The following is a 62,014-nucleotide window of genomic DNA, read 5'->3' as shown; positions in this document are numbered from 1 at the left end:
CCTGGAAAATCCCTCCAGAGCAGCTTTGGAGTAACAAAGAGACATGTGTACCATTCTGCCAGATCTGTATCCTGTTTCCTTCCAGCTTTTGGTGCTCTGGGTCAGCAGCTTCAGGGCCTGCATCTCAAGAGGGGGAGGAAAAAGCAGCAGCAACAGCAGTCGGGTTTCCACTTCCTAAACAGGAATATATACCTGGAATAAACTCCCTGTCTCTCCTTGCCAGGCTCTCTCTTACTCTACTCCTCTATCATGGATGTGCCCTTCCCTTGATAATGATAAGCACAAGCAGTTGCAGTCTGAGTGCCCTTGTTTAGGGCTCCAGCCAGCTTGCCATAATCTTTTCCCCAAGATGCTCCATTCTATTCCCCCTCCAATAGCCTGCCAGCCTCCCGTGGCCACCAAGTGTGTTCAGTTTACACTGGGCTGTTTGGGAGATTCCCCTGCCTTGGGATGAGTATGGTTAGGGTTCTCCAAACCTTGGAACTCTTTCCTAGTCTGCCAGTAACTCCTACTTGGGTGTTTTGGCTGCCTAAGAAGCAGCTCGCTCTTAGGATTTACGATTCCAGGCAAATATCAAGTCACTCAAAACAGCACACAGATGGGGCTAGATGAGCGATACCAAAGCTGTGCAACAGGGCATACTTTTGTATGGTTAGAAATTAATTTATTCTTTAACTGAACCTTGGCTTCTGTGAGGAGGAGGGTGCTGGCTGCCTCCCTGCATGATTCACCAATGCTCTCTGGCCATACCTTCTTGCAATGAGCCTCCGGTGGGGGGGTGGAGAATAATTCTCTTCTGTCTCTGCATCAGATGTGACTAGATCAAGGGTCAGCAACCTTTTTCAGCTGTGGGCTGGTCCACCGTCTCTCAGACCATGCGGTGGGCCGGACTATATTTTTTTGGGGGGGGGGGTGAACAAATTCCTATGCCCCACAAATAACCCAGAGGCGTATTTTAAATAAAAGGACACATTCTACTCGTGTAAAAACACGCTGATTCCTGGACTGTCCACAGGGCGGATTGAGGTGATTGGGCTGCATCCGGACCCCGGGCCTTAGGTTGCCTACCCCTGGACTATATCATTCAATTGCTCTGGACAGAGAGAGACACAGCAGACTGCCTGCGCTCTGAAGTGTGCCCCAGAACAACAATTTATGCAGAAACTCAGCTCCAGGCACACTAATTTTGAACATAAGAATGAGACATGCCTCCAGTTTTAATTTGGGGGATGGGGAAATTTGTGAGCACCCTGTGAGATGCACATCATAGAATCTACAAGTGGGTATTGCTGGGCGTCATAGCTGCCAAGTTTTCCCTTTTCTCACGAGGAAGCCTATTCAGCATAAGGGAATTTCCCTTAAAAAAAGGGATAACTTGGCAGCTATGCTGGGCGTTAATTAAATTCAGCTGAAGTTAATATGTTGTTGTTGTTTAGTCGTTTAGTCGTGTCCGACTCTTCGTGACCCCATGGACCATAGCACGCCAGGCACTCCTGTCTTGCACTGCCTCCCGCAGTTTGGTCAAACTCATGTTCGTAGCTTCGAGAACACTGTCCAACCATCTCGTCCTCTGTCGTCCCCTTCTCCTAGTGCCCTCCATCTTTCCCAACATCAGGGTCTTTTCCAAGGATTCTTCTCTTCTCATGAGGTGGCCAAAGTATTGGAGCCTCAGCTTCACGATCTGTCCTTCCAGGGAGCACTCAGGGCTGATTTCCTTAAGAATGGATAGGTTTGATCTTCTAGCAGTCCATGGGACTCTCAAGAGTCTCCTCCAGCACCATAATTCAAAAGCATCAATTCTTCGACGATCAGCCTTCTTTATGGTCCAGCTCTCACTTCCATACATCACTACTGGGAAAACCATAGCTTTAACTATACGGACCTTTGTCGGCAAAGTGATGTCTCTGCTTTTTAAGATGCTGTCTAGGTTTGTCATTGCTTTTCTCCCAAGAAGCAGGCGTCTTTTAATTTCGTGACTGCTGTCACCATCTGCAGTGATCAAGGAGCCCAAGAAAGTAAAATCTCTCACTGCCTCCATTTCTTCCCCTTCTATTTGCCAGGAGGTGATGGGACCAGTGGCCATGATCTTGGTTTTTTTGATGTTGAGCTTCAGACCATCTTTTGCGCTCTCCTCTTTCACCCTCATTCAAAGGTTCTTTAATTCCTCCTCACTTTCTGCCATCAAGGTTGTGTCATCTGCATACCTGAGGTTATTGATATTTCTTCCGGCAATCTTAATTCCGGCTTGGGATTCATCTAGTCCAGCCTTTCGCATGATGAATTCTGCATATAAGTTAAATAAGCAGGGAGACAATATACAACCTTGTCGTACTCCTTTCCCAATTTTGAACCAATCAGTTGTTCCATATCCAGTTCTAATATATATTGCATTTAAAAGTATGTCATCCAAATATTAACCAGAAGTTAATATATATTGCATTTAATATATTAACCAGAAGTTAATATATATTGCATTTAAAAGTATGTCATCCAAAGACATCCTTCCTGTACTCCCACCATTTCCCTAGCAATAAGGGGGAAGGCAAGTATTAATTACCATTACAAACAAAGGCATCCCCAAGCTCGCAAGTGACAAATTCTTACTGACTAGATGGAGGAGGGAGCAGCAGCATCCCACAGGGGACAGTGCAGCTGTTAAAGGGCTGGGAGTTCTGACAATGGAGCTGACATGCTCAGCTATATAGCTACATGCAAAGAGCTCTGCCAAAAGCTGCAGGTGGTTCAGGATGTGTTCAGATAGCCCAGGTTTAGGGGATCAGATGTTCAATAGAGAGGGAAATGTAGGAACATAGGAAGCTGCCTTATACCACGTCATACTATTAGTTAATCTAGACCAGTATTGTCTACTCTGAGGGCTTATCCACACTGACCTTTTGCCCCACACTTTCCAGGTGCAGGTTCATGCTTTAAAAGCTCTGTGTACAAGCGCCCTTTCTTTTCTGAAATTTCCTTGCAAAAACCTGCTCCTTAAAGCTGAAGGGCAACAAATGGCAATTTGGGTTTTCCATGGATTGCAGAATTGTAGCGTTGGAAGGGACCCAATCAGTCATCTAGTCCAACCCCCTGCAGTACAGGAATATTTTGCCCAACATAGGGCTTGAACCCACAACCCAGAGATTTAGAGTCTTATGCTCTACCAACTGAGCTATCTCCCATTTGATGGTAAAGAGCGGGTTTTCACAGGGAAAGCTGTGGAACAAAGAAAATAGTGCTCAGAAATCGAGCTTTAAAGCGTAGACTGTGCCTGGAAAGTGCAGAGGAAAAATAAGTGTGGATGAGCCTTGATTGGCAGGGGGTCTCTAGGCAGGGATCCCTCCCAGCCTTACCTGGGATTGAGCCTGGGACCTTGTGCATGCAAAGCAGGTGCTCCACCACTTAGCTATGGCCCTTCCCACAAACCTGCTCCTTCCCAGGAAGATTCCCACCCAGGCAAGTAATTAGGGGCAGGTGGTGCTGTGGTTAAACCACTGAACCTAGGGCTTGCTGATCAGAAGGTCAGTGGTTCGAATCCCTGTGATGGGGTGAGCTCCCGTTGCTTGGTCCCAGCTCCTGCCAACCTAGCAGTTTGAAAGCACGTCAAAATGCAAGTAGATAAATAGGAACCGCTACAGCGGGAAGGTAAACAGCGTTTCCATGTGCTGCTCTGGTTTGCCAGAAGTGGCTTTGTCATGCTGGCCAGTGTGGCCACATGACCTGGAAGCTATACGCCGGTTCCCTCGGCCAATAATGCGAGATGAGCGCGCAACCCCAGAGTCGGTCACGACTGGACCTAATGGTCAGGGGTCCCTTTACCTTTAACCAGCTGGAATGGCAGGCAACAATGCAGTCAGGAGGGGAAGGAGGAACATCAGGCTTGGAGGGGAGGTGCTTGCTAGTCTGAGGCTACCTACTCAACAACGGAAACCAATACAGTACAAACTGTTCATCTTCACTTGCAAAGCTAGCAGCGTTGACCCGATTATGGGCTTTGGTGGCATTAGGGGAGATTGTGCGTGTGCGCACTCATGCTCATGAAAATGTACACCATTGGTGTCTCTTCAACAAACAGTGTGCACATGTGTGATTTTGATCGGATCCATGCACTTAGTTGTATCACCAGACATGACACGGGATGGACCATACATTCAAATGGAGCGTCCAAACAATGCGACAGGCTCCAAATTAAATTTAAATGCAAGGTACTAAAAGTTTAACAAATGGAGGAGGAGGAGATACCTTAGACCTGGGCCAGATCTGTATTTAAAGGAGCCCAGAGCAGCAGTGCAGATCGACAGCAACGGCAGCTGAAAGCTGGCGTATAAATTGTAAACTTATTTATTGTGTGAATTTATAACCTGCCCTTGATCACAAGGTCCCGGGGCAGGGTACATGCAATTACTCACACTTCCTCAGAGCGACATGACAGCAGAGGCATTGTGGGAAATGGAATGACACCTAGACCCACCTGCCAGGTGCTGCTTAGAACACTAGGCAGGATGAAGAACAGATAAAGAGGCGTGCGGCACTTCCAGACAGTGACTGTTTTGGGAGGTGAGATTCAATCACATGCCTAGTAAATTCAGGTTGTGAAACTGAAGTGGATTGAGTGCACTTCTGCACCAAAGAAACCTGCTTCCCCCACCCCACAATTCATTATAAGGAAAGTGGCAGGAAAGTGCAATGGAAAGTGTGGGATAACAATAGCTTTGACCCAACATCATATAACCTCCCTGCAACCAGACCAAAAATGAGTGCTTACTAACTAGCCAGCAGTCTCTCACCTCCCTGCAAACAAATCAGGGGTGAGTGCTCAATAAATAAGTCCTCTGGAAGCAACCACAGCACAGACCTCGGCAGCAGGCCCTGCCAGGGTGATGGGTGGTGGCCAGCAGCTGCCCAAGCATGGCAGCTGCAAACTTCTGCCCTGTTGAAGATGCGACTTGCCTGGGACCTTCCCTGCTTCCCACTTTCTGGCTTGTAACAGAGCACAAAGCCACCCACAACAGAAGAAGAATCCTTCTGGATGCATGCTTCATATAGAAAAAAAGTAAGTATTTTAATATGAAAGTTGCCAAGTCCAGGCCCACAGAAGGCTCTTGTATCTCTTAAGCTTTGCACAGCAGGGGAAATTCTGCCAGACACAGCTTTGCCCATCTGATAACAAAACACAGCCACACTTGACAGCTTTGCAGTTATCAAAGATACAGAAGGTCAGGATGTGTAACAAACCTACCCTGGGAATGACCAGCTCACACTGGGTGAAGAGGTGTGGCAAGGAAAAAGGACCCCAGGTTACAGCACCAAAAGGGTTAAGGGCCGAGTCAGGTGCCAAAGAAAGATGAGCAGAGCACTTCAGGGATTAGTCACCCACACAACCCATAACATAGAAAGGGTGGAGCTGTAAGGCAGCTTTGCAAAAGGAGGGCAGGATCCTTCTAAGAGTGGCTCAAAGCAATGGCGGCAAAGACCAGAGACAAACAGCCAGTGCTTACATCTAGCATGCCAGCATTTCCCAGCCTGCTCTGAGATTGTTATTCATTCATTCATTCATTCATTCATTCAATTTATGAATGTTTAATGTTAAAATAAACCCATAAGCAGTCTACCACACTATAATGTGTGGCAGGGGACTTATGGCAGTGTCAGTTCAACAATAGTTCAATTACAGGACATTACTTGGAGCTAACTAGATATCTTTCTCAGTAGCTTTTGTTTAATGTGCGCTCCCCCTCCCCCTCTCTCACACACACTGTGAGAGCTATTCACCCCCCTGGGTTTGATTCATTTTCCCCAAGCCCCAGAATCTAACAACTCTTGAGGACTGGTACCACACTGCTCTCATAGCTATAAAATTGCTTGTTTCCTGAATCCTCATCCTCCCTTGCTTCATTGCTTCTATCCTGTTCTGTATCAGACTCCCGATCTTCCTCCTGACCTGCTGTCCTCTATTTTCTCCTCCTTTACAGGTTTTTTTTTTAACTCCTAAGCATAAAAATGGCATGATATAGTCCAGACCAGAGCAAATATGGTCTCCCAGGTGTAGCAAGAAATGACACCCCAAGTGATTTGCTGGGTGGAAGGTATGATTGCCCTTCAAGTTTGGAGGTGAGTGGGGGTTTACCAGTAAAAACAGGATGCTCAAAATGCATCACAAAGGCACACACAGAAGGCCCGTGTAACCTGGATTTAATTTGCACCAGAGAGGGTCTCAGATTTTGTGAACTGGGCTCCACCTTCTAAACTTAAGCTACCTTCTAGCAGCTGTACATGGACCTGAAATCCCCCAATTTTGAGTTGCAGGTGCTGGGAGAACTTGCACCAGTGCCCATTTGACAATTGGCTGTGCACGTGAGGGGTTGTGATCAGGCCCACACATGTGAGTACACTGTTGGGGGAATCGTGCATGCAAATTCATGCATCAGACTTTTAAAGTGAGTGGCAAAAAGCAATTGAAGAAAAACAAGGTGCTCAACAGTTGGAACAAAGGAGTTGGGGAGTAGCAGGCAGGGAAGCCCCCAACAAAGACTCCATACATGAGGTGCTGTTATAAGAGTTAAAAGGGGTCCTTCTCCAGGAGGGAGCCCGGACAGATGCCATTTGGTCTAAGGCAGGGGTGTCAAACTCAAATTCATCGGGGGCCGCATCAGCAGTTTGGTCACCCTCAAAGGGCCGGTTGTATCTGTAGGACTATGTGTCCACTCTTTATTATCATAAATTATTGTCACTGCATTCAATTATTACTGTTTTTTGTAATAATGTAAGTAATAACTAGCTCTGAAAGCAGAAACATAGTCAGAATAATGGCAAGTAGATATTCAAATGTACAATTATTGTACAATTTATTGAAAAATGATTTTTGGTAACTGCACTGGGTGGTGGAGGCTCGCTAGGGTTTCATGCAGGACCTTTGCAGAGCTACTAGTACCTGGAGATGCTGGGGTCCTTCTGCATGCAGGACAGATGTTCTGCCAGTGAGCCACCACCCTTCACCAAAGGGACTGGCTGAGGTTGACTCACTGAAGCTGCTCTCCTGGCTCCAGGGTTTAAGGGCCAGAAGTATAAAGCAGCATCCTATGTTTCTGAGGAGAGGGAGAGGGAGAGGGAGAGGGAGGAAGGGAGGAAGGGAGGAAGGGAGGAAGGGAGGAAGGGAGGAAGGGAGGAAGGGAGGAAGGGAGGAAGGAAGGAAGGAAGAAAATAGGGAGTGGGAGGGAGAGAGTAAGGAAGGAAAGAAAGAGGGGAGAGAAAGAAGAGTAGGAAATAAGGAAGAGAATAAAGAAGGAAAGAAAAAGAAAGAGGGAGAGAAGACGGAAAGGGAGAAAGAAGGAAGGAAGTAGAGGGAAAGAAAGAATAAGAATGAGGGAGAGGAAGAAAGTTGGGAAGGAAGGAAGGAAGGAAGGAAGGAAGGAAGGAAGGAAGAAAGAAAGAAAGAAAAGAGGGAGCAGGAGGGAGAGAGGAAGGAAAGAGGTGAGAGAAAGAAGAGTAGGAAAGAAGGAATAAAGAAGGAAAGAAAAAGAAAGAGGGAGAGAAGACAGAGATAAAGAAGGAAGGAAGGAGAGGGAAAGAAAGAATAAGAACGAGAGAGAGGAAGAAAGAAAGGGAAGGGGGGGGTCGCCGCCTTGATTCAGCGCCAGAAAATAGCGCGAAGGGACCCAGGGGCAAAAAGCATTTCCCCGGCCCCAGCTGTTTGTCGGCGCTTTGTTGGCGCGGCGCTTCAGCAGCAAGGTCCCACTGCTGGGTCCCGCTGGCTGGGGCGCTCGGCGGGCCACATGACGAGGTCTGGCGGGCCGGATTTGGCCCCCGGGCCTTGTGTTTGACACCCGTGGTCTAAGGTGTATAAGAGATACAGTTGCACTCATAGAATTGTATCACAAACACTTAGGCTGAGCCTGAATGAATGAAAATAAGAATGAAAGGAGGTGAGTCAGCCACGCATTGGCCCTAGCCACCCTCAAGAGGGGCTTCTGAGACCACCCCTTTCTTGATGGGCTGCTTGTCACTGAGGGCCAAAGCTGCTAGCAGAGCAAGACTTGTCCTCCCCTAGGGATCAGCGAGGGTGGGGGTGGGGATTCAATTCAGGTTATATTTTGAAATAAACTACCTACTTTGAAGGTCATATCTGAGAATAAACTTATGTTACTTCACTCAGCAGTGTCCACGTCTTGTGGGACATTGCCGACATGAAACGGATATTGACAACAAGCAGAATAGCTTCCCAATCAGATTATTAAAATTTGCTGTCTGCCAGGCGGATAGCGGCTGGCCTGGCCATTAAGGATAGAAACTTATTACCAAGTTCCAGGCGTCCGTCTGTTTATTCTCATTGCACAAGGGGCGGGGCGGGGGGAGCATTTGCCTTTACAACCTCAAAGAAGCCTAACCTCAAAGAAGAGAAAACATGGCAACAAATAAGATTCAGAACCGCTGAACCAATCCCAAAGTCACTGCTGGTGCCATGGTGAGACAGGAAGGGAGGAGATGGGTCTCATCATGGAGCCGGGTCTCAAGTTCAAGATCGTCCAGAGTTCACCCTTAAAAATAGGCTGTTTCTGGCAAACTGTTTACAGAGGATTTTGCAGAACATTCTGGTTGCATAGTTCTCAGCACATATTTCTAAATCTGCCCATGGCTCTTTGCCCTGTTGTCTTCATTAGCGCAGTCACATCTGGAGTCATGTGATTTTGTTTGGTTGTTTCGTCCAGCTGGAATAGCAAACTGCTCCACAACAGGAGAAGGGCAGCCAAGCTCACACCGAATCAACTTTGCTCAACTCAACGGTTGTTTGTTTATCGGTGGCTTTTGGAAAACCACGCTTGATCCCTCCTGACGCTGCAGGAAATTTCAGGAAATATTCTGAACTGATTTGCAACATCCATGCCAGGGATGGGGAGACTGTGGCCTTGCAGATGTCATTGGGCTGAGACTCCTCTCTTCCTTGGCCATCGACTGGCCAGGACTGATGGGAATTGTTGTACAATAGCACCAGCAGGACCACAACAGGTTCCCCACCTTTACTTTAGGCCAATTGTTTTCAAGTCTTCCGTTCAACTTGCCTGCTTCAGAGGAACAGCTTTCTGGATGGCTCTGTGCATTGCAAAGGATTCCGCTGCATCTTGGTTCATGCATGGTCTTGGCTGTTGAGACTATGAGGTACCCTTAGGTCGTGACCCTGCATAGCCTAAGGGTTTCTCATAGAAGAATCCCAGCATCCAGAATTCCCTGGCAGGGAGACTACGATCAGGTGGTGTCAGAGCCAATGGCAGGCAGAGCTAGCTAATTCTGGTTTTGTCCTCCTCCTTGCTGAATTCAACAAAAGCAACACAAGCAGTGCACACACCATATATTTAAACTGCATAACACTTCCCATAGAATCCTGAAAACTGTAGTTTACCCCTCATGGGGCAACAATTCCCAGCACCCTTACCTAGCCTCAGCTCCCATTATTCTCTCTCTCTCTCTCTCTCTCTCTCTCTCTCTCTCTCTCTCTCTCTCTCTCTCTCTCTCTCTCTGTGTGTGTGTGTGTGTGTGTGTGTGTGTGTGTGTGTGTGTTTTATGTTATGTATTGAGATAGGCTGCAGGTCTCACTCAGGGCCACCAGTATGCAAACGAAGGATTGAGAACTGTCACTCACTGATTGGTTAGTTACAGTATGCAGATGAAGGATTGAGAATTGTCGCTCACTGATTTGTTAGTTAGTTGAAGGTTGTTACTGTTACAAGTGCCTGATCATCTCATCTGTCTCCTGAGAAATCTCTGTGTGGGACAAGAAGCTACAGTTAGAACTAGATATGGAATAACTGATTGGTTCAAAATTGGGAAAGGAGTACGACAAGGTTGTATATTGTCTCCCTGCTTAGTTAACTTACATGCAGAATTCATCATGCGAAAGGCTGGCCTAGATGAATCCCAAACCGGAATTAAGATTGCCGGAAGAAATATCAACAACCTCAGATATGCAGATGACACAACCTTGATGGCAGAAAGCGAAGAGGAATTAAAGAACCTTTTAATGAGGGTGAAAGAGGAGAGCGCAAAATATGGTCTGAAGCTCAACATCAAAAAAACCAAGATCATGGCCACTGGTCCCATCACCTCCTGGCAAATAGAAGGGGAAGAAATGGAGGAAGTGAGAGATTTTACTTTCTTGGGCTCCTTGATCACTGCAGATGGTGACAGCAGTCACGAAATTAAAAGACGCCTGCTTCTTGGGAGAAAAGCAATGACAAACCTAGACAGTATCTTAAAAAGCAGAGACATCACCTTGCCAACAAAGGTCCGTATAGTTAAAGCTATGGTTTTCCCAGTAGTGATGTATGGAAGTGAGAGCTGGACCATAAAGAAGGCTGATCGCCGAAGAATCAATGCTTTTGAATTATGGTGCTGGAGGAGACTCTTGAGAGTCCCATGGACTGCAAGAAGATCAAACCTATCCATTCTGAAGGAAATCAGCCCTGAGTGCTCCCTGGAAGGACAGATCGTGAAGCTGAGGCTTCAATACTTTGGCAAGGCCAACAGCCCAACAATTTCAAGGAAGCCAACCTCGGTCCACCATGGAGAGATCAGAGAATCTGAGGGCTGCTCAGACGTTTGCCGCATCAAACAGGAACATGGAAAGGTCAAACGGTGAACGGCGGACCAATCAGACTGTGTGGGTTGCGGTGGCAACTACCCTCGGTCCAAATGTCGTTTCAAGGACGTCATCTGTCGGCGTTGTTCACGTAAGGGTCATATTGCGAGGGTTTGGCGCTCGTCTACGTCAGCAGATACGCTACCGGCACCAGGAAACAAGAAGGCGTTGGGAAGGAAAACTGGGGCCACAGATTTGTCTCCTTGCTGGGATTCATGCCGACAAGGAGCCACAGAGCCAGCCTTGTGGCCTTCTCTGCCGCACGGGAGGGAGCCAGCCTGTTTGCTGTTCATGGGGAGCCTCTGCGGAGGCCCTGCAATGGCAGTCAGACCTCCGTCTCAGTCCCAGTTCTCCCTTGCTTTGCAGAATGCAGCTTTACACGAGGGGTAGCAGGAGAAGGGCAAACGGGAAGCCCTAGCAGGCAGGAAGGCCCAGCTGGCAGAAGTTTTCCTTTCAGGCTGCATGAAAGGCTTCAAATGCAAGAGACTTTCTTTGTTTGGGTTTGTGTTTTTAGCCAGCTAGATACTCCACCTTTGGCGACAAGCCATTTAACAAACCCAAAAAACCCCTTTGTGTGTGTGTTTTGACTAGTACAGGAAGGAAGACTGTGGCACAATAAAGAGTAGGGTTGCCAACTGACGCAAAGGCAGACTGTTCTTGTGCCCTTCATTGCAGCAAGAACTGCACCAATCAGCTGGTGGGGCTTTCTCAGGGTGAAGATGAACGCTAAGAGGTGTCTCACCTTTGGCCCTTCATATGTTGCTGGACTACAGCTCCCATCATCCCTGAGGCTGGTCCAACACCATATGCAGAGGGACAGGTAGCCCCCGCTGCTGTAAAGTCAAGTTTGAGTTATCTTCACCCTTATATGTTAATAGATGCCAGATGCTGAGATTGGGGGGGGGGTTGTCTTAAGGCAGAGGTGGCTCACCTCTCTGGCCCTTCAGATGCTCTGGGACTGCAACTGTCACCAGTCCCAGCCTGCATGATCACTGCTCAGCGATGATGACAGCTGTAGTCTAGCAACATCTGGGATGGCCTCACCCCTCACCCCCTGCTTTGCAGTCACCGCCCTGCCAGGGTAGATTTAAAGGGCTGTTCTCTCCCTTCCCGTTAAGTATTTTGACCAAAGTGTGAATTTGCAATGTCAATGGAAAATTCATTTGACTTGATTAATTTCCAGGACAACGCATTGTAATAGTCTAACAACATACCCCGTGCTACTGTGCCAACTTCCCTGTGCCAAAGGTTTTGGCAGGTAGCTGTAGAGGAGTAAGAGCACAGGAATCCAGGCCCTGAGCCCATAAATGTTGGCAGAAGAGGGGGGTGGGAGGGATCATCTGAAGGGAAACCTAGGTTGGGAGTGCCTGGCTGTCAAGCCCAGGCAGAAACTTCAGGAAGTAGAGAAAGATCAGCCAGAGTGACGGTTGAGTAATGCACGAAAAAAAGGCAGGTTAAGGGGGCACAGCAGTTAATGACCTGAAGGGCTGTCACATAGATGGATGGAGCAAATTTGTTTTCTCTTGCTCCAGAGGGTAAGACCCAAACCAAAGGCTTCAAATTACAAGGCTAGTCTAGACTAAACATTAGGGAGAGCTTCCTGACAGTATAGGCACTTCCGGGCCGTCACTGCTTTTGAGTGGGATTGAATTGCATACCAACAAGCTCAGGTTGTGCAATGGCAGTGGACTTTTTGCAGTGAAGAAAATGATGGGAGAGTGCCCTAGAAAGTGTAGGATGACACTTGCCTAACTTCCCTGAGAACAAATCAGGTTGGATGCTCAAGAAGCAGGTTGTCTGGCTGCAAGTGGAACAGACGGCTTTGGGCAATCCTGGAGCCTCATTTCTTAGAGGTCCTAAAGCAGAAGCTGGATGGACACCTGTCAGGGATGCTGTACTACTAATCAGCAGAATTCACAAGGCCGTGGTTGAGATCCCTTTCCTGTTCTATGATTCTATGGGCACCTCCCCAACTGTCAGTATTGTTACCAGCCACCCCAATCCCTGCCAACCTGCCAAGCCTTGCATGGGATTCCAGGGGTCTTGGCGCCTTCAACCTGGGTCTGTGCGCCTTTGGAGAATTGAATGCACGGCGGGTGCTGCTGTGGCATAAAGAAATATGATTCATTCACATATTTACGCCTGAGTTTAGATGGGGGGAGTCCAGATCTTAAAGCATGATCATCTCAAGAGGGGTTTGTTCTCAATATCAGCGCAGTGCTGGAGTCCAAGGCATCTCTCCCAGCCTATATGAGCAATATTTATATGGGTACCTACTGAGAAGATCCCTAAAAACAACCGAAGCAAAGGGAATCATTGTGAAAATATTTGGGGTGTGTGTGTGTGTGTGTCAACTTTTGTCCTCACTCACCTGAGTCAGCAGTGTGATGCAGCAGCTAAAAAAGCCAATGCAATTCTGGGCTGCATCAATAGGAGTATAGCATCTAGATCAAGGGAAGTAATAGTACCACTGTATTCTGCTCTGGTCAGACCTCACCTGGAGTACTGTGTCCAGTTCTGGGCACCACAGTTCAAGAAGGATACTGACAAGCTGGAACGTGTCCCGAAGAGGACAACCAAAATGGTCAAAGGCCTGGAAACGATGCCTTATGAGGAACGTCTTAGGGAGCTGGGTATGTTTAGCCTGGAGAAGAGAAGGTTAAGGGGTGATATGATAGCCATGTTCAAATATATAAAAGGATGTCATATAGAGGAGGGAGAAAGGTTGTTTTCTGCTGCTCCAGAGAAGCGGACACGGAGCAATGGATTCAAACTACAAGAAAGAAGATTCCACCTAAACATTAGGAAGAACTTCCTGACAGTAAGAGCTGCTTGGCAGTGGAATTTGCTACCAAGGAGGGTGGTGGAGTCTCCTTCTTTGGAGGTCTTTAAGCAGAGGCTTGACGGGCATATGTCAAGAATGCTTTGATGGTGTTTCCTGCTCGGCAGGGGGTTGGACTGGATGGCCCTTGTGGTCTCTTCCAACTCTATGATTCTAGGATGCCGTATTACCAAAATCCACCCCTGGTTGCACACACACAGTGATCTCCGGTATGGAGAAGTCCAAGGGCATATCTACTTGTTTCTCAGTAGCAGTTCTCATTTGGTGGCGTACCTTCCAAAGAGGGATCCAGTAACAATGCTTGGCTCCCTTTAGAAGGACAATTAATTGTTTTAATTTTCAGACCTCCCACAGCCTCCTTCCTCTCTCTGCTCCATCCACAATCTCTGCTACTGCCAGGCAAATGAAATCTGAATCTCCCCATGTCTGTCTTGTGTGTGTGTGTGTGTTAGTTGTTCTCCAGGTACCTGGAAGAACCCAAGTGCCCATTTAAATTAGATTGCCTCCCATCACTGGGCAAAGTTCTGCCAAGCCGATGGAGAGATGTTCCTCTAACTGCGTAAGACAACAACATGACTCATAGCAACACAGTAAAAGCTTTACCGCTGCTGGCTCAACTCTACCTTCCATGAGCCAGAATAAATAAGACAGGGCTTGCAAAAGAAGATGTCAAAAGTTTTTTTGCAATGGTGGGTTAGCGCCAAGGCCACCTCTGTGTGACCTCACTGCCCAAGGTAGGTTAGATAACTGTAATTGGAAGGCCGTTCTCAGTTATCCCAGGGTTGCCACCTTAAGCAAGAATGTAGGAAAGTGCTTTTCAAGCTGTGTAAGCACCTTACATTTAAAGCACATGCCTTCCCACAAAGAAGATGGAGAATTGTAGTTCTGGGAATTATAGTTTCATGCAGGGAAAACCACAGTTCCCAGTATCGTTTTGCTTTAAATGTTTTGTGTGTACCCAGCAGGTCAGTCCATTTATTCACCTAGCTCAGTTATTGTCTACATTCTCTCTTCAGATCACCACATTATCACACTCTTCCTCTCTTTTTCTCTCTCACACCCCCCCCCCCCGGCCAATCTAAGGAGGCTGAATGGGGCACTGCCCCACTAGCACCAGTGTGCCCTCAACTAGCGCCCCCCCACCTGCATTCTTTCTTAGGACCAGTCCAGGGAGTGCTTCTGCCAGCCTGTCATTAGCTCTGAAGCCACCTCCCTGCCTTCCACCCTAGCAGTGCCAACGGGCACCAAGGAGCTGTGCCCATCTTCCTGGCATCCATTGTATACACACAAACACACTAATTCCAAAAAAAGGTTTAAAAGAAGAAGAGAGAAAGGAACCCTGCTAGCATTTCACTCATCTGTAAAGCCTCTGGTAGCCACTGTGGGAAACATATCTTTGATCTGATCCAGCAGCTCTCCTATTGGGACCCTCTCCCTTCCTTGCCTCATTTTCACCCCGGTGGGCTTTGCAGACAGCCAGAGGCACCATAACCTTTACAGCTATGTTTATGAAAGGTTTTGAAACCCCCAGCTGCAGTAAATAAAAGCTGCTGGAGACTCTTCCTCCTCTTTGGAAGTGGTTTTACTGGTGGAGGTGGGAGGGTGCCCAGCCTTTGAAAGGGTCTCAGCAGAAAAAATCTGGTACTGATTACTGCCCAAGAAAGGATGATGGAAGTACGTGTGACTCAGGTCTGCAGGGTGGTTGTGGGTGGGGGAACTACCTCCAGCCGACTGGCTGCTCTGGTCCCAGGGGAAAGGAGTTGGTAGTGTGTGTGTATAAAGCCAAACCCTTCTCCCTGGGGGGCTGTGCACCTCCCTGCCCCTGGAAGCCCCAGGATCAGAGGGGGGAAGATGCCTCTGAAAACCAACCATAACAGCAAGAGAGAAACTGCTTTCCTGACTTCCTGATGAGGCTTCTCGGGAACATCTGCTTGGCCACCGTGAGACCAGAAGGGCCTTTGGTCTAATCAGGCAGGGCCAGAGGAGCCAACTCCTAGGGGGTCATGGTCCCTTTGGACTGCACAATAAAATATTTGAGGGGGCCAGGACTGCATTGCCATTCAAATGGTGTGGGTGCACCCTGTCATGTCATCCATTTGCAGGGCGGGGCTTGCCTCCCACCCCCATATTTTTTTATTCAAGTTGGCACCTCTGAGCAGGCTTTCTTCCCTGAGAATGTAGACCACTGGTCTTGTAATGGGTTTACTGAGCATTCATCCTTTTCCCCTCTGGCTCATTTTTGTTTCTGCTCAGTGGCGCATGTGCAGATTAAGCATGGAGGAGAGGCGAAGCATGTGGTTCGATTTCCTCCCTCCAGCTCCAAAATAATCTTGGGTCACCCTCCAGATTACTAGCAGAGAGGAGGCACCCATACTGCACAAAGCCTTGCTGCTCTGATCACAAGAGCGGTGGAAGCAGCCAACAGCCAGGGACTCCCTGATCTGCAAGGCGGAATCCAATTGCTTGTGGTTCCAGCGAGTTGAAGTAAGGTAAGTTCCATGCCTGGAAGCCAGCCTGGACTTCACAAGGCACTTGGGACATTTATCAAGTGCAGGAGGTGGTGGTGGTATACCAGATGCTGTCTCAATGACTATCTGTCTTCGGATGCCTTATGTGGGGAGGATGCACAATGAAAAGGGCACTGTGTTCTCCTGCTGTTTATAAAACCAAGCCTTGATCCCGCCCCCTGCTTCTTTGGCAGGAGGGAGGGAACTGGAATTGGCTAAAGCATTGCACTACCAATCCAAGCGCAGGGGAGCAGGCACAGAGACGCAATTGTGCAAGCAAAGAAAGATAATTTTGATTTCTTCAGAAATAGATGGAAAAGAACCAAGGCTCAGTTCCTCCCCCCCTCCCCAGCCCTCCTGTCAAATAAGTGAACAAGTCAATTGCTTTTGGTCCAAACCAAAGGACTTGGGAAGCCAGAGAACTTGAATCTTGACAGATCCAGTTTTCTGTAGTTAACCATCAAGCCAGAAATGTGGGCAGCAATTAGATCTCAACAGGGGGCACACTTTTAAGGGTGCAGGGACCACGGGCCTTGGCTTCACTCACCCTTCCCCAAATTATTTGTATTGGATTCATGAAAGGACATAGCCTACCCTCTTACAAGGAGAATCAGTGACATAACTTATGAAATCTACAATTACATCTCTTTGCATCAGCAAGTCTCTGTGTGTAAGATCCTGTCTGTGTGCAGACAGAATGCACTACCAGCCTTCAATGGGGCTTTGCTCCCCTGGAGCCCCCTGTGCGCTCCAGAAGATTGAGGGGTCCTTCAGAGCAGATTCTGGGGGGCACGTTGGTGTCCACCATTTTGAATCAAGATGGCACTCCCTACTAGTTCTATATATTTGAGAGCAACACCCATGTCCTGATGGAGAAGAGACACCACTCGCAAAGGAAATTAGTGCTGAAGCATTATTTTAAAGATTAGTTTTATTTGGAGAAAAACAAAACACCAAGAAGGGGGGAGGAGGGAAAATTTTACATAATAAAAGACATCTCCCAGTAAGTCCACACAGATTACAAATCATTTTCATAGAAGATATTTTGTACAAATTTTACATGTCTTCAGAATGTGTAAAATGCACCTCAATCCATTCGTGAACCTGTCCTGATAGCGCAGAGAGAGAGAGAGAATAGGAGAGAGAGAGAAGGGACGGTAGAAAATGCTTCTGGGGTATGCAAATTAGCACTTTACCTCAAATATAGCCCCTCCCCCCAGCATCTCACACAGTCAAAGCAATATTGCATTTCAAATCAATTATCTGCACTCAGCAGGGTCTCCCCTCCCATTCCTTTATATTCTGCCCATAGGATGTGCCACTACTCTGTATATTTCAAAGGACTGGTTTAAATTGTAGCTAAAATTTACTGAAACAAGACACCAACCACGGCAGGCTTTACAACACGCCAAATCCTGTGCTCAGAATTGCTTCAAGAGGAAAATCACACTGTTCTCCTCTCCAACTAGGTAAAAACTGGCAGCTCTCTGGTGAGCACGTGCACCCCCCCCAAAAAGCTAGCCACTCCTCGTAGCCAGATCCTCCTCTACAGCCACCATGTAAATCAGGCTGCTGAGAGCTGGCTAGTAAAACCTTGTGCTGCTTCAGTTCCACTGTGCAGATTTAATTTCCACTTGCTCTACCCATTAATTAGTTCAAGGAAGAAGAATGAAAGGACCAAGACTACTGGAAGAAATGGAAGAGATTGCTTGTCTCTGTGTCTGATGGTGCTGGGTGTTGGGCGAAGGAAGCTTTAAAAAGAAATGTAGGGGACTAAAAATAAACCCTTTTTGTAAGGGCTGAAGGAAGTTTGCCAGCCATGTTGTGTACCTACTTGCCCAAAAGTGAGGAAGGAACTTGGAACAGTCACATGATGCTCAGTCAAACTTTCAATGACTCTTGCTACCTTTAAACAGTGCCCAAGTTTAAAACGGGTGCTATTTAAATTTGTGAGAGTGGTTGTGGTGGTACCTCCGTGATTAAAAGGGGGCAGAAGAGGAAGGGATAGGAAGGGTGGGGGAATTCAAGAAAACTTTATAGTCTCCAGAAATTGCTCTTTCAACTAATGATTCCCATAAATCCAATGGCTCCTTCATATATATTGCAACCTCCTTCAGGGAGGTTACCAAAAACTGATTCCATATGGTGGAGCCCCTTGACATACAAAAAGTTACTTTCCGCATGGTTCATATGCAAGGCACACTTTCCACATCAGCACTGTATGGTCCTGGTGACCACTAGCGTAGAGAGTCTTTGCACTATGTGGCCAAACTATGTGGAAAGTGGCTTTCAACATAGAAGCCAACTGTCAGCAGCCTTTATTGTTGGGGAGAGGCAAGGGTAACACCCCAGGATCAGCTCTAAGGCTTTTGAGAAGATTCCTTTGGTAGCAAAGGTTTGCTACTCAGCCTTAGTGTTGCCTGGGGCTTCCCCAAACCTGATGGATTTCAGAGGGGGACACCACCACCACCACCAGGGCGAGGTTTCTAACTTAAACCTCAGGGATTACTTGTTGTGTAGAGATGCCAACTCTCTACCTTGAAAAGCCATCTCATCTCTTCCCCCAGCCATCAAGGCAAGACTGCTCTCCTCCTTTTCCCAATGCACTAAAATGCTTTCAAGTTCATTTGAAGCTTACACTGCAGACGTCAACCAATCTGGCAAAAGAAGGAGACAGATCTTAGCTGCTCTTGTCCCCAATGTGCTCAACTCATACGCACCTGGCCTGCTAAAGTGCTAGCCTCTGCTTTTAATGGGAAGGACCTGGGGCTCTGGACGTGATTGGAAGCTGCATGAAGTCACACTCAAGACACACACTGGGCCTATTCCTTTTTTTAAAAAGACACCTGCCATTTTCTCTCTTGCTATACTTTTTTTTGCAGGGATTTCTCCAGTTAGTTCAATACTTTAAAGGCTGCAGCAGCATGCAAGAGAAACTGTATCACTTTTTCATATATTTTTTAAAGAAAGGTTTAAGAAAGGTCTCTCCAAGGAGATGTTGACTTGTAGGCTTTTATTTTTCTGTCTTGTCTGAATAAAGGTTTGGTTTTGCTTGCCGAATGTTCCTGGGTGGCAACCGGTAAGGAGACGGCATGGAGGGGCTGGAGAATTTAATCAGCGTACTCATCCCCCTCTGCTTCATCGTCACCATCCACTGACAAAGCAGCATACTTGCTAGCAGAGATAAATTTCTGCAAGAGAGTTAGGGAAGCAGGTGTTAAAACAGCACTCAAAACTGGACAATGAAAGCCATCCTATGACAAGTTTTATATATAGGGCTATGGGTATCAGGTGTTCTTGGGATGGTGTAACACAGACATTAGAGAAGGGTGGGATGGCAGCATTCTGGGCAGATAAAAGGCAGAATGCAGGGTGGGAAATCTTTTTGGCCCAGATCTTTATTTCCCCCACCTTGAGAGCCAGCTTTTGCAGGTGGATGAGATCGCCCACCTGTCAAAGCTGGGCTAAGGGTGGGAGAACACAGTGACCAATCAGGAATGAAATCAGCCAATGCAGGGATCAGGCTGCAGAAACAGCTGGACCAGCCACATCTCTACCTGTCCCACGTGTCAGATGTGGGGCAGGTGGGTGTGGTTTGAGGAAAACAGCCTGATGGGCTAAATTCAGCCCACAACCTAGAGGTGCCCCACCCTGGCATGATGGATAAAAATGGCAGACTGGGGGACCTGAATTTGAAACCACACTGGCCAACCTTTGGGCTGATCACTGATTCTCAAGGTTGCAATGAACGAAAAAGAAAAAAAACAAGCTCCATGCTCCCCTTGCGAAGTGGGCTTTGTGGCCAAGATTCTTTGCATGCACTTCCAGGGCAACTTCCTTGATCTGGTCTTTATTCTGCCTGTGGCAAACTTTATTTTTTATTATTAGTCCATCCTCCAATTAACAAACAAAAAACCAAGAATCCAATAACCGATGAGCACAGTTTGAGAATATAAACAAAACACAATTATCTGCTTTACAAGAGTACAAACTTAGGATTTTGTCACTTCTACTTCCAGCTGAAGATTTAGAAAACAGGTGCTTGGCTTTCTGTGACACTTGTGTGCATCCTGTTCTATCAGCAGAATATCCTCTATCACCTGGTGAAGTCTATATTCCCTTCTCCCCACTTTTCAGAGCCAGTAATAGGAAGTAAGTGTGGGTACCAGTGCTGTAAAAGCTTCTCAGCAAAAAGTCTGAATGTAGCACAAGGATATTTTAGTTACAGAATTATAATCAGTTAGTTGAATCCACAATTAACTGAGTAAAGTCCTAAGGGAATCCCGATACTGTACATTCTGGCACATTGAATGACAGAGAGCTGCTGCCTAATTACATCAGCATTTGACAATCATTGCTTAAAAAGCAATAGATTCAGCACTTACGGGGGTAGGGTTCTCTTCGAATTTCTTTGGCTCAGATGCAGGTCTTGAGTCATGCTCACTACTCTCTTTCCTGAAAAAGAAAACTGCTACCACATTAATAAGGTGACCAAAGTACACATAGAATAATGGCAGCCACGAGTCATTTGCTCCATACTCAACCCATGAGGAGCAATCCACACTCCAGCCCTATGCAGATGAGTCTGGACAACTCAGAGCACTGTGTGCCACAGACAGCAAACTGCAGTCGGGTGTTCCAGCCTCCAGCTGTTTTGTATCAACTTACAGTGGATCTCCAGCATACCCTTCGCTGCTCACCGCCTGCCCCCTGCCACAAGGTGTCCAACTATGGGCCACTGGTACCCCAGGCAATTCCAGAGTCAGAACAGGATGTGACAACTATACCTATCTGAGTCTTGCCAATGGTCTCTGCTGCCTCCATCACCAGGACCACACCCAGAATTTCCACTTCGGCCCTTTGGAACACTCTCCTTCCCTTCATCAGGTCGGTTTTCATCACCTAAAGTAAGTTGAGACAAATCTCCTGTTATTCCATCTTGAATAATTTCAGCAATGAGATCTCAAGTTAGCCCACCCAGGTTACTAGTACCCTAACACTAGCGCTGTGTGATATATCAATAAATAATTTGAAACTGTTTTGAAGAGCTTATTGCGGTAAGATTTTTAAGCCTGCACTATTGCCAGAGGAAGCCTGATAAGGTGTTCACCTGCCTGCTTGTGCCTTGCTTCCTTCGCAGACGGGCTGCCTCCCTCCTCCTGGTTGCTCTTCCTGCACACATCGTCCCTCCACAGCCAAGCCACTGTGAGGGGCAATGGCTGGGAAGGACCTGCCTGACTGTGATTTTAAAGCACTGCATTGCATGCTCCTCTGCAGAGCCCTCCTTAATTCTCCCCTACCTCCTGCAGCCATCATAGTTTTCTGTATTATTATTATTATTAAGTTGAACTTCCAAGTATACTGTGCCAATTATCTCATCCAGACCACAGAACCCACCTTGCTTTCAACAAAAAGGGAATAAATACACATTTACCAGGATGTAAGCCCCATTGAACACAGTGGGACTTACTTCCAAGTAAACACACGTAAGGACTGTATTACAAGTTTCTATTACATTGGGCAGGAGAAGTCAAGTGGGAAGATGCCGCTTGTCATTCGCCAGTCAAACCATCAACAACTGATACAGAACTAAGAGGATTTCCTGCTGAAAGTGAAAATGGCAGGAACTTCGTTGTGAAGTAAACTGAACATGTGGCAGATTACTGAAACCAGGAGCCAAACAGAGAAGTTCCCCAGACTGAATTTAAGGCAGGGGTAGGCAACCTAAGGCCAATGGGCTGGATGCGGCCCAATCGCCTTCTAAATCCGGCCGACGGATGGTCCGGGATTCAGCGTGTTTTTACATGAGTAGAATGTGTCCTTTTGTTTAAAATGCATCTCTGGGTTATTTGTGGGCCCTGCCTGGTGTTTCTTACATGGGTAGAATGTGTTCTTTTATTTAAAATGGGTAGAATGTGTGCTTTTGTTTAAAATGCATCTCCTGGTTATTTGTGGGGCATAGGAATTTGTTCATTCCCCCCCCCCCCAAATATAGTCCGGCCCCCCACATGGTCTGAGGAACCGACTGCTGAAAAAGGTTGCTGACCCCTGATTTAAGGTGTCTCCTCACTGGACTCTGCTGCCCTCTCCTGGCAAGCTAGAAAATAAATCTACGAACTACACCTGCAAGCAATAAGTCATGACACCGGGAACTTTCACAACTTCTTAGTGAACAGGGAGCAGAGATGTGTTTTTCTTGGAATAGCTATGAAGTGGGTATTTTGAATTTTTAACCCTGCTCCATACCTGCAATTATTTGAATTTGTTTTTTAGATATGGATAATTATTATTTTTTGTATTGTGAAACTGTTTTGAGATGATTCCTGGGAAGAGATTAATGAATAAAGCAGATAAATAATAATAAACGCAGCTGCCAGCCACAAGGGCAATTTCCTCAAAGCAGCGTACACCCAACACAGAGAAAGTAACAAAGAATGCATGTGTATTGCCAGGCACAAGAGCTGCACACAAGCAATCCTCAACCCCCAGGGCTCTCTCTCTTTGCCACAAAGGGCCACAGGTAAGTTTCCGCACCCAAGCCTTACCTTTCCTTGGGGCGTTCTTGGAGGGCACTCCATCTTCATCTTCCGAAGGCAGGGGTGGCATAGCCTGGCTGCCACTGCAACAAAGAACACAAGAAAACAGCGTTGATGCTTTGTGCATACTGTACACTCCATGGAAGTTGCTACTGTTAACTCCACGTCACATTCAGGTGAGTTGAATTTTTCAACTTTCAAATTCCTTAAAATGAGGGGTGCCAAAAAGTTGTAACATGACTTACATTCCCACTTCACGAGTTCAGAATAAAACCTACCCTAGTGAACCAAAGCTTACTTTTGTTTCCATTGCACCCACCTTGCCCACAATCCCTAACATTTTGCTGTCATGTTATATGCATTTTTAAAAAAACGTAATTTGGAATTCTATTACGCCTTAGTGTAGTACCATGCAGCCTACATGCTTCCCATCCCTCCTGCAGATTAAGTCCTTGGCCGAAAAGTGTAGCCCTGCCAGAGGCCCTCACCTTGTAGGGGAATGCTGGTCTGAGTCAGAGCTCTGTGAGCGTGCCGGGTGAGAGTTGCTGCTGCGCTTCACCCAGGCATTTTCTTTTGGCGGAGGCGCTGGCATCACCTTCAGAGGAAGCTTCTCTTCCCTGGGAGTCTTGGAAGTGGGAGACAGACCTTCATCCTCTTTGCTGCTGCCTTCATTTTCCAATGATTTCTCACTCTCCCTCCTTCGTGAGGCTGGAAGCGCAGGATACAATACAACATGGGCTAAGAAGATATGCACACACACCCTGGCTGAATGATGGAAAGCACATTTTCCTGGACCATTCCCCAGTGCTTCTGGGCTAGTTGGCATGCTTTACCAATACAAACCACCCAAACACCCAGTGAGTTTACAGAGCAGAAGATCACAGAACAAGCCTAAACTTTTCACAGACCTGTGAAAAGGATCTGGGCTGACAATTCCATTGTTTGATGAAGAGACTTCCTGGTTGGCTTGCATGTCAGTCCTTTTGTCTTTCCTGGGGCAGAAGTGATCAATTGCCCATAGAAAGCAACAAAAACACCCAGGTTTCTAATGTAACTGATTGGGGGTGGATGTGCTGTTGCCCAATTAAAGGTTTATGCTCTACCATGTGTGCGTGCAAGTGGGCATGCATGAGGTGTGTGTGTGAGGCATGACAATCTTGCACTTTAGTCCAGTGGTACTATGTCCAGTCTATATGCAGGCTGGCATGGGGTCTGTGAAGCTGACTGTGGCTGAGGAATCTCTCTCTCTCTCTCTCTCTCTCTCTCTCTCTCTCTCTCTCTCTCTCTCACACACACACACACACACACACACACACCCCTCCCACCAGCTGAAATCCTCCTTGTTTTGCCTGCATGAGAGAAAGCAAGCAGGGAAGTGATTCTGATAGTGAAAAATGTTTCATGGGAATGAGTTAATCATCTTCCCCCAGTACCACTGTTATGATCGAGCTCTCTCTCCCCCCACCCACCAAGGACTGTGCTACCCTTACAAAAAAAATGTTTAGTTTGGGCCTCAAGGTTCTTAACATGCAACTCCCCCAACGTTGTCAGTACAGTTTGATGGCTGCTTCGGCTAAGAAAATAAACAATTGTTAAAATAAATCTGTTTACAGCAGAGCCCAATCTAGTCAAATTGGCTCATAAGCTCTCACTCAGACCAAAGCCAGCATTTGTCAATTGTACATGAAAGTAGAAGCATTGTGTTTTCCCTTAGCAAAGAGTTGAATGAAAATTCTCGCCAAATAGGAATCTGGGTAGTGAGCATCTAAGGTTCTCTTTATAAAAAACAAAACAAAAACCCAACAACAAACCAAACCCCAAAAGATGGCTTCAACCAATCTCACTGCGCAGTGTGGTGCTGCCTTCCCAATGGCATGATAAATGATGAGCATTACTCCCAACTGCAGAGGTGGGCAAGGATTGCTCTCAGTTGTGCAGTGATCCCGACTATCTCCAAAGCTGAGAGGGCGGTTGGGGATTGTTTGGCAGCTGTGAAATCCAATGGTCCCCTGCCGCTCACATGGGGCAGTCCTTCTGCTGCCAGCAGAGTGGATGTGTGCACAGCTGTAAGGGCATTCCGAGTCCTGTTGCACAGGGGAGCCCAAGCCTGCAGCCTTCCTTCCCCGCTGGCCCTTCCCTTGAGAAAATCTAAGGCAGTGGATGCTGCTCCTGAAGACACACAGTCAAGCAGCCGTGTCCAAGTTAGCCCACTCCCTGCCAGCTCCTTCCACCCAGTCATTGTACTCTGTTAGGAAGTCTATTGTATAAACTCAACCTACTGGTAACAGACAATTTACATAACTAACAACACCAACCACATGCAATCCAACTGCTTACCGACAACCAGAGGGGAAAACATTTGTCCCAACAGAGACGACTGTACAGTACTAACCTGTAAATACTGTATTGGCCTGAATATAAACCTCACTTTTTTCCAAATATTAAGTGCGGCTTAAATTCACGACCTTACAAAAATTGGCTTTTAAGATAGCGCTGCTGAAACAGACATATAGTAAAACGGAACGGGTGTGAACGCCTGCGGAATTTGAAGGGAGTGGCTTATATCCCCCCCCCACTGAATTTTGCAGGTGTGGCTTATATTCGGGCCAATACGGTACCATCACTAATTGACAACTACTTAAGCTGCTAGCTTCCCTGCTGATCAGTTATTTAGAACCCAAACAGTGGATCTGATGGTAGGTTATGGACAACTTCCATTATGAAGCATTAAGAAACCTCATATTCTCAAATCTATACACACAGGCTTGCCATGTGACTCAACTGAAGCTTCCCAACTGAAATACGTGCTATAATCCAGGAAAGTTATGGGGCTTCCCAGAAATAGGACGATGTACCTCAGGGCTAAGTGAATGATACCCCAAAGACAACTTACTTCTTCCTGTTGGGCCTGTCCCCACAGAAGGAGTTGTACTGCCAGTCTGTGAAGACTCACTCCCTGTCCGTGACCGCTCTTGGTTATCTTCACTACGCCAGCTGGGGTGTCTAGAACATATACAGAAAAGCAAGGCTTACTAACTGTAAATGTGGGGCACTGGATAAAAAACAAGTATACACAACTCTACAAAAAATAAATAAATAAAAGGTGGTTAAATCAAACTGAGACAATTGTGCCATTAGTATCTTTCAATCTATAGTCCTGCTCAAACCAGCCCTTTAGTGGAGACCAGGTAGGGTATAACCCCATAGGAAGTCTGCAAATTTGTCTGGGGCTCGAGTCTTCTGATATTGAGCTTACAGTTCAGTCACTGGTCAGGGAGCAGCTGACGCTGCAGTAGAGCAGAACTTAAGATGCAGAGTTGATCAATGCCCAGATGAAAGACCACAAGATACTCTCCTCAAGTTTTCCGAGATGGAATACATCACAATTTCAAAGAGATATCCTTTTGGAGGAAGATTCCTAAAGGAACTCATTTTGGGGAGAAGATAAGGGACTCTTTGGAGAAGAGGAGCATTGGATCACACTGTCCACAGGGAAGACTTTACAACTGAGCTATGACACCTACAGAGTGCATGGCTTTGCATGTGGAGGCCCAGTTTCAATCCCTGGACCCAAGAAGTGATAAGGTTCTGGACAATGGAAATAGGAATCAACCCTCAACATGATGCATTCCTATGTTCAGCTTTGAAACAAAGCTCAGAAACAGTTGGAGATGTTTCTTAACTGCTCAAATTATATGTGTTAAATAAAACTAAGACTTTTTTTGGCTATGGGATTATATGTAGTATGATTTGGCCTTGCAGCCACCTGTCATTAGGCTAGTGTGGCTGCTTGTCATGTGGCAGTGACACAGTTTGGGATACAGAAGCTCAGGCAAGCCTGGTGCTAGGCTAGCATTCATTCTCTGAGCTTACACAGATAGCTACCCCCCAAAAAAGTGCTCTGTAATGCCATGAACATACCTACCAAGGCAGCTAATGGAATGTCACAGTTCACAATCTTCAGCATGAAGCAACTCTAGGGGTGTTCTGCAGCATCAGTGGAGCTGCATGCTATCTATGGCACCTTTTGGACAGATCACCAGCTTAAGCCTGTGCCACACCAAGTGGTGTTTTGCATATTAACTCAAGCAGTTTCACTACTGGACTGTGTGCATGTCATGCTCCTTTTCTGTCACTTACCGCTCCCGGGGCCGTCGCTCTAGCCTGGGCTTATCATCTTCCAGCTGGCGCTGCAGCTTCTCTTGCTCCTTCTGTAGCCTCTCTTCTACTTCACGCTCTCTTGCAGCTGTGTCCACAGGCTTGGCCCCCCCAAAGATGGAGGCTGCACGGCTAGACTGGGTAGCAGGAGCTACAGATGTATCTTCCTCCTTGGGTGCGCTCCGAGGCTTCAGGTTCAGTTTAGGCCTCTGAGTGGGACCTAAGAGAAAAAGAACAGGAGGTTGAAAAAAGTAGAACAGTTCAGAAAAAGCAAAATGAAAAAAGCAAAGCCACTGGATTCAGGATTAGGAAAAAGCCAACAAGCAGGAGAATTGTGAAAAATTCATATGGTTGCCTTATTTAGATAAGGAGGTGGGGATTAAAGGCTGGTAGGTGGCATTTAGGCCACATAAGGAGATCTTGGAAACAAGGAAGAGTCAGCAGAAGGCCCCATGCCCAACAGGGGACAATGAATCATTAGACAAACCTCCTACAAAAGGTGGGCCACCCAGTTCTCACAAATGGCTAGGCTACGTCATAATCTTTCTTAACCTTGTCTGATGGATCTGGCAACATACCATATGCACTGGGGTAGAGCAAGAGGGAAACATCACCATGGCCTAGGGTCAAATTCAGAATACCACAAGGAATAAGGGACAACAGAATAATCTGCAGCAATACACAACACACAATGAGAGCAAAGCCAACAACTCCTCCTTTCTTTGCTTCTGAGCAAACACCGAGCATACCTCTATCATCCCGCCGGGTGTCATCCCTGCTATAGTCATCCCGCGGGCTGCTCCACCTATCCATTCGATCATCTCGCCTCTCGTAACGGTCCTCATAGCGGTCACCACCACCCCTATAATCATCGTCCCGACGGTATCCGGTGCCAAAGGCTCTTCTACCACTGCCTGACCTAGAGTCGAAACCTACAGGAAAAGGAAGTTCAGTGGTTTAATCTTGCACAACAGGAAGACCATTATTTCTGAGGACAGCACCCCAGAGCGCTCACAGGGGAGTCAGAAAAGAGAGCAGACCTCAGAGTCTGTGTATACATCCACACACCCCTATACCCCTCCAACATATGCAGCTATTAAAATGATTCCCTGAGGTTACAGAGGCACACAGTCCCTGATCAAGCAGTATCCAAACATGGCACACAATGATAGATCAAGCCAGTTTCAGGAGGATTTCATGTACAGTTTCAAGGGCACGCTTTGAAGTCCTATTTGGCATCTGAAGAAAACACCTCCCACTTCAGTTCAAAACATGGCCAAAAATGCATAATTAGCACAGGTGGAAAGTGCTAACTCGTAGGGACTCAAGTCATGTACAATTGTACAAAAACACCACTCCTAATTTACAAGATCACTCAGCCTGGAAGGAAGACAGACAGCAGCAGCAGCAGCAGCACAAGAAACCAGAGAAGAAGGACTAGCAGGAAAGGAACTTCACCTCATTTACTACATCTCCACAACCAATATAATAGTTAAAAACTGCAGAAATAATAAGAGTGCTGCAGGTATCCATGCGTGTGCAAGATGCAAGAGATATTTGTAGACCAAGCAGGGAGGACAATCAAAATGTCTTTCCACTAGAGTAATCATTGATCTTGAAACACAAAAGAGAAACCTTTTTACGCCTCTGAGAAAAGAAACTGCAGCAGTGCTCTACATTCCATATCCCAACTTCCAAGTATTTTCACCTTCAAGAGAGAAAACCCATTCAGACCACAATGACTACACATAAAATGGATTGTGTGACTAAAATGTTGCATCCACAGCAGGGGAATGTGGGAGCTGTATTACCTAGCCAATGCTGCAATGTAAGCAAATGTTATATTAAGTGATGCCTCCTGTAAGCATCTCAAACCCCAGACCCACAATGAAGTCTGTGACCCACAGTACCTCCTCTATCGTAGTCTCTACTACGGTCATCGTAACGATCTCTGCCCCCAAACCGATCCATCTCTCTTCGGGGACCATCACGGTACCGATCCGAATCGTAACGATCACGGTCTCGATACCCTAAAGCAGGAAGAAAAGGCTATAGCATGTACAAGATAAACACAGAGCAATGACTTTCGGAAAACATTTGACACAGCCTGGGGGAGATTCAGGGGGCAGGCTTTAGACCTCTTCCAGCTCGTGACTACCATAGTGCTTGGTCACAGAACTATTTATTATTGAAATGTCGTTTCGCCTTGTACTGTAAAGAAGTATTTACTTATATATTCCACTGCACCCAGAAGGTTCACAGCAGAAAATGTGACGAAAAAGCAGGAATTGAAGTACCCCTCAAAAATTACCATTACCATCATAAAAAGTCTCTGTTCTAAGCAGGGGAATAGTAGAGGAAATGTGCTTTTCTCAAAAGGAGGAGGGCCATTTACAGGAAATCATAGAACTGTAGAGCTGGAAAGGAACCCGAGGGTCCTCTAGTCTAACCCCTGCAATGCAGGAATCTCAACAGACATGAACCATGTATCTTCTGAACTAAAAGCAAACTGTTTATAAAGCTACCTACATGAGGTTAGGCAATCACTCAATTACATATAACTCGTTGTTTTGCTTTAAAAAAAATAGTAGTCAGGCGAAAACACTGACTGCAATTTCACAGCTGCCATACTCTAATTCTCCAGACTGTTAGACAAGAAGATTTCAGGTGTATTTGTCTTCTGATTAAGGCATTCCTTTCTCAAAAAAGTAGCCTGTAGAATGCATGCTTTACAGTCATGAAGCATAAATGTCTAACATGCCTCCATGTCTCCAGCTCATGATATGAACCTGCTGAGTTCATCCCCATTTCAGACTGAAATGGGTCTTCCGCATTTCAGTCTGAAAGAGAACAAGGTAAACAGGGATTAGCCTTCATTGCACTTGTGCAGCTAGGACTCCGTTTTACAGTCTCTGTTATGCTGTAAAAACATGAACAGATATCATGCAACATTTGGAGCAACAAAGGACGGCATTTTGAGAACCAAGCCAGCTTGGTTGACTGACACGAGCTCTCCCAAGGCTTCTGACTCGGGACACAGCCAGCACTACCTAGAGATACAAGGGAATGAACCTGGGAACTTCTGAGTGGAAAGCAGATGCTCTGCACCAGAGCCACAGCCCTTCCTCAGTGTGCGTAATTCCCTGCTAACTTTTTGTAGTAACTGGCTAGTATTCAATCTAGAATCATGTACAGTGGTGCCTCGCTAGACAAATTTAATTCGTTCCACGGGTCTTTTCTTATAACGAAAAATTTGTCTAGCAAATCCCATAGGAATGCATTGATTTTTTTTTTGCCCATAGGAACGCATTAATTGAATTTCAATGCATTCCTATGGGAAACCGTGATTCGCTAGACAAATTTTTCGTAAAACGGATTCATCTAGCGAGGCAACCTCCGCTCGAAAAATCCTTTCGTTAAGCGGAAATTCCGTTAAGCAGGGCATTCGTTAAGCGAGGCACCACTGTATAGGGAGCAAAGGGAGGAAAGCTACAAGCGTAAGAACAGAATATAAAGGAAGGGCTTCAGCAACTCAGGAGCATGCAGGAAAATTAGAGGAGGGCAAGGAAAATGGTAGTTAGCACAGCAGGCAACTGGTGATGAACTCACTGTCTCCAAAGCTATCCTCGCCCCTGCGGGGAGGGGGGTCATCAAAGCTATCCGTAGTAGGACGAGCCCTCCAGTCACTTTCAAATCTCTCTGAATCCCGGTTGCGATCACGATCTCTACCAAAAGAGCGATCATCTCTATCTGCAAAAGAAAGGAAAAGCAATCCAACAGTTAAAGGGCACACCCAGTTTCATGGATTCAGAGGTCTGTACAGAGGAATGTAAACACACCTACACTTATTGATATCAGGCAGGTGCCTTTGCTGTGTTCTTTCCAGCACCTCCTTAAAACATTTTTGCTTAGACAAGCCTCTCCAGACACCTAGAAGTTACATGTGTTTAATTTAAGTAACGTGTAAAGAAAGTTATTTTGATAGATAATGGAAGAAGTATACCCGAACAGGGTAGATTAAAAGAAATTAAGAATGTGGGTAAAAAGAAATGACTTACCGTATATAGAAATTGATATGTTAAAAGTCGGAAGCTTTTTATAAATCTCTTTTTCTTTTAACATTTTTTCTTTTTGTAATTTTTTCTTTTTTGCATGTTTTTCTTTAAAAATGTTTCTTCTTTTTTCTTTCTTTTGCAATTCCCCTATTTTTGTATGTTCTTTCTTTTTATGTGTTTCTTTTTGTTAATATGTATTATATATTTTGTAATGCTTTTAAAGAATGGAATTCAATAAAGATTTTTAAACTTAAAAAAGAAGAAGTTACATGTTTTTTAATCTGTTTTTAGTTTATTGTTCATTTTAGTTTTAAAATGTTTTAAAATACCCGTTTTCAACTTCTGAAGAAGTGTGCATGCACACGAAAGCTCATACCTATGACATACTTAGTTGGTCTCTACGGTGCTACCGGAAGGATTTTTTTATTTTGTTTTGACTGCATCAGACCAACACGGCTACCTACCTGTAATTGTTTTCAGCTGTCTTTTATGGGTAATTTTAAAAAGATTTTTTTTGTCAACCACTTTGGGCTTTTATTACAACCAAGTTGCATATAAATTTTGTTAAAGAAAGATACTGTACACTGATAATTTCTCTGCCGGAGCAATAAGCGTGACCTCTGGCAAGATCAGTGTGTGTAGATAAGAGGGAGCAGGATGCTGGCTCAATGTGCTCTGTGGAATCGTGTAGCTCACACCTTCTGTACCCTCAGCCACTGGGCTGGAGAGGCACTCTTAAGGAAATGGAAACTCACAGTGCTAATTCTGCAATACTTTGTACCTTTTGCAATTTGCACTGTCGGACCCAACAAGATCAAGTCAAAAGTACTGTGAAGGTAAAGCTCATAAGGCCTTTAGCTCTCCTTGTCAATTTAATCCTTACACAGAAAAGACTTGCTAGTAAGTGGGGTACACTTAGTAGTTTCACAGCTTTATTTTGCAGCCTTTGTGTATAAAATTTAGCTGGTACAAGATGACCTCTTTTCACAGAGCCATAGCACTTACCTTTATCCTGAGCTTGATCAGCAATATCCACTCGTATTCTCCTGTTCCCTAGAGACTGAACATACAGTGGAACATTAGCATTTTAAAGCCCAATTTTTTTTAACTTGTACAGCAAGTTCAAGGTTATATCTGACCAACGCATGTATGGTAGAATTGCTTTGTAAATGGATGTGTCAATCACTTTAACACATGGAAAAAAGGATGCTCACAGTATTGTTATTTATTAAACTGACTAAAGGTGACTTAGCATAAAAAAGAAACTTCTGAGACATTCATATTTTTAAAAGGTAAGATTAAAACACCCCACCCACTAAAAGAGGCCACAGATTGCTAAAGCCAAAGACCTGGCAGAAAAGAAATATTTTTGCCTGGCATCCCCAGGTATGTAATGATGGAATCAGGGACTCCTTCCTGGGGAGAGCATTCCACAAAAGGGTAGCAAATAAAAAAACAATGCCCACTGGACTCTATCGCTCAGGTTCCTGATGTACAATTGTAGAACTTCACTTGTGCCAATGTATCTCGATGACAGAGGACAAGATGGTTGGACAGTGTTCTCGAAGCTACGAACATGAGTTTGACCAAACTGCGGGAGGCAGTGGAAGACAGGAGTGCCTGGTGTGCTCTGGTCCATGAGGTCACGAAGAGTCGGACACGACTAAACGACAACAACTGGGATTCAACATGGAAACAGGGTGAGCCTAAGAATAACTTCGTTCATGTGTTCTCTCTAATGTGAAGGGTCATGGAATTTTAAGATGCCTGATGGAGTTAAACTCAATCAAAACAAGGCCTGGATCTTTTGCTCTGTCTTTCACATGACTAGAGAAGATTATGTTTATGGCCCAAGAAAAGTCTCCAGTCTTGGAAATAGGTTGGCACAGAGTATTAAAAGCTTCTTCATCCAAGAGTGTATCCGGTGCTTCTGCTTGTGTATCAGACTTCTGCTTGTACAGTGGAACTTCCTCTTCCTCTCTCCCCACTGCACCCTCAATATTTGCAGCAACAAATATAATTGCTTATTTTAAGCTGCCAAGCTGTCACAAACCCCCTTAACAGTTTACAGATTTACTTTCCTGTACCTATTATAGCTTTGTCCTTTGCAAGTTTAATTTTTTTTGTTGAGGCAGGAAAATGGTTTGGGTGCTTTCAGGTGGCACTGTCTAGACTTCAGAGGCAGGATCACTTGCCAAGTATCTAAGATTGCCAGAATAATCTACTTAACATAGCTAAGGCAGGAGAGCAACCATCTGAAAATGCTTTTTGCTGCAGGATAGTAACACTTTTTATCGGGCTTGTCTGAGGAAACGGAGTCCAGTTTCTTGACCCAAGTTGCTTGAGACTTGAGTCATGCCAATCAGAACAGGACAGACAACTGCTGTCCTTAAATACTTCAACAGACAGCCCTGAAGATATAAAATTGTGCCTAACTTGAACTGCTGGATATCAATGTGTTCAGAATCAATGTGGCTGCATTTGGCTGCGTCCAACTTCTCAGAAGCCAATCGGAGATAATCAAAGGCAGTCCATTTCAGATGTACACCATGCATCTTCTGAAGTAGTCATTTTTTACCAAAATAAGTATATACCAAAGTATATACCAAAATAAGTATACATGAGGTAAGGTAAGGTAAGGTAAAGGTAAATGACCCCTGGATGGTAGAGTCCAGTCAATGGCTATGGGGTTGTGGCACTCATCTCGCTTCAGGCCAAGGGAGCCAGCATTTGTCCACAGACAGCTTTCTGGATCATGTGGCCAGCATGACTAAACAGCTTCTGGCACAATGGAACACCATGATGGAAGCCAGAGCGCATGGAAATGTCGTTTACCTTCCCACCACAGCAGTGCCTATTTATCTATTTGCACTGGTATGCTTCTGAACTGCTAGGTTGGCAGAAGCTGGGACAGAGCAATGAGAGCTCACCACTGTTGTGCAAATTCAAACCATCAACATTCCAATCGGCAAGCCCAAGGGACTCAGTGGTTTAGACCACAGGGCCACCTGTGTCCCTAAAGTACCCCCTATTAAGATACTTTCTTTCCAGCACTGCTACCAAATAAAGAATGCATTCTTCCAAAAACACGTTGGAGTCCTCTGTGCATCCTGCAGAAATCTGAGTAACTGGCATTGGCCCTAGATGAACAGGTTTCCTGCCCTTAAACTTGCAGTCTGCAAACATTAGGAAAATAAAATTTCTAGGGAGTGCAACTGTAGAGCCTTAAGAAACTTTACTCTGGCAATCCAGATCCTTGCCAACTCCTGCAAAGGGTTAATCCCCTGAAAACAGTCTTTTAGCTCAAATTATTGCATTTAATGATCTAGCAGCAGAAGACTCTCAGAGGAGGACCTCAGTGTCTGGGCTGAGTGATGGGAGTGGAGACGCTCCTTCAGGTATACTGGACTGAGTCCATTTAGGACTTTAAAGGTCAGCACAAACACTTTGAATTGTGCTTGAAAACACACTGGAAACGTACTTAATCATACGTGGATAGGTTTTGCAAGCAGCAACATGGTTGGGCAGCCTGCATAATCTGCCTTCATCCTCTGGTTATTTTTAGAAACATACTGCCTTTTGTGCCCTGAGAGTTTCACATCAGCTGACAGAAATGCACCAGATCCTGTTACAGGTTATCTCTTTCAATGGTTCTTTCCTCTCTAACCCAGACATAGATATACCTGCAAAGTGAAGTACTTTCTATGCATCATTACTTCAATCAAGTTTTCAAGAGTTTTGCTCCTTTGAATTTTCTCTCCACCCCAGAGGCTGGGCTACATCAAGCCAAGGGATATGACTACATTTCTTGGCAGATTTCAACTCACCTCTTCATTGAGGCTCAAAGCACGGAGCATGGAGTCCAGGTCTTCAAACTCAGCATATCCAAATCCTTTCAACCTCTCTGGATTACTAGGCTCCCGTGGTAAACGAACAGCACTTATCTGCAGTTGAGTGAGAGGCAAAAATATTTTAAGTAACCATCTTCCCAGAAGGAAGATGCAGTGGTAATCTCCAGGTGCTATGCTCCACCCACTGTACTTATTTAAGGACATTTTCATGCCACCCTTCACCCTTAGGGTGGCCTTTATAAAATACAAAGTTGCATAACTTGCAAGCAATTGAAATTCAGGATTAATGTCCTTGGGCTTCATTCATTTGTTTGTTAAATGTGTATCCCACCTTTCCACTATATGGTGCTTGTAAATACAGAAAAACACAAACAAATAATGTTATTTCATTTATTTCATAAAACTTATATACTGCTGATAGTAAGAAAAAACCCCTCAAAGCAGTTAGAAAAAAACCTTTAAAAAAATAGTAATAGCAATAAGGGCACTTGAAAAGAGAAAGGCAGGAGTGGACGCAGGTGATAGATTTTCACTCTTTAAATCAGACCACATAATATACTCTGGTGTTTCACACCAACAGAATGATTATCCTAACTCTTTGATTCTACACACACATCACTAACACCAATTATTGTTTCTGTTTCCCTTATAAGCTGGCATTGAAACACTGGAGGAACACACCTTTTACTGCACACTATTAGCGACCAACTAATATCTGAAGAAGTGTGCATGCACACGAAAGCTCATACCAATGACAAACTTAGTTGGTCTCTAAGGTGCTACTGGAAGGAATTTTTTCAATTTTGTTTCGAGCACACTATTATGCAACTTAAATGGGCCTTAACCTCAGCTAAGTGTATACAGGACTGCAGTCTTAACCATCCTGATTTCAATAAAGGCTGCATGCTTAAAAAGATGCTAACTTTATTCTAGGTCAGGAGTACTCAGAAGGTAGATTGGAACCAACCAGCAGATCACTTGAAGCTAATACATTTCTATTTACACTGCACATTCGTTGCTATGATAGCAGAAATCAAAGCTACCAAATATATATTTAGACTAATGGCTAGCAGGGAAGAATCTTCATCAGCTTTTGACCACCACGGGACAGTTAGATCTTTCTTGGAGCTTGACTCAAGATAGGTGTAACAACAAAGAAGATCAATGATGCTTTCCTTTAATGTACAGGAAGTTCCTCACAACATCAAATGCAGTTTCATCGCACCTGTCTTGTTTCTCTTTAAGCCCCAAGCTATGTACATCATTTCAAAACAAGAGGCTTGTCTGCTGGGAATTGTGATCTGTCTTTCCAGCATGCTAAATCACTAGAGGTACAATTCCCAAACCCTGTTACAAGAGAAACACTCATGTGCTGTGTGAAATAGCAGTTCACATGAATCCTGAGCACACCTCACAAAAACTGCCTGTTGCATCTCTTCACAATTTACTGTTCTGGCCTTGCCTCCTTCCAATCTAAATTCTGTTCAAGTTGGGGGAGAGGAGAACCAGACTCCTGAAGCACAGTGTCACTACTACTCTGACATCAGGGCAGAAAAATAAACACACAAAGTCTAAGTTCCTTGAAGGTAGAGTGGTTCTTGCTGGTACATCTTCAGGTGCACAAATGATATCTATTTCCATATTTTTTTAAAGGAGGCGTTACAGGCATACCCTTGCTTTATTGCACTTTGCAGATGTTGCTCCTTACAAGAATGTGGGTGCAGCTGCAGGAAGGAAGGAAGGAAACCCCCCGGTGCTGGTGCCACCACCCCTCCTCTTCTAGCCATGGGAGTGGAGCGGGCTGGAGACAGGTTTTTCTCCTCCTACCCCTGCAACTGGGGTGGGGTGGCTTAATAGACTACAGTATAAACATAACTTTGATATGCACTGGGATACCTTAAAAATTGTGTGACTTGCTTTATTGCGGTGGCCTGGAACTGAATCCATAATATTTCTGAGCTATGCCTGTACCTGCCAGATGTTTGGACACCAGAACCCTGACCAATCACCACTATTTTAAGGGGTGGCTTCCTGCTTTGGGCTAACCAGAAGCAGAAAACTACTCTTTACAATTGAGAGGTTTATGTAGCATAAAGCTATTTGAAAATAGTAGATTTGGGTCTGTTGCTGCCTTCCAAACTGTAAGGTATTGAGAAGCTAGAAACAATATAAAAATCCAGATCATTCTTCTCACTTTATAAAGCGCTCTTCACTTCATCAAAGAGGCCTGGAATTTCTACCAACTGCTAGGGAAACTCCTGTGGAGTTTCATACCAGAAAATCATCTTTAAAGACAAGGCGTATGCGGAGTTTCTCTTGACATTACCATTTTCACACAGCTTAAGATAATGCTGCTATCCTCTCAAGGTGACACAAAAAATACCTAGATTCTTATTGAATGCTTTCGCTGGATTCCATGTGGCACTACCAGAACGTGAACCTTAAAGCTACCCATGAAATACTCACATTAAGCCCTCTGAAGAAGTCCTTGATGGACTCTTCTGATACATCATAGGGCAGGTTTCCCAGAAAGGCAGTGTAGGGGGGTGACTTTGGGAGACGGCTTCTGTCAATATTGGGCTCCCGAGCTGCCCGAGGTGCAGTAGGCAGGATGGAACGGTCAATTGGAGGGGCTCGGTAAACATCATCATCGTTGCTATGCCAGGTGGTAGAAACTAGGAGAGAAAAGTGTTACACATTAGCAAACACACACAGCATTTACAATGAACAGCAAAGCGTATCCAGCCTCCATTTGACTTGTCGGCAGCGAGGCAAGTATAGGGATTGGTCACTATTAGACAAGAGGACCACCTCCACAAACCTCCACAAATGGGTAGAGGAGGGCAACCAAAATGGTCAAAGGACTGGAAACAATGCCTTATGAGGAACGGCTTAGGGAGCTGGGCATGTTTAGCCTGGAGAAGAGAAGGTTAAGGGGTGATATGATAGCCATGTTCAAATATATAAAAGGATGTCATATAGAGGAGGGAGAAAGGTTGTTTTCTGCTGCTCCAGAGAAGCGGACACAGAGCAATGGATTCAAGCTACAAGAAAGAAGATTCCACCTAAACATTAGGAAGAACTTCCTGACAGTAAGAGCTGTTTGACAGTGGAATTTGCTGCCAAGGAGTGTGGTGGAGTCTCCTTCTTTGGAGGTCTTTAAGCAGAGGCTTGACAGCCATCTGTCAGGAATGCTCTGGTGGTATTTCCTGCAGGGGGTTGGACTGGATGGCCCTTGTGGTCTCTTCCAATTCTATGATTCTACTATTCTTTTTGCAAGCAAACAACAGCCCAATAAAAATGCCATGCCACTTCATAAGCAATTTTCCACATTCTAACTCGCAGAAACACATGGAGTTGGTTCCAAACCATCCACTCAAAGAGAATGCAGGGGAAATGGTTGTTGCTACAAGGGCAAAAAAGCAGTCAACTGTCCTAAAGAGCAACTCCCTATTAGCGGCATTTGCAATGACTGCTGACAAATGTTCACTTCAAGGTGTGTAGCTGAGGGCTGTGGTGACTCTCCAACACCTTGGGAGGATCTCGGAACTGCTGTTGCAGCAATGGTGGCCCCATCATGATCACAAAGAGGTATTCTAAATGAACCAGTGCCTCCATGTGCAGGGAAAGATGCTGCAGCAACACTTCAGTCTTTTGCAACCTCAGGCTACATAATAAGGGCCCACCCTGAGTGCCACTCTCTTTGTGACTGAAGCCAAGTGACAGTCCTGCATGCTCATAAAGATTCCATGGACTGTATTTCTTAGGAAGATACACTGCTAAATGTCATTGCATGCATGCCAAAAGCCCACCAAATTAGAAATGGGGAGGGGCTTGTGATAGCTTCAGAAATACTCAGTGCTGGGGAGGAATATGGTACCTTAGCTCTGAAATTGTGTTACTTTATTAAGTGCTCCAAGCACCCCCAAAGCTCAGCGTGACAGCAGAGCTAAGACCCCAACCCCTTGGACATAAATTTTGGCTTCCTACCATGGCTGGAAATTTCCATAGCTGTCCTAGTTGACACATATATTGTTTTCTCTAATAAAAAAATTAACTACTTACCCAAAATTCATTACAAAAATGCAGCAGAGAAGCCAAGAACAAGAAACTGCTAGTATAGTCCTTCCCCAATACGGTGCCCTCCAGATGTAGGGCTGCAACCCACCATCATCCTTGACTATTAACAATGCTGACTGGGACTGACTGCAGTCCAACAACAAATGGATGACACCAGTTTGGAGGAAAGAGAGATAATAGCTGAAAAGTCAAGATTAGAAGAAACTCCAGGATGTTTCTCACTGACACCTAGAAACTGTTCAGCAGAAGCAAAGCAACCTGTCCCCCCAAAAAAACCACCATTATTATGTTTTATCTTACCATCTCCTTCCAGATCGTCCGTCTCATCTGCCCAGCTAACTGGTTTTGGAACAAAGGTGGGAGTACCACCGCCATCCTCTGCTAGAAAGTCTGTCAGAGTCAGGGTCTTCCCCTTCTTGTTCTTCTTCTTAGCTGTAAGATATAGAAAAGGTGATACAAAAGCCGCTTCAAAATGTTGGAAATCACTATTGTCCTTTACCATTCACTTGCATACACAATGCTGATCAGTCTACTACTTCTGATTTGAACACAACCAACCAAACCAACCGATCTCAAGAGACAGTAGGAACTGCCATTAAGACAGGAAGAAATTGTGTTACAAATCCACTTTTCCACTGCAACACCCCATCACACATTTCAGCACAACCAAAACATACACTTGAATTCAAACAGATTCAATTTCAAAATCAGTAGAAACCAAAGTGTTGTACAACTTCATTCCCCATCATTTTCCTGTTGTGACAGTCCCATCCATAGAATATAGTTTATAATGAGTTCTTGGTAAGTCAAGAAAGTATTGGTATTCTCTATTGTAAAAAAGGAAAGTGTTTGCAGAGAGGCATTTCATTTGGCCATTAGGAGAGAATTTCATAGGCAGGACTCCACTGCTCCCTTCTTGGGGTTCAGAGGAGCAACATTTAACAAAGGAAAGAAGCTGGCAGGATGGCCCAGAAATGGGACCAGGACAGAGAGAAGTCATCTTGGGTCCAGATTACCTGCTGAGCCAGAAGCCTACTCCCTATTCAGCTTAAGCAAAGTCACACAATGGCTTTACAAATGAGGTAAACATCAGGGAGAACTCTGTACTGTATACCTAACAAGCCTCCATGAATCCACAAACCAGAGAAAAGAACTGTTGGCCAATGCAGAGTTCTATGTAAGACCACTCTTCATAGTTCTCTGTCAATTGTATGGAACTTGTGGGAGGTCTCTTATTCTACACTGGGGGAGTTTCTGCCTCCAGTAAAACTCAAGAGAACCGTCCTAGTTCCTGGGGATCCCCAATGATAAAGAATGCTGTAGAACTTATAATAGAAAATGCTAAACACAAAGAGCACAACTGCCACTTTGTTCACCTTAATTGTTATATATTTTGATGGCACAGCAAAAATTACATTGTGGTTTTGCTTATAAGGGAATCTAGCAAAAGTCCTCTACTCAATACACAGAATGCTAGAATTAACATTCAAGATGTCAGTTGAGGGTTTAGAAAACAGTAGGAACCCCTAGAAGCTTGTTATCCAACCTAAGTGGTTTAAATTGACCTTAAATGTAGCATTAAGCAAACCCTTCCTGTAAAATGTAAGGAAGTGTAACACAAAAATTTTATCATGTACTTTCATAGATGAATAAAAATCTCATTTCTCAGATTGGATGGCCACGCTGATTTTTATAGGTGGAAAAATCACCATGAGTCAACTTCTATCACAGGATCACTATTTGTATCAAATGTGTTCCACAGAAACTCCCAGTTTTGAAATGTAATGAAGACTAATAAAAACTAAAATTCTGCAGAACACCTTTGGGATTTTACCATGTCAAAAATAAATGCAAAAATTCAACCTATTTCTAGATCTTAGGAGGAAACCTTAAAGCCTTGGCAAGGGGAACAGCACTTCCTAACAATGGTAGAAAACAGCCTACACACAGAGCAGATAACCTTCTATCCAAGAAGCATAAAATTCTTTATTCTTGGAAGTCTGCCCTTTATCTTATGTATCAGGGTATACAACCTAAGGCCCGTGGGCCGGATGCGGCCCAATCACCTTCTCAATCCGGCCCGCGGATGGTCCAGGAATCAGCATTTTTTTACATGAGTAGAATGTGTCCTTTTATTTAAAATGCCTCTCTGGGTTATTTGTGGGGTATAGGAATTCGTTCATGTTTTCCCCCAAAATATAGTCCGGCCCACCACATGGTCTGAGGGATGGTGAACCGGCCCACGACTGAAAAAGGTTGCTGACCCCTGTGTCAGACAGACAGAATGGGAGGGTATTTGCTATGAGCTACCAGAATTTGAAACAGAGAAAAATGCTACCCTAAATGCTTTTTTAAATTGTTGTTGTTGTTATGGAAGAAAGACTAGTTTTTGAGCTTGATTATCCTATCTGAAATATTATATACCAAAGTTGTTGGCCCATACAGTGCTGCTAGAAGGCACACTTGTAAGCAGAGGAACAGCCTCTAGAAGAAGGCATCTGGAAGAACTGATACTATTGAGGCCACAGAAATGTCTTTAGGGAACATCCTTTCCAATGTAAAAGGGGCACACAGTGTTTCCTACTTCTCAGAAGAGTAATGCGCTTTCTGTTCCTTAGAAGCACAAACTCCCCCTTATGACAGGTGACTAACTGGGCCATAGTAGGATTATGCTGTCCTTGGCTGGAGGATAAAACACCCGGAGAGGGGAAAAGAGTAAGGGAGCTAAAATTGGGGGAGAGGGAGGAACGGTGGGCAAAGTCAGTTTAATTCTTTATAAGCAAGGATTTGCAAGCTTTAGCTGGCCTTGGTGGCCATGCAACAACCTGTGCTTGCCAGAAGACTTCCTGCCCACCCCAAAGGGGGATTCTTGCCTGTGATCTTATGCACCAAGTACACCTGGAGCTTAGTACTACTGCAACAGCAAGCCCCTACCTGCCTTTCCTACCGGTAGGTAGGTGGTGATGGTGGAGACAAGGCTCTGCCATACAATCTCTCTGACCTTGTACACAGCTTCTATTTGTCTCCCAGCACTACAGAAGGGCAGGAACTCTATTCAGAATAAGGGTAGACCAGGTTGGAAAGTCCCCTAGTTTGCAAAAAGAAGTATGGAAAAAGAAGTAATCTGCTACAGAGCTGGGTGGGAAGTGAAGCGGGGAGAGACTGCGTGGCCCACTCACATGACCTCTGCTCAAATCTTCCTACCTCTCCTCCACTGCAGGAAACCTACATTTATAAATTGCAGTCTTTTCATCAGCTATTAGAAAGCTCACCAAACACTGAACACAAAAAATGTTTGCAGTTTCTATCAGAAAACCATATTCTTTCATTCACCCATTTTACAGGAATGCGAGATATTTCAGCTGACCAGTGGCTTTCTGGAGGATGGCAAACCACAAGTTCTACCAGGGAAGGCTACCATCTCCAGTCTCAGGGCATTTTTTTTCTATGCAACTGAAATATTAGATAATGGATGGGTTCTGTACTAATCATTTTTCATTTCTGCAGGACTACTCAGTGTACAGAAATGTTTTACAATCCTCAACTCACTTATTCTCACAGCCTACAAGACAGTTGGGTGCAAAGATTAGGACAATGGTAGCCAGAGACCGCTTTTCACAGATTACAAGAAGAACTCTCTCAGGTCCGTCACAAAGCATACTCAACAGGAAGCTGTAGTCAGTCCTGGCTCTCCAACAAAGAAACCGTCCAATACACAGGTTTGTTTAGGGAGGCTTTTAATGTTTAATTTTAATGTTTAATAGATCACTGTGTTTTATTTTTCTGTTGGAAGCCGCCCAGAGTGGCTGGGGAAACCCTGCCAGATGGGTGGGGTATAAATAATAAATTATTTATTATTATTATTATTATTAAACCCCTATTTGTAACATTCACACCACAGTTATATACCAAAAAACATGATCTGTGCAACAGCCACAATATTTACTGATGGGGTAAGGATTTGAACTTGGGTCTCTAATAAACAAGCCCAACATTCTATTTATTACATGGAGCTGACCCACCAGCAAAAGCACTTCTCCAGTGACCACACTTGTGTTTTGTGGATCATCTAACTTTAGGCCTTTTAAATTTTACTATCATTATCTATACAGGCAGTTCTATACGTACGGGGAGGGGGGGGGGACGGAACCTTTAACAGTCCCAGCAAGAACGAATTGAGAAGCTCCAGTAGGCTGTATAGCACCATGGCCCAATAACATTCCCAGGCCGCTAGCAGGAGAAGCGATGAATAACAGAAGACTTGAAAGAAGCGATGAATAACAGAAGAATAACTATCCTAATATTTACACAGCAGCTCTATTTTATCAGCTACTATTGCACCAATGTAGGCAAATTTTGCACAACCCTTGATTTTCACTGTCCTTTCATTTACAGTGGTGCCTCGCTAGACGAATTTAATTCGTTCCACGGGTCTTTTCTTATAACGAAATATTCGTCTACTCTAGCGAATCCCATAGGAATGCATTGAATTTTTTTTGCCCATAGGAACGCATTGAATTTCAATGCATTCCTATGGGAAACCGCGATTTGCTAGACGAAGTTTTCATAAAACGAATTCGTCTAGCGAGGCAACCTCCGCTCGAAAAATCCTTTCGTTAAGTGGAAATTTCGTTAAGCAGGACATTCGTTAAGCGAGGCACCACTGTACTTACATTTACAGGTGGAACTCGGAAAATTAGAATATCGTCGAAAAGTTCATTTATTTCAGTAATGCAACTTATTTTTATTTTAACAAATGCTTTCTTTTGGAAATTCCACAGTAATAAAACAAATAGTTACAATAATACAAAAATAAACATCGCTATTACATTTCATTAATTACATTCCATTTATAATTGACCCGCCTAACGACAAATAATTACAATTACAACAAATTAAGGCTTGACATATCTTTGCTTTGCATGTCATGCATCTATTCTATTCTATCTTCACCTTTTAAATTGTGTTACTGAAATAAATGAACTTTCCGACGATATTCTAATTTTCCGAGTTTCATCTGTATATACCGTTCAAAAACAAAGTTCTCTGGGTGGCTTACAATAATGAACATATTGTTAAAACTTATCAGCCATAAAAACAAAATAATAGTGCATAATTTGAAGAAAAAAGGTAGGACATAACCTGGCATATGAATTTCCATGACTTATGATGACATCTATCCTCACTCACACGCATGCCAAGTGATGTTCTGAACAGCCACTTACTACTCACATCTTGGCAACTTATCACTGACTGCTCCGTTTTCCTTAAACCTTTGTCCTGGAGTAAAACAAGTGTGTGTGTATGTAGCCCTCGTGAACTCCCCCCTCTCAGGAACAGTCTATCTTGGAAAGAATTGTGGAGCATGAAAACAAGCAGCTTCAACTCTGCATTCATGGTTACATTACTCGGTAAAGCTGCAGCCATGATGACCAACAAGCTGGATATTTCCACTGCAATTACCAACAGTAATTGGTGAAGAAGCAACATTAAAGCATTATGATTCACTGCTGATAGGGTGATTCATTATATACCACACTCAATGCTGTTTCAAGACTACAGATTCGACTAGGGCTGGATCCTGTCCCCTACACCATCAGCAAGCAGAGAATCCTACTCCCTGTGTGAAGGCCATGGCTATGGGAAATGGACCCAATGCTATGGACTGGAAACACCTAATGCTTTTGAGCTATGGACACCCATTTAATTTACTTACTTTCTTCTGCAACCTGCATAGTAATTGGCCAATACTTGACCAAAGATAAACGGCATGGTTTTAAAATATTTGCTCCCTCCCCTCTCTTATTAAGAGTGCAAATCCTACAGTAAAGTTACAGGGTCATGTTTATCTGCCTCCACATTGTGATAATTTCAATTATGTCATCACATTGTGACTTCATTGCAAGGTTGTCAGAATATATTAAACGTACCCTTCAAACATAGGCTGCTTTGCCTACTTACAGTGAGGGAATAACAGTCTCATCATCGTTGTACTTTGGAGATGTATGTTTTTTGAGCTTCCCAAACAGACTCTCCATTTCCCAGTGACTAGAAGAGACTGGTATTCCAATGAGATCAACATGCCTGTCAGTGGAAACCTCACTGTAAAGGGTCCCATTAGAAAGAGGAAAAGCTGTGTGCTCTGTGCATATGTGAGGCTCCTGTTTTAATCACAGTCATCAAGTATAACAAACAGCAGGATTGGGAAAGACTTTATGAGAGCCTAGAAAGTTGCTACCCCTTCAGGGTAAGTACTGGACAAGGAGATTATCCGTGTCCAGTATGACAGATTTGTACAGCCCATATACTAAAACAGGACTCCAATTTAATACACAATATTTGAAATATTTAGTGTTTCAAATACAGAACATCCTTACAACAATCTTGTAAAGCTTCCTATTTTTCCAAAAACCGGTGGGGTAGGGTCAAAGTTATTTGAGGGTCAAAATTATTTGCTTGCTCATGGAAAGGCAGTATTTGAAATAGGCTATCTTACAGTAGTTCATGATGTAGTCTTGGTCACTTTTCTACACAAGCACAACTGTACTGTCAACTGTGTAGCTTAGGAAACCTCTTTGTAGCATGCAATAAAACCAGGACTTTCTGCATTGCTGTCCAAAGGCTCCAACATATAGCTCGTCCACACCACCTTTGGGATAAGAATATTCAAAAATACATCTGTGGTCCTTTCAGTTCACGGTCTTCATAAGAGTATCTACTCCAGGCTCTTTTGAGACTCCAATTTTGCCAAACAAGACCCCATTATGCCCACATTGTTTAAACCTGCAAGGCTGCTTTCATGGCATCTCTTGTTCTGAAGAACTGGGTCAGAAATTAAGACCTAAAAGCTACTGTCAAGAATAGATACAATTCCTGTAACTTAGCTGAAACGGCGGCAGCAGCCAGAGACAAAATTGCTGTTGAAATACAGTCTTCCTGTCCTATCATAACACAGCTTTATGGAACTGCTTACCAAGTTTATCAGCGGGGGCACAAAATATATGCTCATAAGGATTCTTTGAGCAAGTCACCATCTCTCAGCCTAACCCAATTTGCAGGTTTGTTCAAAGGCTAACACAAGCATATATAATCAACCCTTATACAAAGGCCTGACAATAAATATAAACTTTAAAAAAATCTAATGAATAAATGCACTACAGTATGCCAATGCAGTATGACAAAGGAATATCTACCTTTTTTAAAAAAAGAGGAAATGGGTTAGCTCTCTTTTCAATTAAGAGTGCAAGTGAAGGAAGCTTGCCAAACTTACTAGATTAATATACACTGCACTAACCTATGAAAAACAAATGCAACCAGGTTTCAAGCTCTGCTGTGTTTTCTTGCACAGCCCACTGTGTCTACACAAGATGCAGAAGATTCACAGTTGTGTAAACAGTAGTTTCAAAACTTTGGCAAGAAGGTAAATTATTTAAAGCCATCATTCCAGCTAAGACTTATAAAAACTGTGTATGTAGCTCAACCCCTTTTAAGTACCCTAGGTGCTAAAACCCCCAATCAGTTTCACAGTGGACTCAGACTTAGAGAGAATAGAATTCAATGCTGTGCTAACACAAGCATTTTTGCTTGCCAGGCTGAACGATCTCCCTTTTTCCCATCCCCCTTTTCCCATCGCATGCTGTGCTGTTCTGGGAGTTCTCTCAACCCTCCAACAGATTTGGGGGAAGCGGGGGGGGGGGAGCTCTGTTACACTAGTTCTCGAAGCATTTGCAATGGTTTGTCGTACCATTAGGAGTCAAACAACAGAATGCCTGATCTCTGCAAAGACCATCCATTATGACAGAGGTGTTTCATTTCTGGCAGCAAATGTCTCAAAGTAAACTGTAGAATTGTAATGGAATTATGTCTGGTTAACTGCAATACTATAGTATCCAGCTAACAAGATACAGAAGGTGTGCCCTCCCATTTTTTACTTTAGTATTTTTAGTGCAGCTATTTGGTGCAGTCTGGTGCATTTCAAAGGCATATGGAAGTCAGCCATCATACTAAACCACTGGGAAAAAGTCATGCCTGGCAGAGATCGACCCACAACATCTAAACAGACACAAATAACTTATCACCCAAGCAGACAGACACAAAGAACACTTACACAAGAAACCTTCCCACTTTTGTTTTGAATGGAAGATGCTGCAGTGCTCCTCCCTAATTCTTAGGGATGCCCTGTGCTGTTATGTGAACCATATTCAGAGATTAAAAATATGTCACATTATCTTGGCACTCCAAAGGAAGTTCAAAAGAAAAACATGAAATACTAAAATCCTCCTCACCTTGAGCAGTCCTCGAGCTTCCATTTTCAGCAGCGGAAACCACTCCAGGAGCTAAGAAAGTGGAATGTTGAAATAAAGTAAACAAGGGAAGGGATACTCTATGCCCCCCACCAAAGACAAGCAACTGGGCTGCAAAAAGTGTAGTGTGGGAGGTAAGCTCAACATGTAATGAGAACCTAAACACCAAGGATAGGGAACCTGTTGCCTTCTGGATGTTGTGCCCTAGGGACAGGATACTGCGGAATGAATGATGCCCAGTTTCTGTATTACTGAGTGCTACTCTGTTTTTCAAATACCAGTCTGGGGGCAGAACAATCTAATATTTTCAATAATATTTGGAAAGTATCAATTTGTAAAGATCTTTTTTAATGTGGAGATAGTACAGGTGAGAAATGTGCCTGCAGAACACAGTTCCATGGAACACAGCTATCAGTGTCACCACATATCCTGTAGATGGAAGAGTTGCACCTTATGAAAAGCAAAAACAGCAAACCTGTTACCTGGCAATGGAGGGAACAAAGAGGTGCCTTTCAAAGTCAAATCAATAACCTATTCAAAGCCCATCAACTCCATCCTGAGGTGGATCTTAGGCAGATGTATTTTCCATTATCCAAGACACAAATTGGAAATGTTACACTAGAGCTTGGCAGACTATCAACACACAGAAATAAAATTAACTCTCCAACAGGAAGACACACCATGATCCATTACAAGCATCTTCTACACAGATGGCAATGTGCTATGTCCTCATAAAAATAGGGAAGTAGTGTGCAAAGAACAAGAGAAGCCTCATTTTATGTTAAAGCAGAAATGCATACAGAAAGCATAAGTAGTACCGTATCCTGTAGACCCAACTGTTCCTATGTTTCTTCCAGCAAAGACAAAGCTATGCAAGCAGCAGGAGTCAGGCCACAACAGACCCAGCATTCCAGGCATTTGATGGGTAAATCTTATATTTGAGAAATAGCTTACAACTCACAGCACACATGCAGGGGAATTAAATGGTAGACTGGGCTGCATCGCTCCAGACTGCAGGCAGGGAAAGCCATTTCTGAATCTTCCCCCATGATAAAAGATTAAATGTAAGGAAGATACTAGCATATCAGAAAGTGTTTCTAGTCCAGCCTGATTTTACGCTGTGCTCATTTTCTACTTGGGGGTGTTGTTTATAGAGGGGAATTTTATATGATCCCCTTTCCATTATGAAGGTCATTCTACCGCCTCATCCTGCTGCACTAATAGACAAAGTCAATCTTTTCAAGACTGGGGTTGTGTGAAGGAAGGGAACTAGGAAACAAAGTGGCAAAATGACTGGGCCAAACCCACACAAAACGGTACACAGCCCTATATGCCAGGTGTTATAAGGGCTGTAACAAAGCCTGGACACTTCCCTAGTATCCTGCAATGGCGTAAATAGGAATGCCATCTTGGGAAAGAGCAAGAACATGGCCTCCAGAGAAGCCAGGGGACAGAAAAGTAGGAGGCAAGAAGGTAATCATACTAGGCAATAAGATCAAGGGCCGTGAACGTGCATGGAAAACTTCTCTCCCTCATGGAGAGAGCGCAAGCCCTTTGCACGTACACTCTCAACAACCGTTACAGCAGCTCTCTGAGGCCGGCCCGTTTTCTCAATTACAAACCAGGACCGGGCAGGGGCCGAGAGTGAGATTACAGTACTTCCCCCACCCCCGCCCAGGCCATCATGTGAGCTCGTGGTCCAGGAGGGCTTCCCGATTGACCTCTCGGCTTTACTAATTCCTTTCCGGGGTGGGGGAGAAGGCAGGCAGCCAGGCGCCGGGTGGGTTCGTGGGGAAAGTGGGCCACTGAATGCCACCCGCTGCCGCGGGCGGCGGCGAGACAGGCGGAGCGGGGCGTGCAAACCCCGGCCGACGAGCTCCACGCAGCCTCCGCCACGCCACGCCCCTAGAGCACGGGCGGCGGAGAGTCAGCAAAAGCAGCACCCACGTGGGCGCCGCCCAGGTCCTTCCCTTCCCCACCTCACCAGCGCCCTGTCGCGCGCCGCCACGCCTGCGCACTGGGACGCAGCTGAAGGTACCATCTGCCGACGCCGCCCCCCCCCGTTTCCCTCCCTGACGGAGCTCGCAAGTGCGGCCCCCTCCCCCTCCCCCTCTCGCAACCCCCCCCCCCCACCAACAGGCCGGAGCGGGAACTGCGCGAGGCCGCCGCGTTCGAAGCCGCGCGCCTGCTCAGGTCTTCGGGCAGAGAGGACGGGCGGCTCGAGGTTGAGAGCCGCCTTCTCAGGGGGACGCGCTCCCCGCTCCCGTCGCCCCGCTCCCGGCACTGGAGGGAGGCCAAGCCCGGCGCTGCCGACTGGCCTGCCTGGACCCGGAGGCCCACGCGCCCTGCCGACCGCCGCTCACCTGAGGCCGCCATGTTGGGAAGAGGGAGAGAAGGCGAAAGGGCCCGGATGCGGCCGTCACGTGATTATAGCGAAAGAGGCGCCTCCTCCTCCTCTTCCGAGAGGGGGGCGTGTCCGAAAAAAAAGAAAAGCGGAGGGAGCGGGAAGCCGACGGAGCGGGTTGGCACTGCGGTTCTCAGTCCAGGGAGGAGGCGTGGTCGCGCGGTCGGGCGTAAGCGCGAGGGAAAGCGGAGTCACGTCGAACGGAGGGGAGGCGGAGAGTTCGAGCCCCGCCGTCGGCGGCGTCTTGAGTTGGGAGGGTGTTGCGCAGCAGTGGGTGGAGGGCAGCTGTTATCGGGGTGCGGCTCGTGTTTTTGCCATTTTAAGATTCGCTTTACTGGTAAGGTGGGCCACACCTACCTACCCCTGCTACGCCTCACGACCATTGCAGGGGGTCGCACTAGACCCTCGGGGTCCTCTATGAGCCCAGTATCTATTTTGTTTAACTTATTGAATAATAATAATTATTGTTATTATTACAGTATTAAATTTGTATTCCACCTTTCACCAAAAGATCTCGGAGCAGTTCACAACATAAAAACACATAAAAACAAAAACATAATAATCCCATCCTCCCACAAACACATTTAAAAGGACATGTTTCGTTGGTGCTGCCATCGGAGCATTTTTAAATGCTGGTGTCCCCCCAGACCCCGCAATTTCCACATCAAGATGCCGGAAGTACCGGTACCAGTGGCACCCTGCAAGTAGAAAACTAGCATGCAGGAGGGTGGGGGACTTTCTCGCTGATGGTGTGCTGCTTTTGAACTTGGTGCCAGTACAGAGAACTGTAAAGTTCTCCATTAAGTTTCAGGGCTCTTGCTGAAAACTCAAGACTCCCCTGCCATATTTGGAAAAGTTATTTTTAAAAGTGGAGATGTTGAATTTTGTGTTGTTTTATGTTGTCTGCTTCATATTTTGTGCCACATAGATTTCATAGAATCATACGATTGTAGGGTTGGAAGGGATACCAACGGTCATCTGGTCCAATCCCCTACAATTCAGAAACCACTACAGTACTGTATCTCAGTTCTTTTCAGCTTTAATCAACAGCATGAGAACTGCTAAATAGATTAGTTATGTGGTGGGGAAAAGATGATCGTCACTATGTTGCTAGTGATTTAAAAAAAGGAAAAAAACTGAACAGCTTCTATAGACCTGGAGGGGAAGAGGAGCCTTCTCTCAAGCAGTGTACGGACTGGGGCCAATGAGAATTATAGTACAGAACATCTGAAAGGTTGGAAAGGATGAATCTGAATGATCTTAAGGTTGGTGTCCAGAAGCAAGGGATAATACTCCTGTATTATCAGGGTCCACCCAGATAAATACCCTGTTTCCCCTTTTTTAATACGTAGTCATAAAGTAAGCCATGGCAGGGTTTTTAAGCATTTGAGAAATAATACCCCGAAAATAAGCCATACTTCCGCGCCGCAGAAACCAACCCCCACAGACACCTCCACTCACAAAGTCACTCCATGCGGCTGGCCCTGCAGGAACGCAATCAGCTGTGAAGCGGCACTCCAAGAGCGCCGCTTAACAGCTGATTGCGCTCCCGCCTTCCTGGCTGCATCCCCACGCTCCGCCTTCTCGTCCACCGCTGTCCCTGCCGCTTCCGTGCTTGCCGCCACCGCTGGGCTGACTGCTTCTTCCTTGCCTGGCCCGGCCAAGGAGCTTGGAGCACCCTGCAGCGGCGGGCGGAGCGCCTGAGCCAGCGGCCTCCGCCTGGCCCAGCCAAGGACGCCTGCTGCCCCGCCACCCGGAACCGGTGGCTGCTGCAGCGCCGAGCACTCGAGAACCCAGCAGCGCCCTGAGCCATAAAAACCGTACCGGTAATAAAAAAAAATAAGACATCCCACCGAAAGTAAGCCACCCTGTGTTTTTTTGAGGAAAAAAAGTTATAAGACGGTGTCTTAAAAAAGGGGCAACACGGTACTCATCATATCAGCCTCTTTCCCCCTGCAATAGGCTACTGTGCTTCATCTCTGCCACCAAAGTCTTAAGATCTGACAACCTTAGTGAGAGCGGATGGGAAGGAAATTGTGCATTTTGTATCTGCATATCTGTCTCTGCATGTGTGTGCAGCTACAGCCAATCTCTCTCTCAACCCACATGGTAAGAGATAGGGAGTCTGTTCTCCTCCAGATGATGTTGGACAAAAACTCCCATCATCATTGACTCTTGGATGAGGCTTATGGGAATTGGAGTCAAACAACATCTGGGGCGGCACAGGACTCGCTTATAGAAACCTAAAATCTCACCCAGAAACAGTAATGGGACAATGTTGCATTATTTAATTTTTATGCCATCTTTCTACACAATGGTATTCAAAGTGGTTAAAATACAATATAAAACACAACAGAAAGATGAAATACAACATAAAACCATCCTATCTATCTATCTATCTATATATATATATATATATAAATGTATGCGCAGAGGTCACAGCCTTTCTCCGTAACCGCTGAACTGTAATGTAACAAATTTGGCCACAACGTTCCATGCCCATCAGTGAGGGATCTGGCTGTGGGTTATTTGTGTGATTTCCCCTACCCTGTGCCAATCCATGAGGTAGAGCTGGGTATCATCCACATACTGATGAACACCCAGCCCAAACCCCCTGATGATCTCTCCCAGCAGCTGCATGTAGATGTTAAAAAGCACAGGGGAGAGGTCAGAACCCTGAGGCACCCCACAAGTGAGAGCCCAGGGGGTCTGAACACTCATCCACCACCACCACTTTCTGAACACGGCCCAGGAGGAAGGAGCGGAACCACTGTATGACAGTGCCCCCAGCTCCCAGCCCCTCTAGACGGTCCAGAAGGATGTTATGGTCAATTGTGTCAAAAGCCGCTGAGAGATCCAGCAGAACTAGGAAACAGCTCTCACCTTCCTTTGTCCCTAGCCCACCAGAGATCATCGACCAGTGTGACCAAGGGGGACTGAGGGCCCATTTAACAGACTAAACCACAGTGCGGCCTACAGGGGAGTGTGAAGGGGGACTCTGAGGGCCCATTTAACAGACTAAGCCACCGCAACGCGTGGCAGGGCCAGCTAGTACAGTATAAATCAACCCCCTTTCTTCTGGAGAAGCTGCACCGATAAAGGTGCATAGTAAGGTAAAGGGACCCAGGTGGCGCTGTGGTTAAACCACTGAGCCTAGGGCTTGCTGATCAGAAGGCCGGCGGTTCGAATCCCTGTGATGGGGTGAGCTCCCGTTGCTTGGTCCCGGCTCCTGCCAACCTAGCAGTTCGAAAGCACGTCAAAATGCAAGTAGATGAATAGGAACCGCTACAGCGGGAAGGTAAACGGCGTTTCCATGTGCTGCTCTGGTTTGCCAGAAGTGGCTTTGTCATGCTGGCCACATGACCTGGAAGCTATACGCCGGCTCCCTCGGCCAATAATGCGAGATGAGCGCGCAACCCCAGAGTCGGTCACAACTGGACCTAATGGTCAGGGGTCCCTTTACCTTTACCTTTAAGGTAAAGGTAAAGGACCCCTGAACAGTTAAGGCGAGTATGGGGTCATGTGGCCAGCATGACTAAACCGCTTTTGGTGCAACGTGACACTGTGATGGAAGCCAGGGTGCACGGAAACGCTGTTTACCTTCCCATCATAGCAATACCTATTTATCTACTTGCACTGGCATGCTTTCAAACTGCTAGGTTGGCAGGAGCTGGGACAGAGCAACAGGAGCGCACCCCGTCACATGGGTTCGAAGCGCTAACCTTCCAATCGGCAAGCCCCAAAGGCTCAGTGGTTTATAGGATGGACATAAAAAGGTAAAGGACCCCTGACCGTTAAGTCCAGTTGCAAACGACTTTGGGGTTGCGGCGCTCATCTCGCTTTACTGGCCGAGGAAGCCAATGTTTGTCTGCAGACAGTTTTTCTGTGTCATGTAGCCAGCATGACTAAGCCACTTCTGGTGAAACCGGAGCAGTGCACGGAAAAGGCTGTTTACCTTCCCGTCGGAGCGGTACCTATTTATCTACTTGCACTTTCAAACTGCTAGGTTAGCAGGAGCTGGGACCAAGCAATGGGAGCTCACCCCGTCAACCTTCCGATCAGCAAGCCCTAGGCTCAGTGGTTTAGACCACAGCGCCACCTGTGTCCCTTTTAGGATGGACATACCCAACAGTAATTTTATTTTGGAAAGCAATTTTCAAGAAGTAGAAAAATACGACGCCAAATTAATACAAAAAACAAAACTAAGAACTTAAAAGAAAAGAGCTAATAGGATTCATACCAAAATTCCTATAACTAAGCAATTACTATAACTGGGTTTAAAATGCGGTAACCTAAAAGTTCACACAGAAAAGATCCTCTCACTTCTTATATACACTACAGATCACTACACTCTGCAGGAGACAGTTTACTGAATATACCAATGTAGAAATTGGGCTGTTTGTGTGCTGGTACCTATTATTTGAAGACAGTGGCTGCCTCTATTGTCTTGTCAGTGCCTATCGAAGACCTTCCTTTTTCTACAAGCCTTTTAAGTGGAGAGTTTTGTCACTGTATTGGATTTGAAGTGGATTTTTATATATGTTTCTGTTAAACCACTTTGGGATTTTCGTGAGAATAGATGCAATATATAAATTAATAAAAGGACAATGTAGAAACGACACCATGGTCATATGGCACAAATTCATTATGTGTACAAACAGGAAAAGAAGGCAGGGGTCCATCATCTTACAACTCTGAAATACTTGAGGAATAAGGAGTGTAATACAAATTAGAGACACAAACCCAACCTGTTGAAGGCAGTTTTCTGGACCCAAATAAAGCTGTGAACTCTATAGCTCTGTCTAGCACTGCATTTGAAAACCATGTATATAATAATGTGTTGAATACCTGGAAGGTAATACAGAAAATATTATGCACGTTTTTAATTTTATTGCGAGTATATTATTATCTATCTAACAAATTAGGAAGCAGTAGCATTGAAAAATACCCTGTTTATGTTTGGCCTCCATTGTGTATTGTCTTATATAGATATTAATGAGTAACAATAGCATTGGATACAGCCCTTAGCGGACTGTGCTTTTACTTCTCTGTGCCGCTGCTTTTAGATTGTGAGTGTTTTTATGAGATGGGGGGTGGGGCACTATGTTGGAAAATAATAAATAAATAGAGCACATACTTCATGATCCAGCTGCTGCACCCAGAGGCTGCTTATACTGTAGCTTTGCAATTTGAGGTCATTCTGTCACTTTGACATTGAAGCTGTGTAAAACAATAGGAGCCCTGGGTGCTTCGCTCTCCAGACTATTGTGAAATGGTTCTTTACAGGTCAGGAATATGTATCAGTCAAACAGAGTGCTAGATTTGGTCATGCTCTGTCTACCCTCTGAAGTTTAGAACTATGAATACCTGCAGTGGGTCTTGCAGCTGCTTGGAGATGCACTTCAGATTAATCCTGAGCTGTTCCACAGCTTGGCCATTTCCTACTGAGTCACTCCGGAACTGTCCACAATGCCACGCATCAGGGGGTGACAGTGACAAAGCTGAAGCAAAGGAGAGGATTGCATTCTCTCTTCCAGAACGTTGCAACACAGGAGTACACAATAGCTGCTATGATGGAGAAGGCACAATGGCAAAGAGATCCTCCTGCACAGGGCTGACCCAAGACATTTTGACACCTCAGGCGGACCCCAAAATGGCACCAGGAAAAATCTACATTGGGGTCATCTGCCCCTGAAGATCCTGCCGTCTGAGGCAGTTGCCTCACTTTGCCCTATGGGTGGGTCGGCCCTGCTCCTGCACCAAAGCTTCCTTCTCCCCACCTTAGGCAATTGTCAAGGGCAGAATATAGTGCTAGCGCTGCTGAGTCTAGCAGTACTTTTAGCACTAAGAGGAGACCCAGACAGGTCTCTCTTTTCCTAACTGGAGAAAGTGACTACAGAGAAGTCTGTGTGGTCACGTGGGTCTGAAATGGCCACTGCAGTGCTTGATCTTAATCTGACACGAGAGGGCAGCAACATGCTGCTGCTCATGTCTGACTTGTCTTTGCCAGTTTTGCCCTGTTGGATTACATTTGCAGTTCTCTCTCTCATTTTTAAGAACTCCCGTCTACATCCACACTCCGTAGCTTCTGCAAATGTCAAGCATCTTTAGGAACTTAGGAAAATGCCTTCTACTAAGCTAGACCATTGGTCTATCTAGCTCAGCAAAGTCTACATTGACTGGTTATGACCCTCCAGGGTTTCATACGGAGACCTTCCTGCAGAGGCCAGGGATTGAACCTGGGACCTTCTACATGCAAAGCACATACGCCACCACTGTGCCCTTCCCTGAGCAGAGGGGCGTGATCCTTATTCATCATATTGTTACACGCCACCCCAGTCTCCACAAGCAGGGCAAAATCCATGGGTTGTAGGCATGCTTACCAGGTGTGTTCCCTTTTGGGACAGTGAAACACAGCGGAGTCTGTGTTGTCTTTATGGTATACTAGCTGGCTCTGCCACGCGTTGCGGTGGCTTAGTCTGTTAAATGGGCCCTCAGAGTCCCCCTTCAGACTCCTCCCCAGGGGCGTACCCAGGATCAAAACTGGGGGGGGGCAAGCCATGGTCGTTCAGGTTGTGACATTTCAGCACAGAAAAGGAGAATGAAACCAAAATTTAAAGAAAATTATATATAATTATAGCAGTGCTTTATTACGGTAGTTATTACAATTATTTGCTTGATTTTTTTAAAAAAAATTTTATTCTAGTTACATGTCTTATACTAATATCATTTTTCTTGGGTTTGAAGAAAACTTGTTCAAAACTTTCGTTTCAATCCAGTCCTGATTTTCTTTGAAGAATTTCCGATGGACGCTCATCAAACACAACCCAGTCAGTCTGTCCTCTCCCACTGTACTTCTGAGCCAGGTCTTTACCCTTTAAAATTTATTTTTCTACAGAAATTACTTAACTTACCTTTTTGGAACCAGTTTCTTATATCCATTTAGGCAGCTTCGATGTCTTCTAAATGTAAATAAGAAGGTAAACTAATAGCAGGCGCCTCAGTTAACGGTGGGCGGCTCAGTTTAGTGACGCGGAACTCCCTAGACCCCTCTAGAAGATTCCCTCTTCTCTCTACTAGAACCCGCTAGAGACCTCTCCCTCCCTTGAATCCCAATGGCTGGCTGACATAGATTCATCTACCAGTCACTAGCTAGGTGGCTCTAGATACTTCTCGGTTTTTACACCATTTCAGTGTGGTAACAACTGATTATTCGCCATCACCCTACCTAATTTTGTTTCGTTTCATCACTTTATAACCATTTAATATTTTATTTTTTTTGCTTCTGGAGGGGCAGCTGCCCCCCTGCCCCTCACTGGGTACGCCCATGCTCCTCCCCCCACCCCCGTGGCTCATCCCTGTGATTGGCCCCACCCTGTCCTGATCCATGACCTTTCCTGCTCCCTCCTCCCCTACCCCCCACCCAGGGGAGACCCCACCTCTATTCGGCCTAGTTGTTGTGGCTTAGTCTGTTAAATTGGCCCTCAGAGTCCCCCTTCAAACTCCCCTGTAGGCCCCACCATGGTTTAGTCTGTTAAATGGGTCCTCAGAGTCCCCCTTTTCACTCTTCCCCCCCATCCCTGTGATCGGCCCCACCCTGTCCTGACCCATGACCTTTCCTGCTCCCTCCTCCCTCCAGGGGAGACCCCACCTCTTTTTGGTGGGGGAGGGAGACCCAGCCAGATGGGCGGGGTATAAATAATAAATACTGTATATTCCTGCGTATAAGACTACTTTTTAACACAGGAAAATCTTCTCAGGGGGTCGTCTTATATGCCAGATCATATTTCTTATACGGCGAGTATATCCCAAACTCTATATTTTAACTGGAAAAATTGGGGGGTCGTCTTTCTTATACGCCGGAATATATGGTAACAACAACAACAACAACAACAACAACAACAACAACAACAACAACAATTCGGCCTAGTCTCGGCCTAGTCAGTTCTCCCGGCTGGGCAATGCTGCGGTCTATTCAGTCTGCTGGGCAATGTTGGGTCTTGTTGCTGCAAAAGGCCGTTTTCAGTTGGTTGGCGTGGAATTTTGTGATGTCACTGATTGTCTGCAGCCAATGGAGACGCTGCTTCTCCGTTCTATTTCTCAGCATGCACTTTTTTCTGAGTGGGGAGGTTTTGAACACGGGTTTTTAGGGTTTTTATGTTGCACAGGTGTGGCATCTGTCTTTGAAAATGGTCTGGGGACACTCATGCAGTCACATTTGACTTTGTGTCAAAATTTGAACACAATCAGTCAAGCGGTTTTGTAGAACATAGGAGGTGAAGGAACATACCCAGTTTACATTTATTTATATATAGATGATTTACCTACACATATATACAAGCTGTGTCTGGGTGGAGAGGGGATTTAAATCCCAAGTGTGTCCTGTTTCTCTCATTGCTGCAGCCTTAGATTCCAAGAAAACCCAAATATGTCTGATCCTTTCTGCAGCATAAAACAGACTGCCTGCCTCCTCCTCTGCCCCCCCCTCCAGCTTGCAAAAGTGACACTTTTTTCCTTGCTTGCTTACTGCATCAGCCACTTCAGTTCTGTCCTTCCTGAAATTCTGGTCTTTTGTCTCCACGATCTCCCAACTCAGGGCGGGGCTCTCCCCATTTTCTGTGAGCCCCCAAAGTCTCTGTGAATGACCTACTTAAAGGGTTAATGGTGGGTCACCTTTGTTCTTCCATGACCCCCATCCAGCTAGCTCTGACAAGCTGGCCTGGCTTGTCAGCATAAACTAAATGCAGGGGTTTCCATGTTTGGCCCAGTCATTAATTCAAACTTACTAAATCCAAGAATTATGGGTTCCTCTGGCACCCAGATCTATAACCATATAAATGCCCTCCATATACAGAGGCATACCAGCAGGGCCGGCCCTACGGCAAGGGGGGCGCTGCGCTCTTGGCCTGCGGCAGCCGCGCTACACCCGCCATACAGCCGTGCTGGGAAACGGAGTGGGCGCCAGAGAGATCTTCGCACCACGGTGACAGGGCACCAGATATGCTTAAGACGGCCCTGCATACCAGTGTTCATTTGCAAGCTGCTCATGTGGTGCTCTAGTGCTGTTAGGGCACCAGCACTATAGCAGAGCCTACAGATGACACCTGCCCCAGGTTTCCCTTAAAAAACAAACAAGCACGCTCTCTCCAGCACTCTCAGTGCTGGCATAGCAGTGGAGTGTGTCTCTGAGGTGTCTCAGACGGGCAGGCACAGAAGGCGACGCAAGGAGGACGCAGCAGGGCAGGGAAATGCCCTTCTGTTCAATCCCATTGGGCTGATTGGTAGAGCGATACTGCCACCACTTCTTCTCCTCTCCCACCCCAGGGCTGTTGCCAAGAAAGCTGCCTCTGCAGCAACCTTGTTGTCCCGAGCCCAAGGGAAAGGCCAACGGGGGTGCGGGTGGCGGCAGTGCTCTCCCCTTCCCTCTCGCCCAGCCCAAGGGCACACAGGCATCTCTTGGAAATTGTATTAATCGCAACTGCCATATTTGTGTCAGCAACCTGGCTCAGCTGATTAGCATCAACTCTGTCCAAAAGTGAGGCTTATGCTGCTGTGAAGGTCAGCAAGAGTCATAGAATTGAGAGTTGGATGCTCCTCTCCAGGTGGTGTGGCAGAGATTAATTTCAGGAGGGTGTCACTGGGCTATCGGGTCGGGCTGACTGGGCTTACCAACCTGACCCAATAGTGCAGCGACCCCTCTAAAAGCTACTGCTCAGGGAGGTACCAACTGTACTTTCCCCAGTGTGCCAAATGTAAGGAATACAAGACCCTGTGGCAACGCAGAACCAAACAATGTTGTTCTTTAAACAGAACACAACAGGCGACAGAAAAAAAATGCATGTCCATTGAAGGAGAATTGCAAATCTATCTTCCTCCATGGGCCTTAATTTTCCACCTTGTTAAATCTGTATTGCAGCCATTCATGTACGTGTCAGATAACTCATAAGAAAGGCACCACATGTTGTTGAATTCCATTCCCATCAGCTGCAGCCAGCATGACAAGTGACCAGGGATGATGCAGGAGTGAGCTTGGGTAATCCTTTGTACCATGGCACCCTGTGCGAGGCCAAAATTTGGCATTTCCAAATGGATCTTCTCAGTTATGGATCTTCTCAATTTTGCTCCTCCTTGGTTCAGTGTCCTGTGTGGGGTAACCGCCTGCACCACCCTAAATCTTGCACTGGATGATGGTAGTTGTAGTCCAACAACAACTGAAGTGCCACAGGTTCCCCATCCCTGTTATATGTGATAATGGTAGACCCCGTCCTTTTAAATATTGACACAGATCTTCAGAGAAAAAGAAGCATGTGGGTGTGAGTTGTTGAAGCTTCCGGGGTTTACTACTTAGCTCCCAAGAGCCTTTGGGCTGGCCCTGAAGCTGCACAAAGCCAGAGTCTGGATGGGCCCCAAGCATGAGTTGGTTGCTAAAGGGTTGTGTCATTATCCTCCAGGGTCATTCTAATCTCCAAATAGTGGCCAGAATGTGCACTGCTAAAGGTTCCTGGAGCCAGTGAAGAGTGGTGAAACTTTATCTAAGGGATATTAGTTGTATCTCCACAAAGATTGCTTTGTTAAAGTAATCATTTGACCCTTGGCATGTGTATGTCTGGTAGCAGCCCTTTCTACAAAAATTATCCTCCCCAAATGCAGAACTCAGAAGGAAGGCCTCAAGAGGCCCAGGTTAAATTATTTAGGGGGCTCCCAGGGCAATAAATCCCCCCCCAACTCGGATGCCATGATCTTTGTGTCTTTTGTAGCATGGAGAAGCCATTAAGTCAAACAAATATTATTTTTCAGTGTGGGGTAGGCAACTTCCATTTGTCCTGTTGCTTTCCCCCAGAAAACCCGACCTTTACCCGTGAATCAGAGCAAACGTCAATTGCATTTTCTCTGGATTGATGTTTGCTCCAATTTAGTGCTAAAAAGTGGGTTTTCCAGGAGAAAGCAGTGGGGCAAAGGCAAAACCATTCAGACCCATGGGGCAAGTGGAAGTGTGGGTGAGCCCCATGTCTGTTGCAGAACAAGACAAAACGATTAGAGTGCTATGGAACCACAAAGACAAACACATTTATTATGGTGAAAGGCAGTTGTGGGGAAGCTGTGGCCCCCTAGCAGTTGCCAGAGTCCAACTCCCACCATCCCTAACCACTGGCCATGCTGGTTGGGCTGATGAGAGTCCAACAGTATCTGGAGGGCCACAGGCTCCCCAGCCCTGGCATAAGCTTTCCTGAATTAAGTTCACTTTGTTTCCCTAACTTGCCAAAACTATATGAGGTTGTTTTGAGCTTTTGGTCACTGAATCAGAACTGGACATGCAGCACCAGTGAGATGCTGTAAGCATCAGTCACCTCTTGGAGGACAGAGGGAGAACATGTCACAAAATAGGTGACTTGTGGAGCCACAACCATCTCTTAGGTCTCCAAGCAAGCACAGTTGCACAATGTGCTCCACTGCTGCGGGTTCAGATCTCTGGGTTGGACTGTTTTTTTGTACGTAGTGAGATGAACTAAGAAGTTACCCGAAGACATCCTAGGGGTGGGAGTTAATCCATTTCTCCACACAGACTTCCTCTTATCTATGTCTGGGTTGCAAACAGCCCCAGGCCTGTATTTAAAGATAAGGCAGCAACAAGGGGCTTTTGCTTATATATGCATTTTCCATGGTAATCTGAGTTACTAATCTTCTCTACTCAAGGCCATCTCCCAGGTGATTTTCTTTTGTTGTCACACACACACAGCTGTAGGGTGATCTCTGTTCTGTCCAACTGGCTTCAAGCTCCTCCCTCTACCTTGGAAGCTTGGGGCACCCAATTCCCTATTTGGCAAGAGTCTGCCTGAGCCTTGCACATTTCGCAGTAATTGGACACTCTGCCAACATGCACATTTCTCTAGAAAGTCCCTCCATTCCTGACAATAAAATAATTCAAAGTCCACCTTGTTTCAAAAACATTCCATATAGTCAACTCATGCAGGAAAAGCTGTTGCCCTTGATGCTGAGTAATTCAAGGGTAATGTTAGAGGGGCTGACTAACAGCAATATTGTCCATTCCATGCAAATATTCAGCCCTAAACCTTGGGGCATTGATTGCCTATAGATCTAGATTTCTGTAAGAATCCAGTACCTGAGAACTTGTGAAGTACAGTACCATTTCTTCCAAGACTGAAGATGACACACCCAGGAGCCAGTGTTGGTAAGTGGTTTGAGTGTTGAAGGATTATCTGGGAGACCAGGGTTCAAAACTCCACTAAGCCATGAAGCTCACTGGCTGACCTTGGGCCAGTCACCATCTCTCAGCCCTAACCTACCTCACAGGGTTGTTGTGAGGATAAAATGGGGGGGGGAGGGAGAATCCACGCATGCCACCATGAGCTCCTTGGAGGAAAGGTGGGATATAATGTCATAATACATAAAGAAATAAGGGTGCTACCAGCTGGGGTTGTATTCCTTTGGGATGAGGCATGGCAGAGTCTGCAGTGTCTTTAAGAAATATGGTTGATTTACATCTGATTTTTGATGGTGGAAGTGCAGAACATCACACCCCAAGAGTGCCTCTTGTTGCTTCTCCCTGAACTTCAGCAAGCTTGGGTCCAGAGCAGAAGCCAGCCATGCTCTCCCAGGCAGCTCTGCATGGAGTTCTCCCTCACTTTCCTCCCA

General features: G+C 45.5%; 1 protein-coding gene across 1 annotated transcript; it reads right to left on the bottom strand.

Moving 5' to 3' along the window:
- Nucleotides 1-16,886: 16,886 nt before the first annotated feature.
- On the bottom strand, nt 16,887-49,346 carry EIF4B (eukaryotic translation initiation factor 4B). The gene is made up of 16 exons (XM_035101883.3): nt 49,320-49,346; nt 46,939-46,989; nt 38,954-39,085; nt 37,040-37,248; nt 34,550-34,666; nt 31,728-31,782; nt 30,277-30,417; nt 28,578-28,697; nt 27,417-27,599; nt 26,650-26,887; nt 25,403-25,512; nt 22,998-23,217; nt 22,519-22,592; nt 20,761-20,875; nt 20,359-20,428; nt 16,887-19,164 (listed from the first exon to the last, which is right to left on the bottom strand). The coding sequence occupies exons 1-16, from the start codon at nt 49,330-49,332 to the stop codon at nt 19,084-19,086; spliced, it is 1,929 nt and encodes a 642-aa protein (XP_034957774.1). The 5' UTR covers nt 49,333-49,346; the 3' UTR covers nt 16,887-19,083.
- Between the last annotated feature and the right edge of the window lie 12,668 nt (nt 49,347-62,014).

This window comes from Zootoca vivipara, chromosome 2, assembly GCF_965207765.1.
Source record: "Zootoca vivipara chromosome 2, rZooViv2.hap1.1, whole genome shotgun sequence".
Lineage (NCBI taxonomy): Eukaryota > Metazoa > Chordata > Lepidosauria > Squamata > Lacertidae > Zootoca > Zootoca vivipara.
This window is presented reverse-complemented; position numbering and strand designations above follow the sequence as displayed.

Coding starts and splice junctions, on each gene's coding strand:
- EIF4B (XM_035101883.3), bottom strand. Junction 30,418..31,727: donor TGATCAAGCTCAGGATAAAG/GTAAGTGCTATG, acceptor TTTCTTTTGCAG/ATAGAGATGATCGCTCTTTT. Junction 26,888..27,416: donor CACCCGGCGGGATGATAGAG/GTATGCTCGGTG, acceptor TTTTTCTCTTAG/GTCCCACTCAGAGGCCTAAA.